Genomic DNA, 70,402 nt, shown 5'->3' on the forward strand with positions numbered 1-70,402 from the left:
AAGAGTGTGTGTGTGAGAGAGAATGTGTGTGTGAGAGAGAGAGTGTGTGAGAGAGAGAGAGAGAATGTGTGTGTGAGTGTATGTGTGAGAGTGTGTGTGTGTTTAAGAGAGAGTGTGTGTATGCGAGTGAGTGTATGTGTGAGTGTGTGAGTGTGTGTATGAGTGTGTGTGTCTGTGAGTGTGTGTGAGTGTATGTGTGAGAGAGTTGTGTGAGTGTATGTGTGAGAGAGAGTGTGTGCATGTGAGTGTGTGTGAGTGTGTGTGTCTGTGAGTGAGTGTGTGTTTGAGTGTATATGTGAGAGAGTATTGTGAGTGTGTGTGTGTGTAAGAGAGAGTGTGTGTATGTGAGTGAGTGTGTGTGTGTGAGTGTATGTGTGAGAGTGTGTGTGAATGTGTGTATGTGAGTGTGTGTGTGTGTAAGTACAAAGTGACAGGAGGAAGAGAGGAGCTGCTGACATTTCAGTGATTCCCATGGCAGCTCCGTTGTACTGGTCACACTGCACACACATTGATCCCCAGTAATTTGCCGTTTCCTATAATGAATTTGTGGTTTAGGTACTAGAACAGGTGACCCAGACACTGCAAAGCAGAAGAGTGAGAACCCTGTGATTCCCTGAAGTTGCTCACTAACCATCCTATTCCCCACAACCCCCTCACATACCCCTTACACTCCACATCCATCTTGCCCCTTCCCCACCCCCCACACCCACATCCCCCAATCTAAAATAAGATAAGATCAGTAGGCTTGAGACAGGCAAGCTTCTAATTATATGTAGTATTTCCAGTAACCATACTTCTGAGATTCAATTGGGGGACATTGTAAGATATTGTAAGTCAATTTCCCACTAGGTAGTTAAATCAACAATGAATTTCCAAAACAACTATCTATTTATGTTAACTTCAAAGCTGTTACAAGTATGTAGCATGATACAAACAAAGCAAGACCTTAAAGAAGCAAAGAGAAGTAGTAGTTTCTCACTTAGGGAAGACGAAAAGTGTAACTCATACAGCACAGAATAGAGATAGCTGGGACAGGAGAGCTGTCACTCATCTCTTTGTGTAGGACTTTAGACAGTGGCTTCTGAACTTTGTATGTGGAGTCCAATAGATTCTTAGTCAGGAATGGAGTTTAGAAGCCTTGAGCAAGACATTTTTATTGGACTGGGGATTAAATTCAAGCCTTTGCACATGCTAGGCAAGAACTTTAACCACTGAGCCATGTATAAACAAACAAATAAATATATAAATGTAAATTTTTAAAAGTAAAATACAAGAGAAAAACCTCAACATAAAGGACATTTTAGAGCATAAATTCACAGTAGACAGACACACTTTGCTCAGTGGGATCCTGGAGCAGAGGGGAGCTCTTAATTTGCAGGTTCATGTCCATGATGTTTGCTGGGATTTTTTCCAATGCATGCTCTGCTGTGAGCTACGGGGTGGTTTTAATATAGTTTCAAGACCCCAGTTTTGGAAAAATCAGGATACTATAGGTCTAAGTTAGAGTTATTGATGAAACACCAGTACCAAAAGCAACTTATGCTTCCACATCACATTTATCACTGAAGGAAGTCAGGACAGGAATTCAAAAACAGGGCAGGAGCTGATGCAAAGACCATGGAGGGTCTTGATGGCTGGTTTGCTCCACATGTCTTCTTCAGCCTGCTTTCTTATAGAACCCAGGACCACCTTAATTGTCTGGGCCCTCCCTCAGCAATCACCAACTTTAAATATACCCTCTAGACTTGCCCATCCTATGGAGGCCCTTTCTCAGTTGAGGCTCCCTTCTCTCTGATAAGTCTAGCTTGTGTCAAGTTGACGTAGGACTAGCCAGTCCAGTCTCCTTGCCCGCTTCCCATTTTGCCTGTCTTTAAATGCAATGTGCAAAATCCTATACTTTGAAGATATCTTTCCTAGCCTGTTAAAAGCCATTTTTTACCATCCCTTACTAGAGTAATCGTTTGCAAAAAAAGAGCTCATGACTAAAGCAAAGTCGCTCAGAACCATTTTCTGTGCTTTGCCATTGGAATGGCATACAGCTGCTACTGGTTCTTTGTACAGACTACAGATTCTGAATTTTTGACACTGTTGTCCCTACACACCCCCTACCCCGCTGTAACCTCTAACATCCTCTCCTGCTAAGTCACTGCCTGCCTTCCATCTCACCATGTGCGGGCTTCCAGCACCACAGTCCCACACAGCATACTACTTTGATTTTATGTGCAAATAATCTTCCTGAACCTTTCTTTTAAAGCAGTTTCGGGGGGGTGAGGAACAGTTAACACTCAGAAGAGTCCAGTTATGATTGAGAGCATTTGGCTTTGAAATAAGACAGATCCTGACTAGAGATAAGCTCTTGCAGGCTTTGAGACATTGGTCAACTAGTTAATTTTCTCCTGCCTGCTTTCTGAACTATAAAACCTGTATGAAAATATCAAGGTATGAGTGGAGCCAGGATATATCCCTGGTGCACAAAAGGACCTTGCAAACACATCTCCCATGGAGGGATAACTGCTTTAACCTAGAGACAGGAGAGAAGCCCTAGTCCCTACTTCACAGGACCTGTCACATCTACATGACCCCAACTGGATGGCATTCCCCTACATATGGAATTGTGGTGGAGGGATGTGAGGGGAGGGTGTTTAGAGTGCATGTGAGAGGGCAGAGAGGGTAAAAGGGAGGGAAGGAGGGAGGGAGGGACGGAGGGAACTGGGATCGACATGTAAAATAATAAATTAAAAAAAAAAAAATGCTTTGACTCCAAAATTTAGCTTGAAGAACAAGTTACTGGGGAAAAGGATTTCTACTTTTGTTTCCACAGAAAATGAAAAGATGTGGATTCCTTCCAGACTAATGTGGTTTGATCACGCCAGACCGCCTGAAACAGAGTACAAGCTGATCCTACATTCGAAACAGCTGGACAAAACAGCCCTACAGACTACAGCTAGGATATCTGAATCTTCTTCGAATCCCCCAAGACAGCGCCCCTTACCAGCAGGAAGTAGTTTGGAAAGAACGACGCCCAAATTCCCAAATATTGTGTATAAATGTTTGTTTTCATTTAATTGGACTTTGTTATATAACATTAAATAAAAAAATTATAAATAAAAAAAAGAAAAGAAAATGGGGTCAAGACCAGGCTACAGAAACCCACAGAATCAGTTGACCTGAAAAAAGGGGACCCCCCCAGACTGATAGTTGGGAAACCAGCATTGGACTGACTCAGACCCCTGACCATGGGTCTCTTTGAGAGGGCCTGGGCTGTCTAAGGGACTTCTGACGGTGAAACCAGGATGTATCCCTGGTGCACGAAAGAACTTTGTGTAGTGGGGGGAGGGTGGTATGGGAGGGTGATTAGGGGCATGGGATGGAGGGAGAGATGGAGGGTATGGGAACTAGGATCGATATGTATACTAGGAAAATTTAATAAATATATATAAAACAAAAACAAAACAAAACAAAAACAAAAACCCAAACAAACAAAACAGAAAACATACAGGCTGTTTAAATATGAGGGAAAGAATGTGTTTATGACACATTATGTGAAAGAAACAGGTTGCATAAAATTACATATAGTAGGATTTATTTATAGGATGAGTTAATTGTTTATAAAAATTCTCAAGGCTGAGGGGTCTCCAGTAACCCTCTTCTGTGGGCTCCAGTCTGTCCTCTTGGACCTCAGTCCCTTCCTCCTGCTTTCTTACACTAACCAAGCCTCAGGGGCCAGGCCTTCCCGGGGAGGGCCTCCACTCCTCTGGGGCTCTCACAGCCATGGGCCCTCTTTGAGATGGAGAGGGCAGAGTGGGCCTTGGGACTTAGCTCTCTGTTCATTTGTATAAATGAATGGGATTTTAATAGTGCCCGCCCATGTAATCACTGTCATAGTCTGAGTCTCCTCCAGCACCACACTTTTGCCTCATTTATTTCACTCTTTATTAGGGTTCTACCTTGTGCCCTTGGTTCCTACTTCAGGTTCCTGTTTATAAGTCCCATCCCTTCTGAATCCAACTTCTGTGTAGGGAAAAAACCTGTCTCAGTAAACCCTTTGGAGTAGGATAGGCTCCCCAGGCCATCTGTCAAGGGGACAGGGGGTTTTGGGGAGGGCCAATCCTTCTGATTGTCTGAGTGGAGTCTGAGGAGAGGGGTAGACTGGGGTTCTGCAGTGGAGTGGGCGGGGGGTGGAGTTGTCTGTCAAGGCAGTGGAAGGGCAGAAGTGGGGGCCAGGACCGAGTCTCTGCAAGCCCTTGCTTCCTGTCCCTAAACATGTCTTCTCAGGGGCAGTGAACTGGTGAACAGATGCTGTGTTGTGGCAACAAACAGTTTAGTTGAAGAAGAAAAAATTCTCAAGCTCATGACAAATGAATCTCTTATAAATTTACTGAGGGAGATTTACATATTGTATGACCATGTACATATCCCCATTGCTTGCTTATCTAACAATTACCTATTGTTCACTGTTTTGTCCTTTTAAACAATAGTGGGTAAGGGTTAAGTTTGACATAGGGACTCCTTCCCCTATAGCACAGATTGCTCTCAGATCTTCAGCGTGCTAGGCAAGCCCTCCACCACTGAGCTAAGCTAGCTCTCTCTCTAGCTCTCTATGTGCATTTATTATGCAGTATCTAAACTACCATAGAGTTATGCTTAAGACCATCTTGTTTTATGATTCCTATTATGTCTCTTATTCTTCAGTTGGTCAGGATTATAAAGGTGTTTGTGAAGAGATCAATACAGAAATAATATGAACAAAAAAAAAAAATATAAGGGCAGCTCTGAGACCAGCATCAAGTTCATATCCAGATCATCTTACAGGGTTGAGGGACTAGTAAGTTCCCATTGATAGCCAGCGTCACTCAAAGGCAAGAGATGGAGCATTGACAAAGCCTGAATACTGTGTTACAGATGAGGAAATCTAGATGAGGAGAAGAGAAGCCTTTAGTTCCCCCTCCCCACTCCCCAAAGTTAACCATCCAGTGGATTTGGATTATTCAGAATTCTTGTGTGTTGAATGGGGAGTCTTCAGAATGGAACCCTTACTGCAACCTCTGTGCTAGGTGTTTGGGGCAGTTCAGGGGGTTGAAGTGAATGAAGCAGGAAGAACTGCAGATGAGAAGCCTTTGTTGTACCTTGGGCCCCTGCCTGTGGAAGATCAGTGAATTGAGAAGTAGATATGACTTGAATGGTGGGATGTGTGTAGCTGATTAACTGCACATGAAAGAGAACTAAGGGATGGATTAAAAGTACTTTCTATGCTTTCTGTTTTAAAAAATGTAACAGGACCAACAGCCTGAGGTTCTGTAAAGAAATGAGCCTGGAAAGTGACCAAATGCCAACTCAATGGGCAAATATCAAGCTGATAACCTTTTATATTCAACAACAGAAACCAAGAAATGTAATTAATCAGAACTCCTGGGCATGTATGTATCACATTGGAGCTTAATAAGGAAACCAGGTGTAAGAATTTTTCCTTTGTTTGTTTTTGGAAAGAAACATTCACAATCCCAAGTCTTTGTTACTAATATGCCTTAGAAAAACACTCTGTTGAAACAGGATTTGGAATATTATAGTTCCCACATTGAGGAATACTCTCAAGTCTATCACCAAAATCTTCTAACATGTTGAACTTTCCTGTGACCTTCAAGTACCTTCCTTATCTTGAACAACGAGTTATTTCCCTCATAACCATCACCCCACACCTACTGAAAGCATCACCGACACACAAACCCTTCCTAGTTAATCTATAGTAGTATTTCAAAGTTGTTTGTGCATAGATATATGGGCCCAGGTGCATGATCAGACATACAAACATACTCCCAAGGTCTGCCTTTCTACTGTCATCCCATTGAATACCCCAAAACTCTAATTCCCACCCAAGAATTTGGTCCAGGTGGTTATTTGGTTATATAAACTGACCTTAGATATTGGTAACTTGTCAGAGATTTCTTTCCCTTAAGGAAGATATACATCTGAGTGTTAGTACCTTCTCTCTTAAAAGTTCCGAGAATCTTTTTTGTATGACTTTTCTATGCTTCTCCATAGCATGCCTGTCCTGAGTGCCACTCCCTTGGCCCCAGCTACAATAGAAAAAGATGATTCTGTTGGGCATGATTATTGAAGTTCAGTGGCCAGTCTTTTCCTTTGGAGAAAATTCTGTTGGGAGTTATTACAAGCAGTACACTGGAAGATGAGTGCAAACAAAGAGTTTGGCTTTGAGAATCTTCTGACATAGGCAGGGGAGGGGATGCATCCTCATGGATTTGGTACCTAGAGTCCCGGCGTCTTTGCTTATAAGGCTCAGAGGGAGCCAACAGGTCTGTGTGTGTGTGATACGAACTTAGATAAAAAATGAACACAATTCCTGATATGACTGTTTCATCCTATCTATTTTTTTCTTGTTGATAGTTTACATAGTCAGAGTTACCATAGAGACTAGAAAACACATTTTTCTTTGTTCTTAAGTTTCTTTGTTAATTATTATTTGTTTAATTTGTTATTTCTATTTCTCCTGTGTGTGTGGGAGAGGTATGTGCGTGTTCTAGTGTATATGCATGTGTATGTGAGTGCATGTGTCCATGCTAATGGGTGTGGAGGCCAGAGGTTGCAGTTGGATATCTTCCCTCGATTGTTCTCCACTTTACTTTTTGAGACAGTGTCTCTCACTTGATAGATTGCTCATGTCCAATTTAGTCTCCTGAGACCAAGAACTAAACACTTCTCTCACCTCCTTCATAAATCATCCCAGTTAAATTGTTTCTAGATTTCTTTCATATTTTGCTGCAATTTATTACATTTTCTTTTAGAACTCGTGAGCTCTTTTGGTATCAGGAGAGATGATCAAAGAATATATAGGTAAATAAAGAAAAGGGCAATTTTTTAGAGGTGGGCTAGGAGAGCAGTTCAGGAAAGCACATCTCTAGTTAAGGGTTCTTTTGAGGAAGCTGGAAGGAAAGGGAAGAGCATCTGCGTGACAACCATGTCAGGCGATGCTTCTTCCCTGACACACTGATCAGGAAGTGTGGTGAAGGAAAGCAGGAAAACAGATGTCACACACAGACTGTGGAGCAGGCAGCTGGTGGGAATGTGAGAGATTCATGGTGATGGCGATGGAGATGGTGCTGAGGTTCTTGTGATAGTTGTCACTTATGTCAGAAGCAGGACAGATAAGATCTAGGTCAGCTCTTGGGGCTGAGCAATCTCCAGGAAGATACATTTCTTCACTGTGGTATAATTTCCCTGACCCACCAGGTCACGTGTCCCTTTTCAAGTGCATCTCTGGAAGAATAACAATACAATGACTATATAAAATGGTCTAAATTCCAGTGTTGTATTTTCAGTGGCATGTGGTTTGGACGTAAGGAGGGGAATTAATTGTTCTTGTTCTTCTCAGGGTTTCTTTTCTCTGTGTAGCCCTGGTTGACCTGGAATTTGCTTTGTAAACCCTCTAGGGACTTACAAAGGAAGATATCTCCCTGCCTCTGTCTCCCGAGTGCTGGCATTCAAAGTGTTTGCCAGTATCCCTGGAATAATTCTTTTTATAAATGTATGCTCTGTGATTGCAGTTTAGGATGCAGCTATTACCTGAAAAATCACCCAGAATTTTGACTCAGTCATTAAGCAGGTAGATTTTGTTACTGACTCAGTACAATGTAGGGGACAAGAACTCTTCATGAGAGACTATGTCAAAATTTAGTTACACTTCATTAGCATGGATGGCATCATAGATTCAGATTACAACAGCAAATCATTACACACACAGAGAGAGAGAGAGAGAGACAGAGAGAGACAGAGAGAAAGAGTACAAAGACTATAATGAAGAAGATGAAGGAAAATGATAAAAATAACAATAAGCATTCAAAGTAAATGAAAAATATGAAGTGAAGGTGGAGGTTTGGGATTAGTGATTACTGAAAACCTTATACAATGCATGTGGTATGTGAGATTGATATAGCTACTTTCCTGCTTAATTATATGTCTGCCTGTATATACACTTACATATGATATAAATCTTACATGTTGTATTCAGTAGGGAGCTATTTCTTTTTATTTTATGTTTACTGAGAAGTAAAAAGGTGTTCACAGAATCTCTCTCTCTCCCTCTCTCTCTGTCTTTTTTTTTTTTTTTTTTCAGACAGGGTTTCTCTTTGTAGGTTTGGACATTGTCCTGGAACTAGCTCTGTAGACCACACTGGATTTGAACTCACTGAGATTTGCCTGCCTCTGCCTCCTGAGTGCTGGGATTAAAGGTGTGGGCTACCAAAGCCAGGGCATAGCAGCTCTCCTTACAACTTCCTCAGACCATGGAAGGACACATAACCTCCCCACTGACAGTGCTAAACTTACACAATACCTTACAGCAAAAAGAGTGACTTCCATTATTTTAACAGTGTAAGTGAATTTCTTAGATACTGTTTTCCTAAATAGCCTATGTACCAAAGAATAAACATATTTTTTTGTTTTATTAATATAGACAAAATTGAAGGGAGCCTGAGGGAGAATCCCTAAGTTGTTGATAATGTTGCATCTTAGTAACCTGGTGCTTGTTACAAAGGCATTTTCTTTTTTAAAAAAATTATTATTTTTTTTTATTTTACATGTCGATCCCAGTTCTCTCTCCTTTCCTCCCTCTTACCCTCACATGCACCCTGACCACTCTCCCCTCCCATCCCCTCACCCCCATTCCATATATATGGCTATGCCATCCATATGGGGTCATGTAAATCTGTCAAGTCATTTGAAGTAGGGACTAGGACTTCTCTCCTGTCTCTAGGTTAAGGAAGTATCGCTCCATGGGGATGTGTCCGCAAAGTCCTTTTGTGCACCAGGAATACATCCTGGTTCCACTGTCTGAGGTCCCTTAGACTGCTCAGTCCTTCTGGCTGAGACCCATATTCAGGGAGCCTGAGTCCGTTGCATGCTCCATTCCCAGCTATCAGTCTGGGGGCCCGTTAGCTTGTTCAGGTCAGCTGTCTCTATGGGTTGCTGCAACCTGATCTTGTCCTCTCTCTCTGCATCTGGATTCTAGACTCCCGACTCAGTGTTTAGTTATGTGTGTTTGCTTCTGTTTCCAACAGGTACTAGATGTGGGTTCCATGATGGTGGATAAGTTAGTTGTTGATCTCATTATCAGGGAAAGGCATTTATGGTAGCCTTTCCATGGTTGCTCAAATTGTTAGTTGGAGTCAATCTTGTAGGTCTCTGAACATTTCTCTAGAGTCAGTTTTCTCTTCAAACCTATAATGGCTCCCTCTTTTATGATTTCTCTCTCTCTCTCTCTCTCTCTCTCTCTCTCTCTCTCTCTCTCTTCTGTCTTCCATTCTTACCCTGACTCAATCTTCCTAGTCGCATGTGCTTTCCTCTCCTCTCCTTCTCTTTCTCCTAGTTCTCTCTCCATTCACTGCCCCTCCCCACTTCTCATATGCTCTTGGGAACTTGTCCCTTCCCCCTTTTGTGAGGGACCTTATATGAATCTCTTAGACTACACCTTGTATCCCAGTTCCTCTGGTGGTGTGAATTATAGGCTGGTGATCCTTTGCTCTATGTCTAAAATCCATATATGAGCTAGTATATACCATGTCCCTCTTTTGTGACTGGGTTACCTCATTCAGGATGGTTTCTTCAAGTGCCATCCACTTGCCTGTGAATTTCAAGATTCCATTATTTTTTTTCTGCAGAGTAGTATTCCATTGTGCATTTGTGCCACATCTTCTTTATCCATTCTTCAGTTGAGGGACATCTAGGTTGCCTCCAGGTTCTTGCTATTACAAATAATGCTGCTATGAATATAGTTGAGCACATGTCTTTGTTGCATAGATGTGGATCATTTGGGTATATGTCTAAGAGCAGGATTGCCAGGGGCCTGTGGTAAACCAATTCCCATTACCCTGAGGAACCACCATACTGATCTCCAAAATGGCTGTACGAGTTTTCACTCCCACCAGCAGTGGAGGAATGTTCCCCTTTCTCCATATCCTCTCCAGCATAAGTTTCTAATTTTAGCCATTCTGGCAGGAATAAGATGATATCTTAAAGTTGTTTTGATTTGCATTTCCCTGATAGCTAAGGATGTTGAGCAGTTTCTTAAGTGTCTTTCAGCCTGTTTGATTTCCTCTATTGAGAATTCTATCTTCGGTTCTGTACCCCATTTTTCAATAGGGTTATTTGGTGTTTTGTTGACTAGTTTCTTGAATTCTTTGTATATTTTGGAGGTCAGCCCTCTGTCAGACGTACGATTGGTGAAAATCTTTTCCCAGTCTGTAGGCTGCCATTTGGTCTTGTTCACTGTGTCCTTTGCCTTACAGAAGCTTCTAAGTTTGAGGCGGTCCCATTCATTAATTGTCAATCTCAGTGTCTGTGCTACTGGAGTTATGTTCAGGAAGCAGTCTCCTATACCAGTTTGTTCAAGGGTACCTCCCACTTTCTCTTCTAAGAGGTTCAGTGTGGCTGGATTTATTTTAAGGTCTTTGATCCATTTGGACTTGAGTTTTTGCATGGCGATAGACATGGGTCTATCTGCAGTCTTCTACACACCATCATCCAATTGGGCCAGCACCATTTGTTGAAGATGCTTTCCTCCCCCCATTGTATTCTTTTAGCTGTTCTGTCAAAAGTCAGGTGTTCCCAGGTGTGTGTGTTAATGTCAGGATTTTAGATTCAATTCCATTGGTCTACCTGTTTATTTTTGTGCCAATACCAAGCTGTTTTCAGAACTATAGGTCTGTAGTAGAGCTTAAAGTCAGGGATGGTGATGCCTCCTGAAGGGTTGTTTTGACTATCCTGGGTCTTTTGTTTCCCTATATAAAGTTGATTATTATCCTTTCAAGGTCAGTGAAGAATTGTCCTGGGATTTTAATGGGGATTTCATTGAATCTGGAGATTTCTTTCAGCAAGATTGCCATTTTTACTATGTTTAACCTACCTATCCAAGAGCATGGGAGATCTTTCTGGTATCTTCTTTAATTTCTTTCTTTAAAGACACAAAGTTCTTGCTATATAGGTCTTTCACTTGTTTGGTAAGCATTACCCCAAGATGCTTTATGTTGCTTGTGGCTATTGTAAAGGGTGATGTTTCTCTAATTTCTTTCTCAGCCTCTTTGTTGTCTGAATAAAGTAGGGCTACTGATTTTTTTGAGTTTATTTTGTATCCTGGTAGTTTGCTGAAGGTGTTCATCAGCTGTAGGAGTTCCCTGTTATAGTTTATTGGGTCGCTTATGTAAACACAAAGGCATTTTCAATTTGTGTAAAAATTTACTGAACTCTGTTTTAAGTTCTTGTGTGTAAATGGATTCTGTTTTAGGAAAGAGTTAAAGTTAATGAGCATGTAACACTTGGGAGGCAAAGTTAGGGGGAATCTCTGTGAGTTTCAGATCAGCCAGGAGTACACTGTGAAACCTTGTCTCACATAAAATTAGTAAACATGTAACTGTTTCCTCTGGAATTTATTGCTTTAGCACTGGCTGTCTCTGGAACCTAGAAAATGCCTGCCTCTGCTTCCTAGTGTTGGGATTGATGGTGTGCATTGCCATCTGCCAGTTCTCTGTTTCATCTTTTTTTCCTCCCTGAACTCATTTTATAGACCAGGCTGGATAACCACCCAGACACTCCACCCCCCTTTCTGTGGTCAGATATCAAGCTAAGGTAAAAATAGAAAAATATCAGAGTATATACCCACTGGAAGAATTCTGCTTAGTTAATTTTTTTTTTTTTTTTTTGCTTTCTTTTAGTGAACATTTATGACTTAAAATTTTCCTTAGAACCATTTATATCACATAGCTGGAAAATGGCTCAGAGGTTAAGAGCACTGGTTATTTCTGCAGAGGTCCTGAGTTCAATTCCAAGAAATCATATGTCAGCTCACTACCATTTATAATGAGATTTGGTGCCCTTTTCTGTCCTGAAGGCATGCATGCAGGTAAAACACAATATATAATAAATTAATACAGCTTCATTTGTAAGTCCCTAGAGGGTTTACAAAGCAAATTCCAGGTCAACCAGGGCTACACAGAGAAAAGAAACCCTGAGAAGAACAAGAACAATTAATTCCCCTCCTTACGTCCAAACCACATGCCACTGAAAATACAACACTGGAATTTAGACCATTTTATATAGTCATTGTATTGTTATTCTTCCAGAGATGCACTTGAAAAGGGACACGTGACCTGGTGGGTCAGGGAAATTATACCACAGTGAAGAAATGTATCTTCCTGGAGATTGCTCAGCCCCAAGAGCTGACCTAGATCTTATCTGTCCTGCTTCTGACATAAGTGACAACTATCACAAGAACCTCAGCACCATCTCCATCGCCATCACCATGAATCTCTCACATTCCCACCAGCTGCCTGCTCCACAGTCTGTGTGTGACATCTGTTTTCCTGCTTTCCTTCACCACACTTCCTGATCAGTGTGTCAGGGAAGAAGCATCGCCTGACATGGTTGTCACGCAGATGCTCTTCCCTTTCCTTCCAGCTTCCTCAAAAGAACCCTTAACTAGAGATGTGCTTTCCTGAACTGCTCTCCTAGCCCACCTCTAAAAAATTGCCCTTTTCTTTATTTACCTATATATTCTTTGATCATCTCTCCTGATACCAAAAGAGCTCACGAGTTCTAAAAGAAAATGTAATAAATTGCAGCAAAATATGAAAGAAATCTAGAAACAATTTAACTGGGATGATTTATGAAGGAGGTGAGAGAAGTGTTTAGTTCTTGGTCTCAGGAGACTAAATTGGACATGAGCAATCTATCAAGTGAGAGACACTGTCTCAAAAAGTAAAGTGGAGAACAATCGAGGGAAGATATCCAACTGCAACCTCTGGCCTCCACACCCATTAGCATGGACACATGCACTCACATACACATGCATATACACTAGAACACGCACATACCTCTCCCACACACACAGGAGAAATAGAAATAACAAATTAAACAAATAATAATTAACAAAGAAACTTAAGAACAAAGAAAAATGTGTTTTCTAGTCTCTATGGTAACTCTGACTATGTAAACTATCAACAAGAAAAAAATAGATAGGATGAAACAGTCATATCAGGAATTGTGTTCATTTTTTATCTAAGTTCGTATCACACACACACAGACCTGTTGGCTCCCTCTGAGCCTTATAAGCAAAAGCCCGGGGACGCTGGGTTTTTGGGACCAAATCCATGAGGATGCATCCCCTCCCCTGCCTATGTCAGAAGATTCTCAAAGCCAAACTCTTTGTTTGCACTCATCTTCCAGTGTACTGCTTGTAATAACTCCCAACAGAATTTTCTCCAAAGGAAAAGACTGGCCACTGAACTTCAATAATCATGCCCAACAGAATCATCTTTTTCTATTGTAGCTGGGGCCAAGGGAGTGGCACTCAGGACAGGCATGCTATGGAGAAGCATAGAAAAGTCATACAAAAAAGATTCTCGGAACTTTTAAGAGAGAAGGTACTAACACTCAGATGTATATCTTCCTTAAGGGAAAGAAATCTCTGACAAGTTACCAATATCTAAGGTCAGTTTATATAACCAAATAACCACCTGGACCAAATTCTTGGGTGGGAATTAGAGTTTTGGGGTATTCAATGGGATGACAGTAGAAAGGCAGACCTTGGGAGTATGTTTGTATGTCTGATCATGCACCTGGGCCCATATATCTATGCACAAACAACTTTGAAATACTACTATAGATTAACTAGGAAGGGTTTGTGTGTCGGTGATGCTTTCAGTAGGTGTGGGGTGATGGTTATGAGGGAAATAACTCGTTGTTCAAGATAAGGAAGGTACTTGAAGGTCACAGGAAAGTTCAACATGTTAGAAGATTTTGGTGATAGACTTGAGAGTATTCCTCAATGTGGGAACTATAATATTCCAAATCCTGTTTCAACAGAGTGTTTTTCTAAGGCATATTAGTAACAAAGACTTGGGATTGTGAATGTTTCTTTCCAAAAACAAACAAAGGAAAAATTCTTACACCTGGTTTCCTTATTAAGCTCCAATGTGATACATACATGCCCAGGAGTTCTGATTAATTACATTTCTTGGTTTCTGTTGTTGAATATAAAAGGTTATCAGCTTGATATTTGCCCATTGAGTTGGCATTTGGTCACTTTCCAGGCTCATTTCTTTACAGAACCTCAGGCTGTTGGTCCTGTTACATTTTTTAAAACAGAAAGCATAGAAAGTACTTTTAATCCATCCCTTAGTTCTCTTTCATGTGCAGTTAATCAGCTACACACATCCCACCATTCAAGTCATATCTACTTCTCAATTCACTGATCTTCCACAGGCAGGGGCCCAAGGTACAACAAAGGCTTCTCATCTGCAGTTCTTCCTGCTTCATTCACTTCAACCCCCTGAACTGCCCCAAACACCTAGCACAGAGGTTGCAGTAAGGGTTCCATTCTGAAGACTCCCCATTCAACACACAAGAATTCTGAATAATCCAAATCCACTGGATGGTTAACTTTGGGGAGTGGGGAGGGGGAACTAAAGGCTTCTCTTCTCCTCATCTAGATTTCCTCATCTGTAACACAGTATTCAGGCTTTGTCAATGCTCCATCTCTTGCCTTTGAGTGACGCTGGCTATCAATGGGAACTTACTAGTCCCTCAACCCTGTAAGATGATCTGGATATGAACTTGATGCTGGTCTCAGAGCTGCCCTTATATTTTTTTTTTTGTTCATATTATTTCTGTATTGATCTCTTCACAAACACCTTTATAATCCTGACCAACTGAAGAATAAGAGACATAATAGGAATCATAAAACAAGATGGTCTTAAGCATAACTCTATGGTAGTTTAGATACTGCATAATAAATGCACATAGAGAGCTAGCAGAGAGAGCTAGCTTAGCTCAGTGGTGGAGGGCTTGCCTAGCACGCTGAAGATCTGAGAGCAATCTGTGCTATAGGGGAAGGAGTCCCTATGTCAAACTTAACCCTTACCCACTATTGTTTAAAAGGACAAAACAGTGAACAATAGGTAATTGTTAGATAAGCAAGCAATGGGGATATGTACATGGTCATACAATATGTAAATCTCCCTCAGTAAATTTATAAGAGATTCATTTGTCATGAGCTTGAGAATTTTTTCTTCTTCAACTAAACTGTTTGTTGCCACAACACAGCATCTGTTCACCAGTTCACTGCCCCTGAGAAGACATGTTTAGGGACAGGAAGCAAGGGCTTGCAGAGACTCGGTCCTGGCCCCCACTTCTGCCCTTCCACTGCCTTGACAGACAACTCCACCCCCCGCCCACTCCACTGCAGAACCCCAGTCTACCCCTCTCCTCAGACTCCACTCAGACAATCAGAAGGATTGGCCCTCCCCAAAACCCCCTGTCCCCTTGACAGATGGCCTGGGGAGCCTATCCTACTCCAAAGGGTTTACTGAGACAGGTTTTTTCCCTACACAGAAGTTGGATTCAGAAGGGATGGGACTTATAAACAGGAACCTGAAGTAGGAACCAAGGGCACAAGGTAGAACCCTAATAAAGAGTGAAATAAATGAGGCAAAAGTGTGGTGCTGGAGGAGACTCAGACTATGACAGTGATTACATGGGCGGGCACTATTAAAATCCCATTCATTTATACAAATGAACAGAGAGCTAAGTCCCAAGGCCCACTCTGCCCTCTCCATCTCAAAGAGGGCCCATGGCTGTGAGAGCCCCAGAGGAGTGGAGGCCCTCCCCCGGGAAGGCCTGGCCCCTGAGGCTTGGTTAGTGTAAGAAAGCAGGAGGAAGGGACTGAGGTCCAAGAGGACAGACTGGAGCCCACAGAAGAGGGTTACTGGAGACCCCTCAGCCTTGAGAATTTTTATAAACAATTAACTCATCCTATAAATAAATCCTAATATATATATGTATATATACATATATATATATATATAAATTTTTTTGCAACCTGTTTCTTTCAACTAATATGTCATAAACACTTTCTCTACCCTTATGTATAGAACAACCTGGGTCTTCTCAATAGGCTCATGATACCTGGTTGAATAGATTTTTTCCAGTGATGTTTAAGCAGTACACTATAAGTTAGACATTTTCTATTACAGTTAGCATATCATATACGAGAGAGATAAACACCCATGAAAACATTATTTTTAAAAATTCTGTTTGTTTTCCTTGTCTGTCTCTGGGCACCAAGAATTGGAATATTTAGGGCCTGAAGTTAGTTCTTATGACAGGAAATCAGTGGGCCAAATACCTCTGGGCCTAAGGAATGTTCCCAGGAGAGATTTCAGAATCTCAGAAATTCTCCTCAAAGAGTATGGCTGCTCCTAAACCCAGACAAGGTCAGGAAGAGACAAGACTATAATTTCAGTGCTAACAGCCCCTGACCTTACTAAGAACTGAAGTTAAAGTGTGGTCCCAAAGCAAGAACCCCTTGACTAGAGACACATACTCATGAACTGAATACCTAGACCATCTCTATTTAACCATTCCTTTTGTTTCTTTAGTTATGCATGTTTTGGTTGCCTCTCCTCATTGTGACATCTGCAATGCTTCATGATAATTATTCTATCAATATGTCTAAACAATATTGAAAAGATGGGCTCAGCAGTAAGAGATATTTATGTCTGAATTCAGTCCATAGTAATGATCAGAGACAGCATCTACTGAAAAACATTCAATACAAAGAATTGTCACACTTAACAGCCCTTAATTTTATTTTTAGTTCCTCTATTTTCAGATAGAGAAATGTAGAAATTCTGAGTGACTGAGAAATGATTAAACATCTAGAAATCAGCTCACACTTTCATAGGTTTCATTCAGTTCATGGTCACATGGCCCAGTGAGTCTCTGCTTATGACTTCACTGCACACAATTTCACAGTGGGAACACACAGCAGAGAGGCGGCTCACCTCAGGAATGATGCAGGAACTCAGGAATGATGCAGGAAGACAGAGACTTGGGCCAAGGTCCCAATAACCACTCGGCTCTACCTCCTGAAGGCTCAATTGCCATGGAAAATGGCCACCTTTCTTCTACAGCTATAAACTGTTTCTAGAAATTCTTGATCTCAGCAAGGGTTTTTGTTTGTTTGTTTTTTGTTTTTTATTTTTTTTTTTTTTTTACTAACACCCATCAGCCTCAAGTTCAGAGTCTGGGACAAAACCTGGCTAGTTGAGTTTATGACAAATTAACAGCTAAGTGCTTTTAAGTCATGGGCAGAATACAGCCTTGCCTTCTTACCTAGTAACTGAGGACAACACTGTTTAAAACACTTTAATATTAAAGCCCCAAAGGCTAGAAGGACTTGGACAAGTTTATCGAATGTGGTTGTGGACTATAAAGACCTTACATCAGGGTCTTGAATACTTTTATTTTAGTCCCTTTGTCAGAATTCTGGTTTCTTCACAGTGACGGTGGAGGCGCTATCTTGGCCTCACAGCGGGAGCTGGAGACCAATGGTGGTTTCTTGGACAACACAGATTCAGAACCTAGGATATGGGTCAGGCTAGAGGTGGGAGCGGAAGTCTTAGGTGACTTAGACACTGTAATGTAAGCCCTTCCATAAGGTTTCCTACGGGTACTGCGACCACAGGAAGCTCATCAGAAACTTTTCAGCCTGTCTCTGCCGTTAAAACTCATACTTTAAAACCCTTGCTTTACATAGCTCCCTAATTCAGCAAGGAACAAAGGCAGTCTCACTTTAGCAATCCTTTCAAGGTGTTGGGATTGCTTTTGGTAGGTTGCAACCATGAAGGGGTGCTTCAACAGATCGACTCTACCTCAGCTTATTCCACCAAGCTCAGGAGCCACTAAGTTTTTGACTGGGAATCCTGAAATAATTATTGGGTGAGTCTTAGCTTTCTCCTAACCCTATCTGCATGTTTCCCAATTGTTTCCCTAGTCCCCAATTCTGTTGAATCCCCTAGATCATCTCAGGTCACAGGAAAAATAATCAAACAATTCTACACTGTTGGATGCTGACACTCCCTTGATATATGAATGAAGAGCCAGCTTAACAACCCCACAATTCAGTAACTGAGAACTGTAAAGTTATTAGAAGTCTTAAAAAAAAAAAAAAAAAAAAAAAAAAAAGACCTTACATCCCTGTGGTCACCAGCGCTTGAATTTCACTGATGAGAGACTAAGCCTCCAGAGTTCATATGCCCATAAACATTGCACAGTTGTTCCACATGGCTCCATCCATCCCGAGGTAGGCATCAAAGCTCATGTCTCTCAACCTGTTGTCTTTTCTACCATGTTATTCTCAAAACCTTCTTATGGCTTAAGGCTTATGCATTCAATGGTTGTATATGGTTCAGTTTTCAATAAGTCTTAGAAAGTATTTACCCTGAAAAAAAAAATACCTGAACTTTTTGTACGCTAAAATGTTTGCAAGCAATGAAATTTTCTAACTTATTGATATATTAGCAAATAATTAGGTATGAAACTAGAGAAGTAGATTTGTGTAGTCTGAGCCTCAAAGGAAACTAAAGCAGGAAAACTAGCAAAATAGTTCAGTGCTGATGGAAAGAAGTCCAGGGAAATCCAGAGTGTTCAGCGGTTACAGTAGGGTCAGAGGTCAGTCTCAAGAAGGATAGACTGTGAAGGAGAGGGGGTATAAGGCACATGAACACTAAAGGTAACCAAATCTAGGGCCAGCAAGGTGGCTCAGTGAGTTAAGGCACTTACCACTAAACTTGATTATCTGAATTCAACACCCAGAAGCCACATGGTAGAAGAAGAGAACTGACACTCATAGGTTGTTCTCTGATCTCCAGGAGGGTTCTATGGCATGTAACCTCACACACACACACACACACACACACACACAAATGTAATACATTTTTTAGAACAAACTAATACCCAAAGCACAGTCCACATTTATTTATATTTTTTGATGTACTTTCCATTACAAAATTATTTCCTCTCCAGGTGACATAAGAAGCAGAAGAAACATGAGCCAATGGAACAGAGAAATTACAGCAGGGTGAATGAATTTGTTTTTGAAGGACTAACCCAGTCCCAAGAGTTGAGTTTGGTCTTGTTTGTTTTCTTGTTCTTGGTGTACACAGCAACTGTGCTGGGGAACCTCCTCATCATGGTCACAGTGACCTGGAAATCCTGCCTCCACACACCCATGTACTTCCTGCTTCGCAACCTCTCTGTCTTAGACATCTGTTTCTCCTCCATCACTGCTCCAAAAGTCCTAGTGGACCTCCTTTCAATAAGAAAGACCATCTCCTTCAACGGCTGCTTCACTCAGATGTTTTTCTTCCACCTGCTTGGTGGGGCAGACATCTTTTCTCTCTCTGTGATGGCATTTGATCGTTACATGGCCATCTCCAAGCCCCTGCACTATGTGACCATCATGAGTAAGGGGCGGTGCACCGCCCTCATCATGGCCTCCTGCATGGGGGGCTTTGTTCACTCCATTGTGCAGCTCTCCCTCTTGCTCCCACTTCCTTTCTGTGGACCCAATGTTGTTGATGGTTTCTATTGTGATGTCCCACAGGTTCTCAAACTCGCCTGTACCAACACCTTTGCTCTTGAGGTCTTAATGATTTCTAACAATGGTTTGATCTCTACCCTGTGGTTTGCCTTCCTGCTGGTGTCCTACACAGTCATCATGACAATGCTGAGGTCACACATAGGAGAAGGCAGGAGGAAAGCCATTTCCACCTGCACCTCCCACATCACTGTGGTCACCCCTGCACTTTGTGCCCTGCATGTATGTCTGTGCCCGACCATTCACTGCCCTCCCCATGGACAGAGCTGTCTCCATCACCTTCACTGTCATCATCCCTGTTCTAAACCCAATGATCTATACCCTTCTGAACCAGGAGATGAAGTCAGCCATGAAGAAACTCAGGAAAAGACTCTGACCTTCTGAAAAGGAATAGATACTAAGTCTCCAGTTAGAAAAATCACAACTTAAAGACCGGAGAGTCCAATCAATAAGCCACAGTGAGGCTGATGTTTATCTTTACAGTAGAGTCCTCAAAAACTAGAGACAACTGTCTCTCTAGGGTTTCCTCATGGTGAGGTTGATGACAACATAGAGCCTTAGACATAATTCTTGTCAGTTCTTGAACTGGAGAGCTTGCTCAGCTGTTAAAAGCCCTGCTGTTCCTGTTCCTGCAGGGGAACTGAGTTCAAGTATGAAATCTCACATCAGGCAGCTCTCAGTATCCATAATTCCAACTCCAGGGCACCTGACAATTCTGGTGTCTGACAGAATCAGACATACACATGCACATAATTAAAGATAAAATTAAATGTCAGCTCTTAGGAACTCAAATGCTTATAAGGCTCAGACACACCTTGCTTTACTGTTAAGAAAATGAAATCCTTCAGGAGGCAGAGGCAGGTGGATCTCTGTGTGTTTGAGGCCAGACTAGTCTACAGAGCAAGTTCCAGGACAACCTCCAAAGCAATACAGAGAAACACTGTCTTGAAAAACCAAAAACAAAGCAAAACAAGAAAATGAAATCCAAGAGAAAGCTAGGTCTTTTGGGGGTTGGGAGGGTAGTTATTACTGGTTTTTTATTGGTTTATTGTTCTCTGTATAATGCTAAGAATTGAACTTGGGAGGTTTTTTTGTTGTTGTTTTGTTTGTTTGTTCCTATCAAAATGACTAACCCACAAAGGCCAATATTCTATAGACCTCCCCTATCTAATGAAACCCCTGTATATCTGTCTATTTGCCTTCCATCCCTAAGACTTCACTACCACATCCTTCTCCTTAAGCTGATTATGAATTAGCCAATCACATCAGATTAGGAGGCCATGTTCCCATCAATGAGATGAAACACAGCCACCACCATTAGCATAAAAACTAACTGAAGTCTTATCCCCTGTGTGCTTGCTTGGCTTGTTTGCTCCATTTGCTTATGGCAAACTTTGGGCTGGAGAGATGTCTCACTGTGGTTAAGAGTTGTGGTGCACCCATTTTACAAAAGGAAATTACCTTGCTGGGTTACTTTCACTCCTTTTACATGGTGTGTGTGTGTGTGTGTGTGTGTGTGTGTCCTCAAAAATATTCTTTTCCAGCAAACCTGTGGCCTCACACATGCTAGGTGAGTACTCTGCCACAGAGATTACCTGCAGCCAATTGTGACTCTTTAATTGTGTCTGCACAATGTAATGTCCAGGCAATGACTTCCAGGGGACCTGGAGTAAAGTTAATAAAACACAGTCACATCTCCTCATGTGGAACTAGTTTTCTTTGGAACATTTCTGCTCCATTTTCCTAACAAAGCTCCCAAAGCTCCCCTTCAAAGAACAAAACAGAATTCAGATTTCATGAGGAGCTCAGCTAGAACTGATACATCTGACTCTGAGATTAGTATAGAATTTATTACTCCTGCTACCTCAGACACGCAAACTCACAAATCTGAGGCAAACTCACAAAAAGTGATGGGAAGAGGAAGAGAAGAGAAAAGAAAAAGAAGAAATTTTTCTTCTCTGCCACAGTGTCATGAAAGGTACACACCTGATCAGACAGTGCATACTGTGGGAGGTTTCTAGTACTTAAAAATGCATCACTTTACACCATCTGATTCTGAGCAGCCTTCCAGGAAGAAAAGAACCCCACCCTTCCTATATCTCCTTAGTGTGCCTGACATACTTGTGCACAAGAAAGAAGCAAACAAAGCATTTAAAATCCTTCCTTTCTGGAGGCTGGAGGTCCCTGCTGCTCTTGGGAGGTGGGTGGGGGCTGGGTTCAATTTCCAACACCCAAATGGCATCACAGAGCCATCACTAACTCCTGAGCCACTGTCCACATCACCAGCTAAGTCTATTGTCCATCTTTGTCTTTAGCGCCTTCTCTTTAATGTAAAGAAATAGAGAACAAGATTTAATTCCGAAGCTGGGCATGTTAGTTCTTGCTATTAATTCCAGCACTCAAAGGACAGAGGCAAGTGGATCTCTATGAGTTCCAGGCCAGCCTGGTCTACAGAGTAAATTTGAGACTGTCCAAGACTATATAGTGAGATCTTCTTTCCACACACACACACACACACACACACACACACACACACACACTTAATTCTAGCAACCTTATCTGTCAGTTACATAAGTAATTGGTTTTGTTTTTTGGATGTATTAATTGTATTTATATGAGTGATTTGCCCACATGTGTAAGTGTATCATGTTATACTTGGTGCCTGTAGAGGTCAGAAGAGGCATCAGATCCCCCTGGAACTGGAAATGGTTTGGACCCACCATGTGGATGTTGGGAGTTGAGCCGGGGGACTCTACAAAAGCAATAAGTGCAGCAGGTCATGATGCCCATGCCTTTAATGCCAGCAATGAAGAGACAGAGGCAGGTAGATCTCTGTGTGTCCAAGGTCACCAGGACACTCAGGGCTACACAGAAATACCCTGTCCCAAAAGAAAGAAAAAAAAAAGCAATGGGTGCTCTTAACCACTGAGCCATCTCTCCAAACCCTCCAAGTCCTTTAGATAGACAAGTAAGAACATGAGTTGGGAATTATTTTTAATTATTAAATTAGTTGCTTTTTGATCACTGTGATAAAACACCATAACCAATACAACTTAAAGAAGAAAGAGTATATTTGGGGCTTATGGTTCCTGAGGAATAAGAGTTCATCACCATCACAACAGAGAAGCATGACAGCAACCAGGCATCTTGGCAGAAACAACTGAGAACTCACATGTCAGTCCACAAACAGGAAACAGACAGAGCAAACTGGGATGATGAATCCCAAAGTTCACCTCTAGTGATGTATGTCCTCCAGGAAGGCCATATCTCCTAAGTCTCACCAAACAGTGTCACCAACTGGGGACCAGGTATTTGAAGAATTTGGGAGGACATCTTATTCATACCACCACAATTATTAATCTTTGACAATTTCATACATGAATATAAAGAGCTTTCATCATGCATGCTCCCATTTTGATCTCTTACCCTATTGCACTAACCACTTCTCAGCACATTCTCCTCCTGCCTTGAGATCTCCTTCCCTCCCTCCCTCTCTCTCTGTCTTCTCCCTCTCGATTCAATTAGAATTGTTTGCATGAACATGGGTAGGGGGCTATTTATAAGAATGTTGCATGGGTAAATAACCATTGGCTACCCCACAGAAGAAAAGGATTCCCTCTCTAGGTAGCCATTAACTGACAAAGGGTTGGGGGGGGTGTCTCTCAAGCCCCTCCCTCATTGTGATTGTTTGAATGAGAATGGCCCCTATGAGTTCGCATGCTGGCATACTTGGTTCCCAGTTAGTGGAACTGCTTGGGAAGGATCGGGAGATGTGGCCCTGGAGGAGCTGTGGTACTGGGGGTGGAATCTGAGATTTCAAAAGATGTGCTATATTCACATGCTCTCTCTCTCTCTCTGCCTCCTGCTTGTGGATCAAGTGTGAGCTCTCAGTTATTTCTGCCGTCATGCCTTTGCTTCATCATGGACTCAAATTAAACTCTTTCTTTTATGAATTGCCTCAGTCATGGTGTCTGTGACAGCAACAGAAAAGTAGTTAATATACACATCCATAATGGAATACTGAAGGGTGGGGAGAAGAGAGGAGGGGGAAGAAGGCACATGTGAAGGTCATCAGCAAGCATGACTTCATTTGCTGGCATAGTTTAATGGCCCATCCTGCTCACTAACCTACCTCTGAGCTTTCTGCTCAGGTATAACTTTCCCTTTTGATAAATTATACATAAAAAAGAATGTAAAAATAGATAACTCTCAAGGTTACAGCTTCAAGCAAATCTTCATTTCTTTAGCAGAGGCAAATGTTGCCCTTGACTTCAGTGTTTACTGAGGTATAATTTATATACATTAAAATTTACCCTTTGATATGTTGAGAATTTAATGAGTTCAAAAAACTTTCCCCATGCCATCTTTGCAGTGAATACTTTCTCCCTCACCACCCTCTTCACACACAGATGAAATACTTGAAAACTTTATTTGAGATTATAAGGACAAATGTGTAATGAGATATCCACCCTGCCCACACCTGTTGCACTGACCACGCCCATTGGGGCATGGGGACAGGTGTAGACGTGACCTGGGGGAACTAGGTCTGGGGTCCCAGAACCCAGAATTCTCTCTTGCCTCCTGGTCGGAGACAGAGAGCATCCAGAGGCATCCTTGGGATGGGAACCTGCTGGCGATCATCTGTTTCTGGGGTAAGTGATTTCTTCCCGAATAAACATCCATTAGCCTATTCGTTTTCCCAGATTCTTATTTATCCACGATACAAATGTGATAATTGCCACAGCAGAGCAGACAGAATGGAGTCAAATCTAAACAAAGTAAACACAGATAGGAAATTGTAGCCAAGAACCAGAATTGAACAAGGATGCTATTGGGCACAGTTACCTGGATGGAACATTAAAGGTCAGGACATTGTGACTGAGCTGACTGAATCTAGACTCACCTAATGGATACACCTCTGGAGTGTCTGTGAAAGAGTGTCTAGGTGAGTGGGAAAGAATCCCCCTAACTGTGGGTGTCACCATCCCATGAGCTGGGATCCCAGGATGAACAGATGGAGAAAGAGAGATGAACACCAGCATCACCAGCATCATCATTGCTCTCTTCTTCTCAACTCAGGGTACAATGGAACCAACAACTTTACACTCCTGTCACCGTGACTTCCCCACCAGATTTAAAAGTGGATGTGTTGAGGCAGGACAGAGGGCTCAGTGATTGAGAACGCTAGATGCTCTTTCAGAGGTCCCATGAGTATCCACATCATGTGACTCACAGCCACCTGTAACTCCAGCTCCAGGGGATCTGACATTCTCTTCTGGCCTCCATGGGAACTATGAAGAGACATCATAACCAAAGAAACTTATAAAAGAGAACATTTAATTTGAGACTCATAGTTCCAATGGCAAGGAGCATGGCAGCAGATAGGCATTGAGTTACTCAGGATTATTGAAGCAACAGCTGAGAGCATACATGTTGAGATAATGACCAAGAGGCAGAAAGAGAGCTAACTGGAAATGGCATGGGTTTTTGAAATCTTAAAGCCCACCCCTGGTGACACACCTCCTCCAACAAGGCCTCCTAATTCTTCCCAAACTTTTCACCAACTGGGGGCCAAGCATTCAAACGTATGAGCCTATGGGGTCCATTGGTGTGGGAAAATCTTTTTGTACATTGTGAAGACGTGTCTTTACCAAGGTGCCTACTGATTGGTTTAATAACAAGCTGAATGGCTAACAGCTGTGCATGAACAGGATAGGTGGGACTTCCAGGCAGAGAGAAAGGAAGAGGAGATAAATCTAGGCATGGGAGAGATGCCAGAGGACACAGAGAGGAAACGGGATGTGTAAGATGGAAGAGAGGTAAAAAGCCATGAGCAAAATGTAAATTAATGTAAGTGGGTTAATTTAAGTTATAAGAGCTAGTGGGACAAACCTAAGCTATAGGCCAAGCTTTCATAATTAACAATGAGTCTCCATGTCATTATTTGTAAGCTGGCAGCCCAAAGAAAAATCCATCTACAGCCCATTCTCATTCAAGCTACCACATTATGCTTGCTCTAAAGGGCCCAGGGGACAAGAGGGTCTTTCTCTGAGGGCCCTGAGGGCCCATAGGGTTGTCACTAAATCTTTGTTTTCCAGACCTTCCTTCTCTTTCCTCCATGGTGTCCTCAGAAGGATGACAGACTTAATTTTTCGTGTATACAGAGTAAAGGGTTTTTTTTTTTAATATATAGATCTTTGTGTGCTATTTAACAATTTTTTGCCTGACCAATAACCACTAAGACTTTTCTCCTGTACCTTCTAAAAGTAATACCTGATACTTATGGTTTCACATCATTGTCTCCTCCTTTTTTGAAGTTTAAACAAAAAGTCTGGTAAGACATACTCATACAAGTAAATTTGTACTTTGTTGGAAAACCTTCAAAGACAAGATCCAAAAAAGGCCCTTTCTTTGATGAATAAAATTGAAGTACAAAGGAACTTGAATTAAAGTTACTTCATAAGAATATCAAACTTTTAAATAGTATTTAAAAGTATTTGCCTCAGAAACACATTCTAGTATGTGAATGATGGACCTCTTACTGACTGGAGCCTCGGAAACTCAGAATGTCTCTTTGGCTTAACTTTAGCCAGGCTTCTAGAAGCCGCTTCTGCAATCGGCCTGGAGCTTTGGCAGCACAAAACTGAATGAGAGCTGGAAGAAAGATTATAAGGATAAGTATTTAGAATGTGGCTGGGAAACACAGAGATCTAAAAAATTGGTAGAAGAAAGCTCTTTTCTAAGATTCATGACCTAACTAGCCCAGGAAGAGGAAATCTCATGAGGTCTGTTTTAGTTAGGGTTTCTATTACTGTGAAGAGATACCATAACCACAGCAACTCTTATAAAGAAACATTTAATTGGCTGATTTACAGTTCAGAGGTTTAATCCATTATCATCATGGTGGAACACAGCATTATGCAGGCTGACATGTGCTAGAAAAGGAGCTGAGAGTGGATAACGAGCTACATCTTGATTCCACAGGCAACAGGAAGTGGTCTGACACATATGAGATCTCAAAGCCCGCCTCCACAGTGACATACTTCCTCCAACAAGGCCACAGCTACTACAACAAAACCACACCTCCTAATGTGCCACCCCCTATTAGATTATGGAGAGGGGTGACAATTACATTCAAATTACCACAGGATCCCACCTCTAGACATAGTCTCCCCCTTCTTGCTTATCCAATACAAAGTAGTCACCTCTGAAATGAATTACATATAAGCAACACTAAACACATTCAGCAGGTTGAATTATATATATTTATGTGGTAAATATATCTCTCTGTGTGTGTTACAGTAATAGTTGCAGAAAAAGAGGCCATCAATTCCAGAGAGGGGGGAGCAGAGACATGGGAGGGGTTGCAGGAAGAAAGGTTGGGGAAATGATGCTATATTTTAATTAAAATTAAACAAAAAAAAGAAAAAGAAAAAGAAAGATGGGGTAAGGACCAAGAGAAAAGAGAAGCCAAAGAAATATCAGCCCACCAAGCCAAGACCTGACATGTTTGGCAGTTAGCAGTTTCCAAAAAATGTCTTTAAGCGAAAGACCCAGTGCTGTACTCAAAGTGTCACAAGTGTGTCTGACAAGATAGAAACAATAATGTTAACTCAGTGCTGACTAAGTGGAGATTGTCAGCTCATCAAATCCTCTTGAGAATCGATCAGGAGGTTGTCCCCCACTCTCACGCCTCTGCAGAGAGAACCAGGCACACAGCAGGCAGGACCATATGCTGGTTATGAATTCTGCCCAGGCCATACACCCAAGAGAAGTTGACCAGCCAAGTGCTGAGATAAGTGATTGGGTCATCTTCAGGGGTCCACATGCCCCCACCCAGATCCCCAAGGCTCAAGGAACATCTCAGACGACGACGCAGGAAGAAGGCAAGAATTGTGCTGCCGCCTTCAGCACATGACTGTCATTGCACTCACGAAATCACAGACGTTTTATCAGAGCCTGGCGATACCCTGCCTGAACTGCACCACTAAAACCGTCTCTACCCCAACCCCACCACTGAGACCCCAATCCTAGGCTGGGTCAGGCTTTGCAAACATATTTCCAAGACTTGCCATTTGCCCTTGCTTTCTATTTCTGATATTCTCTGCCAGTACAAAAATTAAAGTTTTTTATGTATATATAGCATCAGTTTTGTCATCCTTTTATTTATCATTTTCAGGCTTTAAATTTTTCCTGCTTGGAAAATTCTACTCTATTTTAAGATTATGCTCTAAAAATCTATGCTGCTTGCTCCTGATGTTGATTTACATAAATACTTCCAATGTCTCAACTTTTGGTCCATGTGCAGTTTCCACTACCAAGTACACCACACGAAGATGTACGTTTAGCAGAGATTCACAGCTAAGCACTGCGCTGTACTCCGGGAGTCCAGTTATAGAAAGGGAGGAGTGATGAGCAAAGGGGTTAAGACCATGCTGGGGAAACCCACAGAAACAGCTGACACAAGCAAGTGGGAGCTCACAGACTTCAGACTGACAGCAGGGGAACCTGCATAGTACTGAAATAGGCCCCCTCAACGTCGGTGTCGTCAGTTGGGGGGGCTTGGGCACTCTATGTGGCCGCTAGCTGTAGAACCAGTGTTTATTCCTAGTGCATAAATGGCTTTTTGGAGCCCATTCCTTATGGAGAGATACCTTGCTCAGCCTAGATACAGGGGAGAGGGCCTTGGTACTGCCCCAAGAAGTGACAGACTTTGACGATTCCCCATGGGAGGCCTCATCCACTAATGGGGGGTGGGATGGGGAGATGGTGGGGGAAATGGGAAGACAGGAAAGGGAACTGGGATTGGTATGTAAAATAGTATTGTTTTTAAAATTAAAATAGAAAGAAAGAAGGAAGATGCACTTGTGCAGAACTATATAATAGGAATGCTTCTAGGAGATAACAAAAGAAACAGAAACTTCTAGCAATTAAAAATGAGGAAGGATTTTGAATTGCTTCCCTTGTACCTGACATTGATATCTCAATAAGTACTTTTGTATCAGTAAATACAGTATGAAGCCAGAGAGCTTGTAGTTAATCAGCCTGGTGGTAACAACCTTTTAATTCTTTAAAGAATTGTAGGCGTGCTCCATCACATAACAGAAACAACTTTTCTTTTTAATTTTCTTTTTACTCATTGTTCCTTTCACATCGTGTATCTCGATCCCATTCGTTTGTATTCTGCCCTCCGCCCTTGCAATCACCACCACCCAATAAAATAAATTTTAAGTGAAAAGAAAAAAGTAAAGAAAAGTAAAAAGAAGAAAAGGGAAAAATCTCATCAGGGAAGCCATAGTGTGACACAGTGAGTAGGTCCGGGAGAGGACTGCAGCACCACGCCATCAGGATGGGGCAGAGGGACTCAACCAAACGCTAGCTGGGCCTACTCCTTTGGGAAGCAACATTTAAATGTGGCCCAAGGCGAGTCAAGGCTACAGAACCAACAAGAGCGTGAATGAAGCCACGCAGGCGCACTGGCACCAAGAGAGGCAATTCACCAACTGCACTTCCTAGAAAAGAACACGAGGGGGCAGTTTCATTGGATCCATGTGATGGACAAAAACTACGGAGAAAGGCAGAGGAACATACAATGATGTTTCCACACAAAGGCGCCCACCCAGAACCCAACAGTATTCAACGGGAACAGAATGAAATTGAAACCGCCACATTAGTTATAAAGCATAAGAAAAATCCTTTGTGGTTCCACTGGGGCTCGAACCCAGGACCTTCTGCGTGTAAAGCAGACGTGATAACCGCTACACTATGGAACCACGTGAGAAAAGACGCTTCTGAGGCTCATTGAAGAAAACATTCTATGTAAATTGTGAATGGTAACAACTGAAACTTTTGAAACGGCTCTCAAAGAAAATTCAAAATTAACCCGTATTCTTCAACACTGGGAGAAACGAACAGGATTTCGGCATGAAGCCAACACACAAACACGGTTAAGATGTGTCACAAGCAAACTGGATAACAAAGGACCCTGAAGGAATCAATCAACGAAAAGTTAAGGTGCCACACCACGTGGTTCCACTGGGGCTCGAACCCAGGACCTTCTGCGTGTAAAGCAGACGTGATAACCACTACACTATGGAACCGGGTGAGCGCTGTTCAGCCAGATAGACTAACTACACTTAGAGGCATTGACGCGGTGGAAAAGGGAATCGTGACGTCTCTGTATCCTGCCCAGAGAAACCTCAAAACTTCGGATTTTCTGGATGCTTTTCTGCTCTCTCCCCGCTGCACACCCCACTGTTAATGGAGGGAAGGCGGGAGGAGGAGAGAGACAGAGAGAGAGAGGAGAGAGAGAAGAGAGAGGAGAGAGAGAGACAGAGACAGAGAGAAAGACAGAGACAGAGACAGAGAGAAAGAATGCAAACAGCCCTCGAGTCGCTGTTCCTGCTCTGATGTAGACAGTACTGAAGTAGAAATATGCCTGGCTCTGTGGCGCAATGGATAGCGCATTGGACTTCTAGACAGATGAAGGAATTCAAAGGTTGTGGGTTCGAGTCCCACCAGAGTCGCTTTTATTTTAGTAAGAAAGGAAGAATGAAATAGAGTTAGGAAAAACAAAGTGAACCAAAATCCTTGACCATTTATAATTGTCCTGCCTGGCGCACCCACTAAAATAAAAAAGGCAATTTATCGCAGTTGTTTCCTGTGCCCACCCACTTGAAACTAATAGGAATCTTTCCGCTACTACTCCCGGAGCGTTTCTCTCAATCACCTTCCACCACAAATCACACTCCCGATGTCTGGGGAAATGAAATGAGCGAATTGTAATCATAGTTACTAATCGCCTTCCCTTTGTGACTTTGTATTTCAATATTTTGTTTTGTAAGAGTAGAAAACAATTTTTGGGCTTTTTAGAAACTTTTAAGTCTCGCGGTATTGTCCCAGTTGCTGATAAATTAAAGCGAGTCCCTTCGTGAACCAGAATGGCCGAGTGGTTAAGGCGTTGGACTTAAGATCCAATGGATTTATATCCGCGTGGGTTCGAACCCCACTTCTGGTAAATGTGTTTTTCTTTACCAGTGCCTAGGACGTTGGGACTTAGAATGGAAGGCATAAGGTGTGGTATCGTAGAGAAACATTCGCTTTATTCAACACTTTACTCTCCGGAACCAACTCCGTGCCGGATTCTTTTCTGATCTCTAGATACAAGGGGTGTAGAGAGTTTAAAAGTAAAATTATTCAAAAGAAAGAAATTAAACGCAAGGTCTTTACCCATAAGGCGTGGCAGAAGAGCGAAACAACAGAAAGTAAACAGAAGGGTTTGCAGTGTGGTGGCCCGGCGACAGAGCAGGCTCAGCGTCTCCCCGAACCCTTCCGGGCTGACCAAACATCTGTTTGGGTGTCTGTTGGCGTCTGACAGGTTCCTCGGGCCAAGGTGATTCGAAAGTGGGATGTGGAGCCGCTAAATGGGATGCAGCTCGGGGTACCGCTCTACGTGTAGCAAGCCATACTGTAACCCTTGATGACACCGAGAGAGGGAGTGGTGTGGCCTCGGTGTTCTGCCCTCTGGTCTGCGCTGGGAGAGGCGGATCGGATCTGCCAGCTCTGGTTCACTCAGCGCCCACTCCACGGCCTTTGTGAAGTGAAGCAAGTTCTCCAGCAACACGTGGAGGTCGGTCCACAGGTTTGGAGGGCTGGTAATTCTCCTGAGGCTGAGCCCCCGGCCAGGCAGCTCCGCTCCAGGGAGGCATGGACTTAGTTAAATTCGACTTCTGATGCTTAGGGTCCCATACGATCGTTTGTGAGAACTACCTACCCATTTGTGATTATCCAAAAGAGTTAGGGGGCTGGGGAGAAGGGCCGGGGGCGGGGGTAGGGGCGGTGGTTCGAGTTGCTATCGGTCCGACCCCACAGCGGATCAAGTCTGGGTCTTTCTTTGCAGCCGCATGAGCTTGCAGAGATCCTGGAACCCAGCATACACTCAATAAATGTCAAATACAAACCGAACCTCAAATTATGCATTCTTACTGCACCCACAAGGCGCTCTAGGGATTCTCAAAACAGCAAGCCCGGAATTAGAAATGACTCCACCAGCTCCAGAAGCCAGACCAAAGGGTCCAAAATATGAGGCGTTCCTCCCGGGAAGCGCTCTTCGGAGACCTCACGCACGAGGGATCTTCAGTAATTTTAGTCTTTATGCTCCACGAGTGACGAGAGAGAGGAAGAAAAAACACACACACACAATTGATTTTGGACTCTAGGCCTAATTTTGAATGTGGATAGCCTTAGAAAAAGCACCTTTTGCCAAGAGCCCGGATAGCTCAGTCGGTAGAGCATCAGACTTTTAATCTGAGGGTCCAGGGTTCAAGTCCCTGTTCGGGCGGATGTTGTTTTAGACTAGACTTCTACATTTGGGCATCATTAAACGAGCGAGAACTGTTAACTACCTAGCCTTTCTCCGATTATGTATTTCCCTGTCACGATAGTGTCCAGAAACACTGGGATTTCCCACCTACACAGTAGGAACAAACAGTGCTGACCACGCGCAGGAACTACAGCAATTGGGAGAATTGTACTTCCCTTTTTTTGTAATCTAATAAAGATAATTAAGTCTTATAATAAAAGATTAAGACTAGTATGTACTGATAATCTTGTTTGTATAAATAGAACTTTCCTGAAGATCAGAGAGCGGGAGCTAGCCATACAGTCTGCAGGTCTGTACAGACAGACAGGAAGTTATATGCCTGGTTGGAGAAAGGAAGCGATAAGGCAGGAGGAGACAGGAGTTCATCTGTTTTCTGCTGGGAAGTTTTCTGCTGGGAAGGTAGCTGCGGTTTTACTCCTTGGTCTCTGTGATCTCTCAGCATTTTCCCCTATATCTGACCTCAAGTGTTTATTATTAAGACCTAATAGAAAGCATGATACACTAGTAAAAGAAAATTCTTTAGGTATAAAAAGCCAAACCTTACGAAGGTTTCTTTTTGGGGGAAAGAGAGAGAGAGACAGAGAGACAGAGAGAGACGAGAGAGAGAGAATTGAAAGGAGGGCAAGAAGTAACGTGATAAGGGCTGAAGAGTTGGGATATTTGTTTGCTCTTGAAGACCTGGGTTCAGTTCCCAGCATCCACATGTCAGCTCACAACCATCTATATAACCCCAGCTCCAGGAAATCCAATGTCCTCTGCAGGTCGAGGCATTGTGCACATACATAGATGAAAGCAAAACTCTGAAAGATATAAAAATAAAATAAAACGTTTAAAAAATTTTAAAGCAGCTCAGAATTATAAAAATAAAAAAAGAACAGGGCAGTAATGATTGACTGTTACAGGACTGAATAAACAATATTGACAAAGCATACAACTGGTAACTGAGTCTAAATTTCCAGGAAGTGGTAGAATAATGTAGAGGGAAAAGGGAGGGCCAGGGCTAGAATAAGGAAACTAGCAAAAAAAAAAAAAAAAAAAACAGTAGTTTCCTCTTCCCATGTTCCTCAATATGAAAAATGTTAAACCTTTGGAAGTTACCAGCATAAAATATGGAAAAAAAGTTTCCCGTGCCTACTGATCTTTAGATGTCATAATATGTCAGAAATGTATTATTTTTCCCTTGCAGGCTATATTTTACACAGAATTCTCAAATTGTTCACTATCTTTAAAAAAGAAAGAAAAACTGCAGACACCTAGTATATTAGTTAGGATTTCTCTGTTGCAGTGATAAAACACCATGACCAAAAGCAACTTGGGAAGGAAGAGATTTGTTTCCCCTCTATTTCCATATCACAGTTCATCATCAAAGGCAGCCAGGGCAGGAACTCAAAAAGGCAGTTATCTAGAGGCAGGGGCTGATTCAGAATCCATGGAGAAGTGCTGCCTTCTTCCTTAGCTGACTTCTTCCTAAGCTTCTCAGTTACCCAAGATAACCAGACCAGGGGTGGCACCGCCCACAATGGGCTGGGCCTTCCCACATTCATCATTAATTTTAAAAATGCCCTACAAGCATGCCTACAGGCACTGTCATAGAGGCATTTTCATAATTGAAGTTCCCTCCTCTTAGATAATGCTAGCTTGTCTCAAGGTAACATAAAGCTACCCAGCACATACATTTAGTAAGTTTAAAACACAGCAATTTTGCTAATAAATGAAGAAAAACTCTATACTAAGATGTAATAGAAGAAATTAAAGATAAATGATACAGAATTTAATGGAGGCTAATCTATAACTTGAAAATATTATGAAGACCTACGTGTAAAAAGGCTGAAAAGGAAAATCTGTTCTAGCATTAATTTTAAGTGTCATGAAGGAAAGATACTGTCTACCAATTAATTTGTGATAGTTCATCAATTGTGAAGTGTATTTCAATTTCAATAGACTACTTCAAAATATTTGAGAATGAATATAAGGTAATTATAGCCCAAAGAGAGCATGGTGGCACACAACTGTAATTTTACAATATATAGAAACACAGGTAGAGAGTTAAAGGCTTGCCTGGGCTAGCCTGAGCTACATAAATATTCCAACCTGACAATTAATAAATAAGTAAACAAATTGGTTGGGGATAAGGCTTGGTGATAGAAAATTTCTTAGCACTCCCAAGGCATTTGGATCTTTGCTCACCAACACAAAAAGAGTTGGGGTGGGGGTGGGGGGAGAGGGATGCGCAAAGACATTGAGAGGGAAGAGAGAGAATTAATCTTAGTATATTGTATCGCAAGAACATGTGTTCTTCCAAATGTTCCTCTGATAAAATGCTAGGAATTGACTTGAACCACACACTAAATGCTATGTTTGAATGACCAGCCTTTTAAAGAGTTTGTCCCTCTCTTCTGGTTGATAACAGAGGAGCTGGAAGCCAGTCCTCGGGCTACTAAGTCAGCCTTGGCATTACCTAAGGCCACTGGGTCCTTGGAGAACTGGTGTCTCCACTAGTGAATTATGACTACTTCTGCAGGGAACTGGTGGGCCTATAATAGGAGCTTGGCTATCAGGGGTCCATTAACTAAATACCTTAAATTCCAGACCCTGTCCTAAGCCAGTAAATACGAAAGGTCACACACCTTGCTGCTTATCTGACTTCATAAACTGCTTGTGAACCAACCCCCACCCTCAGTGACCTAACCTAACTGCCATTTGTCACCCCACCTAGGAAAACGCACAAATGCAGACCTCCCGGGCTATACAAAACTGATTGGTCTATAAAGCATGGGCTTGGATGGTTCAAAATGATTGGCCCACACTCGGACCCCCCTGAATATGACTCGGACCCCCCTGAATATGGGTCTCAGCCAGAAGGTCTGAGCAGTCTAAGAGACCTCAGACAGTGGAGCCAGGATGTATCCCTGGTGCACAAAAGGACTTTGCAAACATATCCCCCATGGAGGGATAACTGCCTTATTCTAGAGATAGGAGAGATGCCCTAGTCCCTACTTCATAGGACCTGTCAGATCTACATGACCCCAACTGGATGGCATTCCCCTACATATGGTATTGTGGTGGGGGGTTGGGAGGGGAGGGTGTTTAGAGTGCATGGGAGAGGGCAGAGAGGACAAAAGGGAGGGAAGGAGGGAGGGAGGGCTGGAGGGGAGGGAGGGAGGGAGGGAGGAAGAGGGAACTGGGATCGACATGTAAAATAATAAATTAAAAAAAAAAAAAAAAAAAAAAAAACGCTTTGACTCCAAAATTTAAGTTGAAGAACAAGTTACTGGGGGAAAAGGATTTCTATTTTTGTTTCCACAGAAAATGAAAAGATGTGGATTCCTTCCAGACTAATGTGGTTTGATCACGCCAGACCGCCTGAAACAGAGTACAAGCTGATCCTACATTCCAAACAGCTGGACAAAACAGCCCTGCAGACTACAGCTAGGATATCTGAATCTTCTTCGAATCCCCCAAGACAGCGCCCCTTACCAGCAGGAAGTAGTTTGGAAAGAACGACGCCCAAATTCCCAAATATTGTGTATAAATGTTTGTTTTCATTTAATTGGACTTTGTTATATAAAATTAAATAAAAATAAATAAAAAAAATTAAAAAAAAAATGATTGGCCCACATCACGCGGGCTCTTGATGCTATGATTGGTTTACAATGTACAGGCTTTGTTGTAAACCCTATAAAAGCTGTTCAATTCTGTACTCAGGGTCTTTAGTCCTCTACCCCTGCGAGGCACATGACTGTGGACCCCAGTGCACTTGGAATATGAAAGACCTCATGCTGTTGCATCAAGACTGCTTCTTGTGAGTGATTTGGGGTGTCACCTTTCCTGAATCGGAGCATGATGGTCTAAGCTCTGTGGGTCTTTCAGTGAACACACACCTGGGCCTATCCTTCCTGAAGGAGGCAAGGAGTTCTACTAGTGATACATTGTTGTAGCCCATCTTTGTGGGGCTTCAGTCAGATCCAGCAGACTTACTTGCCTGGTTCATACCTGAGAGGGGGGGTGTGGATTGAGAAATAGCAAGTAAAGACTCTAAGAAAAAGACAAAAACCAGAAGAGTCAGGAGGGCAATCCAATAAATACTAAACACACCCAGTTTATTCTTCAACATTTTTATATACCCCAACCAAAAAGGGGGAAATGGCAAAAGACTTTTTTATCTTGTACAAGGAACAAACAGACTTTCTTCCTTAATTCTCCAAACATTGGAAAACATGCCTTAGACTAAATCTCATTATCTAGCCTTGAGGGTTAAGAGTAACCACACCTCAGAGCATGTCTCCTGTTTAGATAAGCCTCTGAGCGTGAGACCCTCATACACATACATACACCACACATACACACTCATACATGCCTCCTCAGCTGCTGTGATTGCACTGCAACTGGTGCTGAGGACACTCTTATCCCATGACCTACACACACTGGAGCCCAGTGAATGACATCACAGCCCCCAAGTGTCCATGAGGTGTCCACGTGGGCCCTGAGACAGCCCAGGGCTCCTTCCTCAAGCTCCAGTGGCATCTCAGGAACTGCATCTGACACCTGGAGGATCCCGACCTTGATTCAGGTTTCTAGTTCAGGGGCCTGAAGTCCCCAGGAAATGCCTACTTGTCACCAGCAGCCACCAGCCACTCAGAGATGCTAGAGACTCATCACTGCTGTGGCTGGAGTTGGGGTGATGGTGTATGGATGACAGGTGCGACAACCCCCCTCCAGATAGGCAGGTGACAGGTGTGATGAGCCTCAGGTGTGCAAGTGACAGTATGATGACCCCAGGCGTGCAGGTGACAGATGTGATGACCCTGAGTATGCAGGTGACAATCGTAATGACCCCAGTATAGTGAGGTGACTCCATAATGATGACCTGCACTCTAGCATGAAGGAGCCTCATGACTTTCGGCCCAGGCCCCACCCCCTCCAGGAGCTAACCAGCCCCGAGCTGCACAGCCACCCCTGGAGACGGGCTCACTTGAGACCTTCCAGCACTTTCTGTCATGCGTCTGCCAGTGGGCCCAGGTCCCCTCACCCTTCCCCGCCCCCCCCCCCGCAGGACTCCAACTCTCAGAGCGCAGGCTAACACTCCACGGCTCCCCGGATCTCAGAAGCAGCCGCCGGGAACACTCTTGTCTCCGCCCCCTCGCCCCGCTCCTCCCTTCCCCGCCCCCATTACGCATGCACGCAGCATGTTCTCCATGAGCGCCGTTGTACCCCGTAGTCTCCGGCTCCTACTCCACGGCCTTGCCCCTCGGAGCCCCGCGCCGCCCTTGCAATGGCCGGTCCGAGCGGTCATCGCAGACATCCGGGTCCTCGGGAGCTGGGGAAGAGGTGGCTCGCACGACCGGGGCTGGGCGAGCGGCGCCAACGGGGAGGGCGAGGGGGGAGGAGCCCGAGGAGGAGGAGCTGCTGAGCGCGGAGCCACTGCTGCCCACGGCCTCCCAGCGCGTGTGCGTCCTGCATCCTGACGTCAAGGGCCGGGCCGGAAGGACGCCGCGGCACACAGGTACCGGAAGGACAAGGGCGGGCCCGGAGGGGTCGTCCTGGAGGGGGCAGGAAGGCGGAAATACGTCACCGGAAGGGCAGGCCAGGACCGAGCGGGTACGCCAGAAGAGGAGGGGACCCTCCCGGAGGGGCGTGAAGGCGAGGGAGGCAGTGAAGAGGGTTAGCCGGGACACTAGGGCGGAAGTGCGTACTGAAGCCGGAAGAGAGGTGTTGCAGACTTGACGAAGGCGAGCTGATTGGGCAGGGATGAAGAGGCGGAGCCACGAGAAAGGAAGGTGATGGAGAAGCCAGGGGAGGCGAAACTGTGATGTGCATCCGGAAGAGGGCGGAGTTTGGGAGTTGGCCAGGGGCGGTGTCCTGTTGAGCATGGGGCGGGGCTTCGGGCGGGGCCTGGATGACGGTGGGCGGTGCTTGGCTAGCCAGGCGCGGAGTCTAGGCGAGCACGGGGCGGGGTTTGGCTAACTGGGTTTCTTCCTGGCACTCCTGGCCATGGCTGCAGGCTCTGAGATGTTCCTGGATCTGTGCGATCCGCGGCCCCCAACGGACGCCGTCTGTACTCTCTTATCTCTTAGAGTTGCAGGTGGCGGAGGCTGCCGCGCTGGTGCACGCGCTGCACGGCTGGTCGGTGGTACTGACCCTAGTGGTGCCCACCAGAGTCCCCGACAGCAGGCTCGTCTTCGGCAAGGGCAACTTCCAAGACCTGACTGGTGAGTCGCCCCGGCCCGACCCTGTGGACAGCAGAGCCATGATCAGCAGAGCCGGGACCCATGGCGGGTCCCGGGGTTATGAACCCCACCGATGTGGGGAGACACCCCACCCACCCGCGGGTCTCAGGGCAGACCTGCACTGGTGAATGGTAGGAGGATGTAGGAAGTGCCACTTACTTGCACACGTGACCCCACCTCCACCTATGGGTCCCAGCCTGACTTTGAGAACCTGATGCTTTCCGGAGCAGGACCCCCTATCTATCCCACACACACACACTATATGTTCCTGCCTGTGCAGTACTGTGTGCATGCTTGGGCTACACACTCCGTATTCGTGTGCAAGTCCTCTGTGTGCATATCTGTGCATCCCTCTGTGTTCATGCATGGACAGTGCAAGTGTGTCCCTCCAGGTGTGTGTGTGTGTGTGTGTGTGTGCAATCCTGAGTGCATATCTACCTGTTCAGTCCTGTGTCTGTGTGTGTGTGTGTGTGTGTGTGTGTGTGTGTGTGTGTGTATGAGATTTCCTCTGTGTGCATATGTGTGTGCAATTCTCTGTTTGTATGTGAGGGTGTGCTTCCCTCTGTGTACATGTGTGCAGCCTCCTGTATACATGTGTGTGGTCCTCCCATGTGTAGGATGTGCAGCCCCAGCACAGCCTGCCTCTGACAGAACTTTCTCTACCCACCAGAGAAGATCAGGGGGTGTCCAGACATCACGTCTGTCTTCCTGAATGTGGAGAGGATGGCCACACCAACCAAGGTACAGCAGCAGCATGAGCAGAGGATGGTTCTGACACCATGCCTGAGACGACAGCAGGTGGTCAGCTGTGAGAACACAGAGCCACGGGGCCTCACCACCCCCTTCCTCTGAGCTCGGCCGCAGGCCCCAGGTCCCCTGACTACCCATATGCCGGCCTCTCTGTAGAAGGAACTGGAGGCTGCCTGGGGTGTGGAGGTGTTTGACAGATTCACCATCGTCCTGCACATCTTCCGCTGTAACGCCCGCACGAAGGAGGCGAGGCTGCAGTTGGCACTTGCTGAAATCCCCCTCCTCAGGTGGGTCATCCCCACCCGCCTTAGTCTTTATTGAGGTGAACATGGGACAGGTGGTACATCTGGATCTCCACAGAGGCCCCAGCTCTGCACCCCCTTGGCAGCTGAAGCTCTAGGAGGGCTTGGCTGTGGCCAGCAGAGACCATAGTGCCAATAGCCACGAAACATATGTTTCAATCCCAGGTCTACCTTGAGCAGACGCTCTGCCTGGCTGGACCATGAGGGAAGGGGCTCCCGGTACATCATGGGGTCAGGTAAGGGTGCTATCACAGTGTCCCAGCTGTTGAGGTGGGGAGTACTGGCCACATGATGTGCTGACCCTGATAGACAGGTGTGCTCACCTGTGTACAGTTGTGCTGCCCTGTGATGACTGTGACTTATCAATGACAGCCTACTGTGTGTGGACTGGCCTGCTGGTCACTGTGCGCATTCACATCTGTAGCAGGCAGACTTACTGACCTCTGGAAGAGCTGGCCAACCCCTTGCTTCTAGTGCAGGAGTTGTGAGTGAGTGGGTTAGCATTTCAGTCTGTGAGTGGCTGCTGTGATCCCAAGTTCGAGGATCCAGTGACCCAGTAGTGGCTCCATTTGGTGAGCCAGGAATGACACACTACCCCACAAATCAGTGCATGGCCTGGTTTGGGGACCATGGGGGGCGGGAGTTCTTGAGAATGTGGCACTGACACCCGCAGGATTCCCAGGAGCACCGCCACCCCTAGCTCCTTCACAGCCATTCGAGTGTCTATGCCCACAGGGGAGTCATTCACAGAGCTGCGGCACCGGGTAATGAAGGAGAAGGAAGCAAAGATCAGACGTGCCCTGGAGCGGTTGCGGGACAAGCGGAGCCTGCTGAGGGAGGCAGCGCACACAGGCGAGTTCCCCATAGTATCTGTGGTCGGCTACACTAACTGCGGTGAGGGTGCCCAGGATGCAGCACCGCATCTCAGGAAGGCACACGGGTGGGTCGCTGAGATGCAACACTACCTCTCAGCACAGGGCACACGTAGGAGGGTTCCCGGGGACGCCAATCTCATTGCAAGGCATGTGTGGAGGGACCATGATCCCTGCCTTAGGAGGGTGCAGTACCCGCATCTCAACACAGGACACACATGGGTCCCCAGATCTCATCTTGTGTCCTCCCCGCACCCCAGGGAAAACCACGCTCATCAAGGCCCTGACGGGTGAGGCTGCCATGCAGCCATGCAACCAGCTGTTTGCGACCCTGGACGTCACAGCGCACGCAGGGTCGCTGCCTTCGCGTATACCTGTCCTGTACGTGGACACCATTGGCTTCCTGTCTCAGCTGCCACACAGCCTGATCCAATCCTTCTCCGCCACGCTGGAGGACGTGGCACATTCGGTGCGCATCTGCGTGGGCCGGGTGTCCTCGGGGACAGGTCACTTACGTGGGCATGTTCCTCAAGAAGTGGGCACTTCCGGTCCCCAGACCGCTCGTCCCCTCCCAAAGGGACCTAGTGCCTGAGGCTGACCGCTGGTCCTGCATGCAGGACGTCATCATGCACGTGAGGGATATGAGTCACCCCAACACAGAGCAGCAGAAGACCAGTGTCCTATCTACACTGCAGAGTCTGCAGCTGCCCTCTGCTCTCCTGGATTCCATGTTGGAAGTTCACAACAAAGTAGACCTGGTTCCTGGGTGAGTTGGGGGACGGGGGGTGGAGCTGGCTGGCTGGGTCCTTGGTCTGTGATTATCTACACTTACACTGCAAGTGTCTACATAGCCCCACCATTCCCGTGATCCAGAGTCCCTTGCACACAGGTATAGTCCCTCGGGCTCAGGTGTCCTGGCTGTGTCTGCACTCCTGGGGCATGGACTAGACGAGCTGAAGGTGGCGCTGGAGAAATCGGTCCTGCAGGCCACCGGTAGGCAGGTCCTCACCCTCTGCGTGCAGCTTGGTGGTCCCCAACTCAGGTGAGTCCTAGAGCACCTGTGCAGTGTGCACACGTGCTACATGCCCCACCTGTCAGCTGTCAGCACACATCGTGGCAGGCACCCCAGTGACAGCTCTTCTTCCCACAGCTGGCTGTACAAGGAGGCCACTGTGCAGCACGTGCAAGAGCTGCCCGAAACCGGTGCTGCTCACGTGACCGTCATCATCAGTCGGGCTGCCTATGGCAGGTTCCGGAAGCTGTTCCCTGAGTGACAACCGATAGTCCCTCCCAGATTGGCTGGCAGCTCATTAAAACAGGATTTGCACTCTCCCCATTCTCCTCAGCATAGTGTGTCAGTCAAGGCTGCATAGAGGTTCCGTGTAACTGGGGGAAGTGGGCGGGAAGAACACTAAGGGAGGAGGACAGACATATTCCCCCCACCCCAGTTGGGCCTCTGAACCATATGACAGTTCCATTCTCTGAGCTCCAGACTGCAGCTTTGCTGCAGACTGGGATGGAAGGTGGGGCATCCAACCTCAGGGAACACCTTTTAACTCTTTGACCTGAAAAACTGCACTAATATTGAGGTCACAAGCCACATGTCAGGTTTCTGTGTGGGGATGGTAGAAATTTCCAACAAGCATCCGATGCTAATTTAGTGGGTAGAGTGGTTATGGCTCAGCACTTGGGATGCTTGCTACTCACTTAGAGTGCTCACCTTGCTGGCACCACACAAACCAAGTAAGGTGGTGGTTCCCATGGAAACTGAGGCAGGAAAAAAACAGGTCAAGGTTGTCCCCCGCATCTCACCAATGAGAGTCTAGCCTGAGCTATGGGAGATGATACACAAACACACTGTCACAGACACGGTTGGCTTCGGAAGATTTTAATTAATGGAGATGCTGATCGCAGGGTGAAGCGAACCCGTGTGACAGGCCACATGACCTCTGTAGGTGCTGGGATGGTGATGTGGGAGGCTCTGGAACTTCAGTCTGCGGGAGTCCTGGTGGCCGGAAATGACCAGCAGGCTGCTTCGCAATCTCCGAGAGACGGAAACCTACACCCGCTAGTGTCGACACAGGCTGGCCCGGGCCTCAGGCCTTCACAGGGGACGAAAAGACATTCCCCATGTTTCTGGATAGATCTGTGAGCTCTGTAACTCTGACCTGAGCCCCACACCTTGGGTCCCCATGGGGATGGGGCAGTCAGGGCCACAGCAGCTTACAGTTGTGTCCTATGGTGTGACTCACAAAAGTGTCAGTGCCCACAGAGTCCCACGCGATGATGTTGATGCAGCAGGAGCCCGGCCCCGGCCACTGCTCTCTCATCCATGCTTTCAGGAACAGGAGGTTGGGCAATGTCATCTTCTCCAGGGACCCAGATGGGTACTCCACATTCTCTGTAAGGTTGATGCCTGCCACGAACAGGCCACCTGGGAGGGAGGGGTGCCGTGATGCAAGGGCCCACATCACAGCCCACCACCCCTGTCCCACGTGACATCAGTGCCCTCCCACTCCCAGACTGACAGGAGACATCCCCACAGACTCCGACCTCCCATCCTTACCTGACAGGTGATGTCCCCATAGACTCCCCCTATCCCCACCTGACTGACAAGGTATCTTCACAGACTTCCACCCTAGGCTGCGTCCTGGGTGGCACCTGGGCAATCGCAGCTCTTCATGGTTTCCAAGTAACTCAGCAGCCCTGTGACTTACCTTGTCCCCTCACCAGTAGGGGATTCCAGGCCACAGCTCTGTATAACGACCCACAGAGGCCTCGTCCTCGTAGGACTCGATGACCTGCTGGCCCCAGGGCCCACAGCTGCCACAGCATGCAAATATCCTGCACGAAAGGGGCCGCTTGAGGCTGCAGACCAGGTGGCACTGGATCCAGGTGGCCCTGAGAGGTCATGTGCCCACACCCCTCCTCATCCCAAGCAGACGCGGCATGTCCCCCGAAAGAATGTTCTTGATGCAGCCCGCGAGGTATTTGTGCAGTTCAGCTGTCTGTCATCCCCTTGAAATTTCTTCAGGCCAGGATGACGACCTCACAGGGCTGCAACTCCAGCCACTAGGAGATCTCTGTGAGGGTGCTCTGGAGACATCATGGGAAATTGTCTCAGAGCCTGGCGGACAGTGATCCCTTTCTACCTAGTCCCTCAGACTTCATGTGTCTGGCTTTGCTTGGAAAATGCTTGTTACATGGCATTGTGTTCAATTTTTTTATTCAAAACATCGATAAGTGTATAACTAAAAACATTGCACATCATCCCTGCTGTCACAAAGAACGTGTCTTATTAAAGGTGAAGCATGGAGACCAGGGTACCAAACTTGTATTTCTGATGAAGACACATAATATATAGTCTCCAGCTAGGAACATGTTCTTAGCCAGATTCCCTGTGCTCCCTGGATGGGTCCGTACTTAGGAGACTTAGCTGTAAAGGCAAATGCTTTCAGAACTGTCTTTAAGCCTGTCACTGAAACCTGCAGGCTCAGCAAAGAGACAAAATGGGGTGGTGGCAGTTGGTGAACAGACCCAAGACTTCAGCTGGTGCAGCACACATATATTGTACAAGTATATATTCTAGCCAAACTGCCACCATCATATAGAGTCCAGCTACACATACTTGGGAAATATCATCACATCTGGGCTCGTCGTTGCCTGGGAATGTTCTCCTAGAAAAGGGGCCCAGGGAGGGTCCTGGGATTTTCACCTGAGTTTCCAATCACTGCTCCCCACAAGTCATATGCAATTTTATGTGTGGCCTCGGAGAGGAGCTAGAGTATATAATATAGCTGGAAGAGTCTGGTGGAGGGGGCGCCACATACACGGCCATGGGAAAACCATTCTCCAGGCTGGGTTCAAACTGGTGGCTTCTTTAGGGTCACCCACTCTCCTGCCCATAACCCCTCATCCATAATTTGTAAATAACCCTAATAAATGCATTGGTTCCGAGAGATGAACATTGAGGAATTATGAGGAAGGGAGGTAGATCTTGACAAGCCCACTTACAAAGTGTCAGCTTCTTATAAGGTATATAAGACCTTGAGCCATATATCACTGCCAGAAACCTATTATCTAATGACTAAAGAGAAAGGGCAGCAATCCCTTGCTTGTTTTATTGATGAAGGAACCAGACTCGGAAACAGAAATACCAGTAAAACACAGCCTTGCTGAAACCCGGGATCGAACCAGGGACCTTTAGATCTTCAGTCTAACGCTCTCCCAACTGAGCTATTTCAGCTAAGACACAGGGAGTTTCCTACCTGATCCAAGAGAAATTTAAAGGAAAAAGAAAAACCTCAGGTGACTTCACCTAATTTTTGATTTTCTAATTTCCCTTTTAGAGCTGTATGATTTCTACCTTTGCCGTTTTGAGAACAATGATAAAATTAATTCCTACCAGGGAGTGTTCTGCTGCATCTCCAGTTACCATCACATTTAATTCATACAGTTTCCCTACCCCTATTCAGGGTCCCAAAGAGATAAAATACCTGGTGTATATAGCATGGCCTGAAGGTCCCATTCAACCCTCAGGTCTGCTGGAAGGTCTGTGCGATCATAATTCTTAAACAGAGTAACTAATCATCCAAATCTGTCCGAAGCCTGAAGGATCGAGACAGACTTCAGTGTTTAGTCTATCGCCTTTTGGAGAAGGGTACATGCAAACCATAGCTGAAAGCAGGCAGCAGTAACAAAGCAGTGTTCCGCACCAGCCTGGCCTGAAAAGCATGGGAAGCAAAGAGTGCAGAGTTCCACTGCTCAATCGTGGACTAGCTTGTACTTCCCAATGGTGTCTCTGAGTAAGAAGAGTCTGTATTTGTTATAGGCACTTGCTGTTTCTCCCCTTAGTATGCCTTCTCGGTCTCAAGATTCACTATCTGCTATGATGGCTTTGTTGCAGAAAGCAAAGATGTGTTACATTCGTTTATGCTGTGGAACATTTGTTTTAATGATGCAAAGATGTGTTGCATTCTTGTTGTATTTGTTGAACTCTGTGAAGCTGTGTCATTTTTGCCTGTCTAAAACACCTGATGGTCCAATAAAGAGCTGAGCAATGGCTAGACAGGAACAAGGATAGATGGAGCTGGCAGGCAGAGAGAACAAATAGAAGGAGAAATCAGGAAAAAGCAAGAGAGATCAAGGAGTGAGGAGAAAAAAAAAAGAGGGGGGGGTCAGCCACCCAGGCACACATTCAACCATGGAGTAAGAGTGAAAGTAAGATATACAGAAGAAAAGGAAAAAGCCCAGAGGCAAAAAAGAAAAAAAGATAGCCAGGATAATTTAAGAAAAGCTGGCTAGAAACAAGCCGTACTAAGGCTGGGCGTTCATAAGTAAGAATAAACCTCCATGTGTGTGATTTATTTGGGAACAAAGTGATGCCCTCCATCCCCCGAAAATAGCCAAAGAGTAAGAAGCAACAACTTTGTATAAATTTTGTTGGATATGTGCTTTGACAACTTCATACATGTATGAACTGTGTTCTGATTTACAGTCACCCCCCTACCCTGTGTAGTCTCCCTGGGAGCCCTACTGTTAGTCTCTTGCCCACATTCATGTTTTCTGGATTTGTTCATCTGTTGTTTTGTGTTTGGGTTGGGTTTCAGTTTTTGAGACTTATTGACTTTAACCAAGGTCATCTGTGTGACCATGGATGTGGAACAATCCTTCACAGATTAGTGGGTACACAACTTATCATTAACGATAATGAATGCCCGGTCCTCAGAATCCGGATGATGGTGATTTTCCAAAAGCCGAATCTCAACCTGCTGTCCACTTGGATGAGTGACCACTGTTTCTCCTTTAACAAATACCAACAAAGCCCTGCGGCTATGGGCCTATGATTTTAGGAATATTACGTATATGTTTCTTTGAAACTATTCCTTGCCCATTTCAACACACATTTTCTTATTTCATCACCAGATTAGTAATTATCACATACATCTGCTTGCCTTTAGACTCTACTAAGCCTGTGAGTGTATTCTGGTCTCGTTTAATCATCACAGGTTTATTGAGATGGAAGCCAAGGTAATGATTCCTTTACTTCAGTGAAGACTGCTTGTAGTGAGGAAGAGGAGGTCGTCGTGAGGTCTGTGTGGATCCTGCGTGAAGCATCGCTGTGAGGGGGGTGAAGACCCTGTTTCACATTCAAGTTCCACCTCCAACCTTTCTCAGGACATTCCTAGGCTTTTCGAGGAGGCTGACTTAACTCCCCATCCAGTTGAGGAGGTCTGCTTTATTCTGTGGCTTGCCTGAATCAAGAAAGACTCAATCTGTGTCAAGCAAGGAGTGTCTTCTCCTACCAGGAAAAAATTGCTTCAACTCGGGGAACTTGCACCCGAACTTTTTGTGTTTACCAGCCAATTTCTTAATATCCTGAAAGAATATGGAGAGTGTACTAATTTGTCGTGGGTGTACGCTGACTTCTTTTGGTTTGTCCCAGCCCTTGAATGTATTCTCCAATATGATGCCCACTTAATGCCCACTAACAGGCATCTCTACCTCGGCTTCAACATCTCGGGGTAATCATGTACACAGTTCGGGGCAGGGGAAATTTGACCTGGTGTGAAGAGGGAAGCTGCTCTAAGTGGGGTTTCGGTTCCCAGAAAGGCATCTTTCCTGAGAGTAGGGTGGGACAGTTCAGGGAAACCCAGAGGCAGACACCCTTGGGGCCCAAGGTAATGCGGTCGTAAGAGTGTCTCTGGAACTTTCAAGCTCCATCCCTGTGAGCCATTGGGAAGGAATATTATGTGCTCGCCAGGATTTTAACAACATTCCCTATCCATTCCTTTCCTTAAATGAGATAATGTGTAATACCCTAAAAACATAGTCCGACTTCACTTTTGAAAGAAAACAGTAACGCCCGAACAGGGACTTGAACCCTGGACCCTCAGATTAAAAGTCTGATGCTCTACCGACTGAGCTATCCGGGCTCACGAGAGTGAAGGTCAATTCGATATGTGAAGACTCTTACAACTCGTTCTGCACTATACTGTTATATATTCGCTGGGGCCTTTCTTTGTGTCTAATACAATTTCCGGGCACAGATCACGTGAGAGCGAGGAAAGGAAAATGGATTATGAAGTGGAATGAAGCTATTGGCTTACCATCTGGATACAGATGTCTTCTAACAAACACGCCCCCTTTCACTTAGAGCTTTATTCCCTTAACCGTGTACCCCGAGTTCTGCAAAAGTGTGTGGTGCGAGCAAAAGCCGCCGCTAACAATTGTCACACCACGTGTTTCTTCCCCAGGGCGAACAGGCTGAAACCACTGCCATCAGGCTACCATTTATTTCTTCCAACACACGACTTTCAATTCCTTTCTCCTCATCCTGGGTGCCCAGCTCAAAAACTACAGCACGAAACAGTAGCGGAAGAGAGCTGCTCTGGCATACCAGGAGACAGAGTAAACCCTCCCAACCTGCCTCAGTCCCAGGGCCGGCCTTGAGCACGCACAGCTCCAAACACCCAATCTTCTCTGATAGCACAGTGTCTTTATACAAGATCCTGCCACAACCTTTCAGTCCCTGGGCCTTTGCTGGTAGGTGCTCTTCCTCGCACCTTCCCTTATCCCCAAGCACCTGGAAAGGCAGAAGAATCCCTTTGGAAGGCATTCCAAAGGAAAACTCGAGAGAAAACAGGAGCATTTCACAGAGCCACGAAAGAGATACTCAGGGAATGGGTGATTCTTCCAGAACTGGCCCAAAGTTCCAGTTTATATAGCACCTTCAACAAGAAAAACTAATAATAATAAAATATTTTCGGATGAATGGCAAGATAAAGGAAAAAGACCTTGTGTCTCTAGAGTAACAGATTGTGGGAAAGTAAGTATATAGGAAATTAACAGTAGATAAAGATTGTTAAGGAAGTCTCTTGTGTAGATTCCTCTGATGCCATCTGCAAGCCAATACGAATTTTAAAAATGTTTTTAGTTGACCAACCTTTGTCCTTCGAGATAGAGAGGGGAGAAAGGAAACCTTGTACATGTGTGCCCTGCTTGCATGCGATTAGAGAAAAGGTATAGTTTTTCATTGTATTGGCTTCTTAATGTCCTATGGCTCAAACTTGAAGCCAAAGTGGTATGTTGGCCTGGGCATGATCTCCTCCCTATTAAACACTGGAGAATGTAGTTGAAGTGCCACCTTCTCTGGGATGCCCCCTGTAACCAGCTGGCAAAGCATCATCCTGCAGTGTGGGTGGATAAAGGCATGTGAACTATGCCTTGTAAGTTGAGTGAGGTTATTCAGCTGTCTTCTTTACACAGTGCCCCTCCTCCACTTCTGGCTGAAGCCTGAACAGGGCAAAAGGGCAACAGTTCCTAGATGTGTGTAATTGTTTTTGTCAAAGATCCCAACCTTCCCCTTACCTGTGTACAAGAGATGCTGAAGCAAGCTGCCAGGTGGCTCCAGAGAAACAGAACTGATTGGATACAATTAGAGACAGATATTTAAGAACTTCGTTCAAACTGTTGGAGAGTTCTAAGTTTAAAACCTGTAGGAGAACAAACTTCCCAGTGGCCCTAGCTCCTGGTGATGGCAGATCGTGCAATGCTCAGCACAGCCTTGGTCAGAGATGCTTCTTTTTGCAGTGGAAAGCAGTCCATGGGGAAGATGCAGAACTGGTCACAGCAAGAAGGATAAGAGATTGTGATGGCTTAACAGGACATCTACATCAACCCCACCACACCACCACCACATTGCAAAGGAGAGAAAGAATGTAAGAGTTGAAGGATGAGGAGGTGTGCTGTGGAATACTATCTCTTGAACCTGGCCTGGCTATCAAATTCATGAATTCACTGCAGCAGTGGTTACCTACTCAAGACCTGTACAAAATCCAGCCAGACCAAATCCCTTAATAGATAGATGGATGATGTCCAGGCCCAGTCATACCAACGTTGTTGGCAGTGGATAATAGCTAGATGAGGGAGAATCAAACTTGATTGAGGATGTGACCACTGGGAGGTTTTCCATGCTCCAGTGCGTGGTCCCCACACCCACGCTCATCACCCACTGGACTTAATGGGAAAGAAAAAGACAGGAGGAAAAGAAAGAAGTGAAAAGTTGGGAGGGGGTGTGGGGGGAATATGAATAGAAAGTGAAAATAGATATGATTATATTTCATGGTATGTATGCATATGTGTTATACTAAAAAATTTAAAAGCCTGTAGGACAGACTGACTGACTAAATGTCTGTGAGAGCTTTGACATGATGAGACAGTCTCAATTCCACACAAACACAGCAGGGCAGTCAGCTAGGAATCCAGGTGGGCATTTTGCAACCACAGATTTAGAATTCCTTTCTCATTAGAAATTCATCTTTGCTCTTAATTAAGGGTTTCAAATGATTGCATGAAGCAAATTACATTATGTCGAATAATTGGCCTTGCTCAAAGTCTACTGATTTGAATATTACTTATAGCTTTTTTTTTAAAGTTACATTTATTTATCTATGTATTTAGGGAGGCATGTGTGCACACATACCACAGTGCCTATGGAAAAGTTAGAGGACTATTTTCAGGAATCAGTTCTCTTCTTCCACTAAGAGGATCCTGGGAAATGAATTCAGATCATCAGGCTTGGCCATAGCACCTTCTCTCTCTCTCCTCTCTCTCTCTCTCTCTCTCTCTCTCTCTCTCTCTCTCTCTCTCTCTCTCTCCCCTCTCTCTCTCTCTCTCTCTCTCTCTCTCTCTGTCAACAATAATATCTAGATTGGTGTTTAACCAAATAAACCAAATAACCAGGCACTGTTGTCCAACTTGACACACAAAATTACTCATAGCTCATGTGACATCCATCATTCAAAGTTGGAACTGTCCTGTGTATTAGATGACAATTTTGGTTTGTTCTGGTTCTCATTAGAAATTCAAGTCTCTGAGCAACACACATCTTTCTTCCCAAGAATCTCTTGATTTGGTGGGTGAAGCCCCGTATCATCTAACCCTTTGGTGATTAACAGAAAACAAGCAAGCATCGTTTTGCAGAACGTTGCTGAGTTTGGTGATGGTGGTGGTGGTAGTGATGGTGATTTTACCATGGTGTGTGTTCTTAGACTGTGGGCTTGGATCTCACACTTTTCTGCTCATGGTTCAGCCTGGCACCTGGCTACATAGAGGGCTCTATTTATGCCATGGAGCATTTCTCCATTGCATTCATTAGTGGCTGGCTCATCACCCTCGCACGTTTTGGGTTTGTTTGTTGGTTGGTTTGTGTTAGAATCCTAGAATCCAGTCCAAAGCGTTCAGAATCTCCGGAGGCCTTGGGCACCTGTGGGGCATGTGGGGAAGTGGATGAAGGGTGTGTGTGTGGGGGGGGGTGAGGGGGTGGGGGGGTGTTTGGAGTTGTGAACCAATCAGTTCAAAGATGTAAAGACACTTTGTAAAACCTGTGAAGCAGTGAGGTTCAGTATAGTTCTCCCTCTTCAATTCAGTCTATCCTGAGTGCTTGGAGTCTGGGTACCTTTGGCTGCGACAGAAAGTGAATGAGCATTGACGTCGGAAGGCAGGAGGCTACACAATACAGTACATTCAGTTACACTGGAATTCCAGGGAAACAGCGACATTTGCTTTATATGCTCCAGGCAAAAAGGGGACAAAGGTCGTGTCTCTGGAAATTCGCATTTATTTAGGTGTGCTGTATTTAGCCTGATAATGCCAGTGTAGACCTAAACCGGAAAAGCATTCATTCCCTGCACTCCATCCACCAACTGTCAGTGGATCCTAGTTATTTTTTACCCCAGGTGGACAAACACCGTGCTAGGCTGCGACCTGGGCTTCAGAACCCTCGGGCTGTAGGATCTAGCTCAGTCACACCCCAAGCCCAGCCTGATGCAGAGCCCCAAATTTCCGCAGCTGGCAGGCACCATATAGAAACCGGAAAGAGGGATGAGGTCATCAAGAAGTAAGCTGCGCTCAGGCTCAGTTAAGTACAAGTCAGGACACACTAACTCTATACTAGACAAAAATGAAGACAGGCACACATAATGAGGAAATAAGGGACACAACACAAGATGACTTCAGAAAGGGAATAAATTAACCGCTAGAGATTTGCTAAATGTGAGTGCTACTCCAGGTGGAGTCTAATAAAACCACTGCCGAAACCCGGGATTGAACCAGGGACCTTTAGATCTTCAGTCTAACGCTCTCCCAACTGAGCTATTTCGGCTGCACTTGTGAGAGTTTTTTTTAACGTGTACAATTATAACGAAGAAATACCATTCAGTGGCACTAAGGTAGGTTTAGCTAAAGGCTAGATAGATATTCATGAATGTTACAAAGGCAATGACGCAAGGATTTTGTTTACTATCTGGAATCAATTACACCTCAAGCGATTTTTTAAAAAATTGTTCTGCAATTCGCTTCTCTGCATTACAAATACTTAATGGTTTGTTGTTGTGGTTGTGATTGTTGTGGATATTGATGTTTTGAGACAGGGTTTATGTGTGGAGCCCTAGCTGTCCTGGAACTCACTTTTTTTCTTTCTTTCTTCCTTTCTTTCTTTCTTCCTTTCTTTCTTTTTTTAGTTAAATTCAAAGAATATTTTAAAGTAATGAGGATTGAACCTAGGGCAGCATGCATGCATGCATGCTAGCTGGTGATCTAGATCTAACACTGAGCTACAACCCCAATCCAATTCATGAATTTTTGAGATTGTAATTCATGATAGTTATAATTGCATGATTTATTAATGCACAACATTGGCTGTATGGGTCAAATACAAGCTAATTAGATCACCCATCTCCCAGATTTTATGATGTAAAACAACATTACAATGGTTATATACACATACACTAATATTTTGAGGGAAGCAAATTTTATAAGGTCAAGATATAACCTTTATTTTCATTTAGTTTTGTTTTGTGAGAGCTAAAGTTACATTGAAAGTTTTAATTACTATGTCTAAGAGATCCATGGAACAAAAATGCCTCTGATCTGCAAGCCCCTTGTTCAAGTATAGTTCCTGAAATGCTAGAAGCTTTTGTTTATGGGCGATAACAAGCCGAGTATTTTCACTCCCATAAACAACTTTGACCCATCTGTGCTTGATCACATGTGGGTAGGAGGTTCAGGCAGAAAATATGTTAGGATATATGCTTGCCACTGATTGGATGTCAGCTGGAGGTACACCAGAATATATGCTTGCACCTGATGAAAAATGTAATGAATTACAGGTTTTCCTTCTTAAGCCAATGTAAACTGTGATTCTGAGTCATTTCCCAGGAATCTGGGTATGGACCAGGCCACAGCCCATCCACCTAGTCAGTATTTAATTAAAACTTGCTTCAAATTTGGCTTTAAAGTGTGGTAGTGGTCCTATTCCCAATCGGCAGGATTAACAATTTCCCTTGTTGAGTTTTGCTTTGCTTTTATAGATACCATCAATTTGAATGTTGGAAATATTTACAAATGTCTGGAAAAGGATGGCAAGGCCTAGAATGTGAGTTATCCTGAGTTTGATTCCCCATAATGTCTGACACACACACCCTCATCATTTGCAAACTCTTCACATGTTGTAAACTTTACATGTTCCATGTTACCTCAATAGGAGTTACAGATACTGAAGAAATTGTATTGGCTCTGGCCCCTTTCAAACTCTAAGAAGTCAGCTATGGATTAATGATATACCCAATATGCCAGTTCTGTCTCATCTCACCTGTCTTCCATTTCGTAGCTGTACATTCCTTGCATGCATTTAATTTAAAATGTCTTTTTTGTTTGTTTGTTTGTTTTGTTTTGTTTTGTTTTTTGAGACAGGCTTTGGAAACTGTCCTGGAACTAGCTTTTGTACAACTGGATGGTCTTGAACTCACAGAGATCCTCCTGCCTCTGCCTCCTGAGTACTGGGATTAAAGGAGTGCACCACAACCACCCAGCAAAAGTGTCTCCCCCCCTTTGGTTTTTCTCTGAGCTGTAGACCAGGCTGGCCTCAAACTCAAATTCACAGAGATCTGCCTGTCTCTGCCTCTCAAGTGATGGGATTAAAGGTGTGTGCCACAACCAACTGTCTGAAAGTATTTTAAGTAGCATAAGGTTAGTTAGAACAATCCAATGTTTCATACTAACTTGATTCATGAGAAGGGGAAATGTGGGCTTATTGTAACTTGAAATGAAAAGATGATCTTGGTTTTGCAAAGACAAAGTAGAGACTGATTCCAGATTGCCTTTTTTAAGGGAGTGAGGGAAGAACACATCTGTGGTGTGGAGCTGCCATGCCTCAACTAGATGTTGTCAAGGTTTTTGCAGATCCAATATCACCATTTTGCTTTTTCTAGGTAGTTGTTGTCAGAAAAAAAAAAATCCTAAAATAATGCCCTTCTAACCAATCCTCCAGACACCTGTTGTAATTTTAAAAGTGGCTTGAGAGAGACTCCACTGACAGACCTCATGTGGAGGGGTTTTTAATCAGGGAAATGGGAGAAAGAGGGAAGGGGGGGAGGGAGACCAGCCTCTAGGGACAGGAGCAGCAGAAGAGAAAAAGGGAGGTGTGTGTAGTGGGGGACAGATAGATATGCAGAGAAGCAGAGACAGAGGAATGGAGAAAGGGGGGGAGACACCACAGCAGCAGCAGCAGCAAAAGAAAGCTACATAATCAATGGGACCAATAATATGATAAAGTTTGCCTCTTATGGTTACGTTAGCCTACACATCTGACTCTAAACTATGTGAGTATCTATTAGTCATAGAGGGTTTTATGATGGTTATCTTGATGAACAGCTTGCTTCCATTGAAAGACGCCTACAGGGTTAGTAAGCATGCTTCTGAGAGAGTCCATGAGGCTGTTCCTAGAAGAGATGAAATCGTGGAGGCTTTGACCTAATCACTGGGTTTAAGCAATTGAAAAATCCAATATTTGAACAGGTAATTATGTGGTGGTAAATTATGGAAGTTGTGCCTATTTGGAAGAAGTGGGTCACTTGGGGTAGGGGACAAGGGGCATTTCTTAGCCCTGGTCCTTCCTGTTACTTCGCTACATTTCCTGGTTCCCTATTATATTCCTTTGGACGTGATGTTATGCCTTGCATCTGGCCCAAAGTCAAGGAAACAGCTAACCATGGACTAAAGCCATGGACCAAGTAGTACCCTTCTTCCCTTTACTGTTTTTTCCTAGTATTTGTCACAGCAATAGGATGTCTGGCCAGCAGGGGGACCTTCAGCTGCTCACAGAACAGACTCAAGTTAAACATACAAGGAGGTTATGAACCTGGAGACCACATGGTGAGGCATGCAGATAGTCCCTGGGATAAGAATGACTCTAGCTGACAATCAACAAGGAAACTGGTCTTTTCCTCAACAAGAAACTGAAGGCTGCCAGCAAGGATAAGTCTGGAAGTATACTTCCATCATGTGCCTTCTGACAAGAGCTCAACCATGTTCCCTTTATGTCTCATGAGACCCTAAACAAAGAATCCAGCCACATGGTGTGACTCCTTACCTCCAGCACTGAGCTCATAAACAGGCCTGGCTTTAAGCCACCAGGCATATGGTACTAGGTGTGCAGCAGTGGAAAACCCTATCAGCTGTGTAGACTTGGTGTATGCATGACAAAAAGTGACTTAAATCCTGCCCTGCACAAGGGCTTGTCTGGGATTAAGAGCTAGTCAGTTCCTTCATAGTCATAGTTTAGAATGGCACTAACTATATAGTACAATTATTATATTTATAATATACTAGCCCAACCCCAGTTCAGTTCCTCAGTTGAATCCAAATCTCTGCAGATATATACATACATTATATACGTATATATGTAGAATATATATATATGCACGTACAATCTCATTTGCTTTTTAGAAATGGCCAAATGATTTACTCTATGGTTTGGTTTCCCCTCAGTCTCCAATTCTCAGTTCTCAGACTACATAGAAGAACCATATTTAAAATTATTTCTCAAAGAAGGTCATCAGGGTACATACCATCACAGCATTTGGAAGGTAGGAAGGGAGGCAGGATCAGGAGTTCAAGGTTATCCTTGGCTACATAATTTTTTTTTTTTTTTTTAAGATAAAGCCAGACAATATAATCCATCTCCAACAAGATCAGTTTTTTTCAAATCTCAAGTTCTAGACAATTAACAACACATTCTGTAAAATAGAATGAAAAACAAAGACCAAAAGAGGGCAAACGAAGGTTTAGCACGTTATCAAAATGAATGGTCTTTTGTTGAAAGCCGCAACATTTCTGTCAGTAGGAACCATAGGGAGGCCACTGGTTGTGACCATATTGCCCACATTGTTGTTGACTATAAGGTTCTTGTCTTTGCTGAGGATAATTGTTACCCCGTGACTGTCCATGCAACTAATTTGATCAATTAACACTTGGCCATCCTCGTCTGTTATCCCTACCTCTAAACTGTCTGTTGTCTTGCAGCCAGTTGCCTCTATTTCTTTGGTTACCACCAGCTCTGGTATTCCAATCCTCAACTGGAGGGGATTCAGGAGGATGTTTCAAGTATTCCTGATACTCTTTGTTATCTTGTGTGAGTCTACTTGCAAACATCTCTTCAAAATTTGGAATCACTTTAGAAGTATCACTCATCTTGAGATTCTGTACAATTTTTAAGATCCTTCCTCGGGATGCCCTTCAGGGACCTTGGGCATCTACACAGCAGCACCCCACACAGCTCTCCAAGGTAACCAAGTGTGCAGGAAACCTATACAGGAAATTTTAAGGCATCCTAGACTATGTAGAAAATTGGAGGCTAGTCTGGGCCACAGTAGACCTTATCTCAAAAAGAAAATGTTTCTTTGATATCTCTACAAGTGCTTCCAACAAATACAAAAAAAGAATTTTCTCTTTCAAAGTCATTTTTTTACTTTAAAAAAAAAAATTTTATGTGCGTTGGTGTTTTGTCTGTATGCATATCTGTGTGAGGGTGCCAGATCCCCTGTCCCCAGCAACTGGAGTTACAGGCAGCCATGAGCTGCCATGTGGGTGTTGGGAACTGAACCCTGGTCCCCTGGAAGGGCAGCTAGTACTCTTACCTGCTGAGTCACCTCTCCAGCTTCCCTCTTCTTTTTTATTTTATTTTATAATTCCAGATGGCCTGGAACTCACTCTATATAGACCAGGCTGTCCTTGAACTTCTGATCCTCCTATCTTTGACTTCCTAGTGCTAAGATTAAGGGTGTGAGTTGCAATGTCCCAAATTATTTTATTTTAGTTATATATACATGTTTGTAGCTGTGTGTGGACGTGTTCATGCTAGGGCAGGTGCCTCTAGAGATCAGAAAGCATCAGATCCATGAGCAGGAGTCTGGGCAGGAATGAGCTAGGAATGGAGTTCTGGTCCTCTGCAGACTCTTAACCACTGAGCTGTTTCTCCAATCTCAACATTCATATTACCATCTGCCTCGGTTAGGGTTGTTATTACGGTGATGAGACATCATGACTAAAAGCAAGTTGGTGAGGAAAGGGTTTATTTGGCTTACACTTCAACACTGTAGTTCATCACTGAAGGAAGTTGAACAGGAACTCAAACAAGGCAGGAACCTGGAGGCAGGAGCTGATGCAGAGGCCATGGAGGAGTGCTGCTTACCTACTTGCTCCTCATGGCTTGCATAGCCTGCTTTCTTATAGAACCCAGAACCACCAGCCCAGGGATGATCCCACCCACAATGGGCTAGGTCCTCCTCCATCAATCACTAATTGAGAAAATGCCTTCCAGCTGGATCTGATGGAGGCATTTTCTCAACTGAGGTTCTCTCCTTTCAGATGGCTCTAGTTTGTGTGTCAATTTGACACAAAACTAGCCAGGACACTCAATCTTTCATCTAAGTTTCCCAGGTCAGTGAATTGCAAAACCTTCCCTTCTCTGCCTTCTAGTCATCATCCCACATGTGTGCATCCCACTTAGAATCCCCCTGCTACCCATCTTCCCTCTCCAGCTTCTTCACTGGCCTTATTCATAAATTGTTTTCTACCTGTAATCCAATACCCTGTTTTTCACTAGTTAAAAACAAAAAGCTAAGGCTTCTTCTAACAGCACATTTTGGGTGGAGGGCATACACTTCTCCAACACTTTACTTAGTGATTTTGTTTTTATTTTATATGCTTGAGGACAGTTTTACTAGAGTTTAAGAGAAACAGTAAGGGTTAGCTGAGAATGCTAGCAGCTGCAACAAGGAGTAGTACAGGGAAAGTCATGCCTTTAAGTTAGGGCATGGAAGGCAGGGTGTGGTGGCATAAACATTTGGTCCCAGCACTTGGGAGGTAGAAGCAGAAGGATCTCTGTGAATTTGAAGCCATTTTGGTCTACACAGAGCTCCAGCATAGTCAGGGCTACATGGGGAGACCCTGTCTCAAAAAAACAAGGAGCTGGGAGGCGGAGGCAGACAGATCTCTGTGAGTTCAAGGCCAGCCAGGTCTACAGAGTGAGTTCCAGGATAACCAGGATTGTTATACAGAGAAACCTTGTCTCAAAAAACAAAACAAACAGACAAAGAAAAAACCCCACCAAACTAAAACAAAAACAAAAGCTAGACAGGGTATAAAAATAGAGGTAGCTTATTAGGATAGGAAAAAACACTCCCAGAAATGGAAGTGGGCTAGTGAGCTAAGAGCCCCCAAGGCTAGTGAATTCTTGATCTTAAACTAGCATGCATATAAGTCAATGCCAGCATGCTTGTTTGAACCTTTGTCTATGCAACAAATTTATATAACCCTTCCCCTAATGCCTACTTAACTTGCCACTCACAGCTCGAGTTCTAGTTCTCAAAGTCTTCTCTGATAATGCCTCTATCCACTTTCTCCCAATTCCCTACAGGCTACAGTGCCTCACACCACTGGCCAAACTTGATTGCGATTGGCTGTTTACCTAATCTTTTTTTAATTTTTGCTATTTGTATTAGTTATCAGTTAGATAGCAGGCTGGGAAAAAAAGCACAGAAAATGAGGGTGAGTGAGTGAGTGAATGAATGAATGACTAAAAACATTCCCTAGCCATATCCTAAAATGAACTTGCTTTTAGTAACCCTCTAAAATCACATGGTCAAGCTCAGAGGCAGTGACCTCTCCTAGTTATTTATGGAAGGTTGAGTATCATGGTGCTGGGGATCCAAACCCAGGCCTTACATTACACACTCAGTTCTACAGCTACACCCACAGCCCTTGAGCTCTTTAGGCTCTCCTCTTTAAAGACCCCTCACTGGGCCTCTCAGCTCCTTTCCTGAATAGAACAATGAACCAGAGCAGCAGCAATTTGAAAATGTTGAGGGACTATAGCTAGTTACCACAGGTGCTCCAGAAACCACACAAGGCTCCAGATAATTTCAGTGGGCAAGGGACAAATGCTGTGTGCTTTTTATTATTTATTTGGCTGGTTCTCATGAGACCCAACTCAGTATGTTGTTAAGAATGAACTTGAACTACCCTACTACCTCCATGTCCCAAATGGCTAGGATTCACAGGTGTGTACATCTACAACGAATGAAATCCAAAGATTTTCTGTACCACCTTTGAAACTTTATTTTATTGACCCTGGAGAGCAAACCCTTGAAGTGTATGGACTGAACAAGTTTTGTGAGTATGTGTGAATGCAATGACTTTTTATAAACAAGGGAAGAGAAGCACCTAGGTTACCATGCTAAGATTGTCCTCTCTGCTGTAGGCTGTAAAGATGAGTCTCCTTCGAGATCTGGATAATGAGGGAGTAAGGACCTTGACCTTGACATCGCACATAGTCCATGTGGGAGAACTCTGGGACAGTGGAGTAAATGTTCAGCAGTGTTTGGGTGTAAGTTGTTCTCTGTTCCTTTCATTATCACTACCTGACAGCAGGGTCTAATTCCTTGAATGTGGGAAACAGTGGTTGTTGTCCTTCTCAGTATCATCTGTTCTTTCCCCTTCAGGATGGATCTCCTCTGTTGCTTTTCAACTGTGTAGAAATGAAGGCTGGGGAAGGCAAACAAAATGATAAATGTCCAAATTATTCTTACTTGCCTAAAACAGCATGGGGGAACATCTCTGTGAAGAAAGCCTGCATAACCACTTGTGGGACTTTAAATGTCTGTGAATGCATTGGTTTGAAACATTGCTGAGTCATAAGGTTGGATCATGTTGGATTATGACCCTAGGGATCCACATCTCAACTCATCATGTCACATTATTAGATCAAAGAGGGGTCATTACACACTGTGGCTGTTTGATCGTCCCTAATGTAGGAATCAAATTATAAAATGGTGCTCCAGATACAAACACAGATATGTTATGCCTTGTAGCTACTGCCATGGTTTTTACCTTACCAGAAAACAACATAACAAAACTTTACAGCAATTTAGCATTCGATCTTGTAATAGTAATCAGGCAAATTGAACAGATGAGTGGTTTCTCAAAGAACCTGGTACAAAAACAAATCGATGATAACACAGCTAATTTTGTTGACATGAATCTGAAAAATCTAGAGTCCTGGAGGCTGAATTTCTACAATGTTCCTTGGGGGCAGAGCCTTAAAAGAAATGGCACTAGTTTTATGAGCCTGTACAGCCAAGTGGCAGTAGGTGACACAGCCACAAAGTCACATGAGAAGACTGAACCACTTCTAAGCCAGTAATTTACTTCCTAGGCAAAGGATCGCTAACAGAGGTCATAACCACACCCAGCTTTGAATTCCAACCCTGACTAATCAATCAGCCATGTGTGCCTGGACAAATTTAGTTTTCTGAGTGCCTTTTTTTTTTTTTTTTTTTTCCACCACCAGAATGATCCAAATAGTTTCCTTTTAAAATTTATGTGGCCCAGCTCTCTGTACTTAGGGATCCTCATGGGCAGGATCCTTTGCTTCCATTCTCTAACAGGAGCACTTTCTCGGGCCCATATCCTACTATGCTCATCCTCTTCCAGTGCCTGGACTCTTGCAGAGGAAAAAAAGTGAAATGTTGTCATTGCTTGGAAAAGGTCTTTTTGCTTTTGAGGCAGGACCTAAGTGTCTCCCAGGTTGGTCTGGAACTTACAATCTTCCTGCTCCCGTTTTTCCTGTACCACCACTCCTGGCCTTCTATTTGTTTATTTGAGATAGGCTCTGCACAAGTCACCCAGACTTGAGCTCCTGGGCTTTGGGAAATTTGCCTCAGCTTCCTGATTGCTGGAGAACAGGCATGCCCCTTCATTCTGAAGGTCTTTCTAACAAAGTACAAATCCAAAGGCTGAATTTGAACCTATACATCAAAGAGCTAAGAATTTTGAGAACTTTACTTTTACTAGTTTTTTAAAAAATTATTTTTTCCAGGGCTGGTCATTAAATCCAGGCCAAGTGGGGACATGCTAGGTAAGCCCTCTACCTATGTTACCCTCCATCCCTACATTTTTTAGGGTAAGCAGGCCCAGAATCAGAACTATTAGTTAATGTTTCTCTATGCTTAGTGACAGATGTCACACTGCAAGGTGTTAAGGCTATTCTGCTCATGAACTTGGACCAATGTTGAAGAATCGCAATCTTGGAGCTTGAGAGATGGCTCAGCTGTTAGAGAGCACTTACTGCTCTTGTAAGAGGCCCCTCAGTTTTGGCTCCAGACACCACATGGTTCCCAATCTTTCCACACATTCTTCTGGCCTCTGTGGCCATCAGACATGCACAAAGCACACATACACACTCACACACACACACACACACACACACACACACACACACACACACACACGCAAAACACTCATCCACATAAAATTCCCTAACAGAACAAATTACCAGTGGCCAAGTCTCCCTCTGTCCGACACTATTTCTTACCTAGTAGGAGTAGAAGCAAATCAGACAATATAGCTTTTTAAAAATTATTTAATTTAGTAGGTTTTTTTTTGAAAAAAAAGCAATAAGGCAAAAAAATGAAAATATATATAGTCTTGTTTTGCTTTCATGTGACTTTATTCCATCTTCGGGACTTCTAAGCTTCTTCCATTAGCAGGGACTCTTGGAATCAAGCTCAGAAATGTAGTGCAGATATAAAGGAAGGGGCTAAAGCAATGAGGTTCCATGGGAAATTTCCATTCTAGCTAAAGTCTCCAGAGATGGTACCCATTTCATGGGCCTCCTGGAGTAACCCCTTGTACTGGGGAAAGCCTTCTTAGGGAGGAAATTCCCCAGTGCTCAATCTTTGATCATGTTTGATCTAGGGAGGGAGTGCTGGTGGCAAGGGGAAGGGGGGATGACTAAAAAGTACTAATTTACCCAATAAAATCCAATTTCCTGGAGGGATAGCTTCCTCTGGAATGATATTTTCCCCAAGGACCCACACTGGCTGAGGCTCAATAGTTAAGGAACAAAAACAAAAACACTAACAAAAAGTACATAAGGAAGGCACCTCAATTTATGACCCTCAACCAAGGGTGGTTGCACAAGGGTTACATTTCTGAACAGGAAACTAAACTTAATACAGAAAAAAATGATGAAAGGAGGAAGCTAGGGCCCAGCAGTTCCCACAGGGAGGACACAGGGCTCTCAGCTCACATCCATGGAAGAAAACTCTTTTGGGATTTAGCCTGAGCTGGCTGGGATATAAGGAAGCTGGAAATCACCCTCCTGACTTTCTACCCGTACTCTTCCTAAGGAAGGAAACTTGAGGCAGGAAAAAGACTAGGACTTCCTTTCCAAGAGCCAGGTGATGAGGAAAGCAGAGCTGAGGCAGCAGCGGATCGCCGTGACACAAACCTTCCTCTTTGCCCCTTTCAGTGACTGGCACACATGACCCTGCTTGGGGTTGCAATGCCCCTCAAAGATGGAAATGAGAGGGGTACCAACCCACAGTAACACGCGTCTGAGAGAGTCCCTCGGGGAGACAGGTAATATAAAAAACCAAGTGTCTTCATGGGAAAGAGGAAAACAAACAAACAAAAAAAAAAAAAAAAAAAAAAAAAAAAAAAAAATTAGATTTTTCTCTACATATATATATATATATATATATAATATACAGATGATTTAACACATTATTCCAGAGGAGGCTCCATTCCATGGGACTTTCAAGATGATGAAAACGTGTGTTGCAGAGAACCTTCTTTCAGATTCTGAAGTATACAGAATGGGTCAGGCAATGTTTGGCTCCAGTCTGTGACACAAATCCAAACTGGTCATGTGCCAGAAGAGAAGCCAGAAAGGCAATGAAAACCAGGATGAGGAAGGACTGGGAAGGTACAAGTGGCTTAGCAGTCTTCTTCCAACCTGCCTGTGTTCTCAGAGGTTCTCCACCTGAGGGAAGACCATAAAACCCCTTTATAAAGATAGTGTGGCCCTCTTATCAACTACCAAAGAAGAGGGCCTCTGGTTGCTGTCAAAGTGGATAGAAAACAGCAGAGGGGTGTTGTATGTAAGTGAAGATAAAATCTCCAAGAACGTAACTCAATATTCCAGCCCTAGAGAACAATCTCTCCAGCAGACACTCCAAAACTTTAGTTATCTACACAGGACGCCTCATTAAACCAACCCCACGTGTGAGCACATTTCCTAACATGAGACCTGTGCATGAGGCCTCTGCTGGTTAAGTCTTATGTGTTTCTTTTTAAGGAACTTTAAAATCAGTTCTTGCTCTGAACAGCACCAAAATGCTCATGAATCACAATCTTATGCAGATTTTGGCTGAGCAGGATACAACAAGGGAGGGTGAATGACATTATCTTATATGGGGGCAGGGAGAAGACCACAAACACTTACTTGCCTTTGCAGATGTAGGGTAACACTAACTTTCTGCCACTAAACCGCTCCCTTACAAACATGGGTATCTACTACGTCGATTTCAGCGTCAATCAGCCTAAGGCAACCAGCCAATCACCACCACGGGTGTCTGCTTCTGGTGATTGATTTGGAAAAAGTGATTGGTTAAGACAGACAAATTTGAGGGGAAAGCACTTGGTAAGAGTCCCAACTGCCAGCCTTCCCGCACATCCTCTGCCGTCTTCTCCGTCGACCCTCTTCCTTTCAGTTACAGCCGCTTCAGAAAATGTCTGGGCAAGAGCCCCCAGTCTTGCTTTTCCTTACATTCCCAGTATTCACCCCTATAAACATGGGTTAGCTCCTTGGTGACAGGGTCCTTCTTCCGCTCAAACCACAGGGCCTTATAGGGGTCATATGGTGTACCTAAAAGGGAAGAAAATGAAAAGCAAGGTTAGAGCTGGCACTCGCCATGCACCAAGAAATCAGAGCAGGGACAGGTTTGTTACCATCTTCAGTGGCTTTCATAGCTTCTGCTTCTCTCTTTTTCCTGGAAAGTCTCTGTTTTTCCTCCAGGCGCTGCTTCTCAGCATTTGCTTCATCCCAGCGCCCATTTTCCATCAGTCTCTGGTCAGGCCGCAACCGGCTGTCTGTGGGTGCAGTGCCCCTTCCCAGGCGTTGAGAGTGAGGGCGAGCTCTGAGAAGTAGTACATGTTTTCTGCGTTTTCCTAAAGGTAACCAAGACAAAGGAAAGGCAGCTCTACAGCCCCTCAATCTGCGCATCTTGGAACACTGCCCTGCATCTAGGTGTCCCACAAGGGGAAAAATCCCAAATAAGTGAGCCAGCGGCGCCACTCCCACCCTTCCCCAGCACCGCTTCACCTCACCCAGCAGTTACTGCGGTTTCTGCACTCAGAATGAGCTGCACTCATCAGGGAGAAGGAAATCTTCAAAATGGCCTCATTCCTACCTTCCTCTGCTGCCTTTTAGGCCCCTTTCTGGGATGTTCTGGCTATTTCTACAGACACAGAAATAAGATGATGACAGGAGACAACTGGCCTGCACTTATCTGCAAAGTTCTGTGTGTTAGCAGGTGGAAAGCACCCTTCTCCTGGCTGCTTTTGTAAAGTTCTGCTCTGAATCTCAGTGAGAATGCAGGGCATGGCGGTGAGTGCCCATAATCCAGCTCTGGGAGGTACAATTAAAGGATCAGATCAGGACTTCAAAGAGAGTCTGAGCTATACAGTGAGATCAGCCTGGACTACATGAAACCCTGTCTCAGAACAAAACACTAAATTATAGAGATTCTTCAATGGACTTTAGAGAAGAGAAATACAATTTGGCATATGTTTGGTAAGGTAGTCTCGAAACAAAGCACACTTCAACTCCGATCATGTGTACAATCTCTGGTAATCTCTGTAAGGTTCTGATCTCTCTGGGGTGTTCCACAGATAACCATGAAGAAAGCAGGTAGAACACCTGCATACTGTCCCCAGAGGTTTTTTGTTTGTTTTTTTTCGAGACACAGTTTCTCTATATTGCTTTGGAGCCTGTCCTGGAACTCGCTCTGTAGAACAGGTTGGCCACAAACTCACAGGAGATCTGCCTGCCTCTGCCTCTGCCTCCCAAGTGCTGGGATTAAAGGCATGCGCCACCAACGCCCAGGCTGCCCCAGAGTTAAAAGCCCCCAGGAGGCTTGTACACCGTACTCACGGTAAAGGGTTCCTCTTCCACAGCATGACCCTACTTTCTTCTGCTCGTGGCCTCTCTGACGAGCATCACCCCCATTTTCCCAGAGGCTGGTTGAACTTTGAAACAATCCATTTTCTCATCCCATGTCCCCAGGAGGGCAAAGTGAACTTTTCCTGATGGGTCAGTCACTTCCCTGTCACCTACAAGGATGGAGAGCACAGCTTTGAAGCAGAATGACCACTGTAGGTGGCTTACCCCTGACTAATTTAGAAAAAGTCCTAGGGTAAGTCCTGGAGTTAGCTGTTTTCTTGTTGCTGATTTTTAAACACTACTTGAAACAATAGTCATGAATTGATGGGTTTTATCATCAAAGCCTCTTATTGCACAGGAATTTCCAACGCAAGTATGTAAGAAGGAAAAGTACCTGACTGACACTTAAAACTACTCTAGAAATTACACAGATCCACAAACACATTTGAATCCCCAACTAGTCTTCATTTCCCCCCCCCCCCCATTTTTCCAAAACAGAGTTTCTTAGTGTAACAGTCCTGGCTGTCCTAAAACTCCCTCTGTAGACCAGGCTGTCCTCAAACTCAGGCAGGGATCCACCTGCCTCTGCCTGCTGAGTGTTGCAATTAAAGATGTGTGTGCCACCACTACACTGCTAGTCTTCATTTGTACATGAAAATCTGAGTGTGTGACCAGGTCACCCTGTGGCAGTAACAGACATCTGTCCTTGCATATCACAGTGATTCTACTGTCTGCATCTTCTCCCTCTCCTCCATATTCCCATAGCCACTCTGCTGGGATTTTTTTTTTTTTTTGCTTGTATTTTAAAAATAAATTGATTTTGGTATGTGTATGTAAGCCACATGTACACAGGTGCATTTTGGAGATCTGAAGAAGGTGTCAAATCCCCTAGAGCTAGAGTCTGAACTACATTATACGGGAATTGAACTCAGGTGCTCTGGAAAAACAGCCAGTGCTCTTAACCACTGAACATCTGTCTTTCTAGCCCCTGAACTTGTCTTTGACTTCATCATTGCAATTCAGAGAAGAAAGTGGCTCAGCAGTGCATTTGGTTCCTTTTCTGGTTTTCTTCTTTACATCTACTTTTCTGACCCTCATATTTAGGATGCATGTCTTTCTACCTATCTCTATACATATGCACACACACTGGCACTTCTAAGGGATGCACACTAAATGAAAAATATTTACATTTCAACCTCTCTTACCTTTCTTGCTACATCCCGAGAGAAGTAGCTATAAGGAACAAATTTAAGATTACACTTGTCTCCTGTCTTGTGATTTACGATGTCAATCTCACCACAGACTATAAAGTGAAAAGAATCATGGATTAGTTTTTTGAAGACTGACATGAATTTTAAATGTGAGTACTCCCTTGTTTAAAGGACAAGTCCTAGCCAGACCTGGGGCACTATGGTATCCCTCTGACAATCATGCTATTTCAGGTTGGAATTAAGGTCAAACAATGTTTTTTTATGTGTCACATGTTGGTAACAGAAGCTGACCTTCAGTACATGTATTGAAATGCACATGTAATAATCTACCCTCCTGAACAGTCCCCCTCATTAGGACCCTTCTAGAATTCCCTCTGCTTAACACAATACAGTTTCAATGTTCTACAGATCTTCGTATAGGCTTCGTTTTTTTTCCTTTCCTTTCTATCTTTCAAAGACTCAGCCTAATTCCATATCTATCATGAAGCCCCTTTTCTGATTGTAGCTAAACCTGTCTTAGTCCAAAGTTAACACTTAACTAGCTAGTCTCTTAGCTTATCTCTTGGCTATTTGTTACATACTTTTCAACCTTCACTGTCATATTTCTTCAGTGATACAATCATCCCTGGAGGGGCTTCTCTGACTTTGTAACAATAGTACCTGGACAATGCCTGGCAATAAACATTTCATGAATAGCAAAAATATTAAGAGCTGGGGCCATCTAACTATGTCTTATATTCCTTTATATTGCCCGGAGAGTCCCAGTAGTCACTGATGGAACTTATAATTTGGTCATTCTTAAGTAATAATTTGTAGATAGAATTATATGGAGGTAGGTCTACTGCCTGAGGGAAAAATCCTTAGGAGAAACTGGTGATCCAGTAAAAACAGTGTGGGACCAGTTACTGGGTCCTAAATAGCCAAACCCAGATTACCTGAAGAGGTGCTCTGGAAGTTCAGAGGCACTTTGGGTACCTTTGCTTACCTGATCTATCCACAACTTGCCCACAATAATGCTGTGTACTGTTGTGGTAACTTTTTTTCCAAGTGTAATGGTGCCCAGTTGCATGGAAAATACAGTGGATGGTACCCAGAAACAAAAGTGTACAGCCAGGTACAGAAAAATAGCATCATGCACACTAGAAATAAGACTGGGTTTTCTTTTAGCATTTCTTACTTATAAAAAAAAAAAACAAGTTAAAAAAGATAAAAAAGCATAACTTTCTTAATGTATTGGTTTATTTGATTTTAAGTATATGAATATCATTAGGTGATGTCAGATAACTAAACTGATGCATCTTAGCTAGAGAATTGTATTTTATAATACCAAATCCAAAATTTACTGGAAATAAGACAAATGTGTCCCATTGTTGGAAAACAACAACAACAACAACAACAAAACTGCATTGGGAAAGGAACACATATTGACAGTCAGGATTAGTAATTAGCTGGGTGACCTTTAACAAACCACTTATCTATGAGTAAGAGCGAAGAGAGAGCTTCAGAATTGGAACTGGACTCAGTACTGGCTGCCACTCACTAGATGTGCAATCAATGTAACGTGATAATTTGTCCGGGTTTGCTGTGGTTACTGGAAGAGAATCTTTTGACTGCTAGAATTTCTCAAGAGAAATTATCTTTGGTGTGTTTGATACTTTATGTTGCTGAGGTGACTCAATGGGTCACTGATAATGTTAATGAAACAATTCAGGATGAAAGCAAGACAGGCTAGAAAAGATCAACCATGTTGTTGCCAAGTTGAGCTATGAGTCATTTACTAACCTTCAAGAAGGGAAGACAGATATTGAACTAAGTCTTATGGAATTCAATTACTTAAGTTCACATAGTGAAACCCCAATAACATCACTAGAGTCCAAATTTCCAAGAGTAACAGGCCCCGATTCCTTTGTCATGGAAGTGGGTGCATATAGACCTCTCCTTGTTTCAGCTTCCAAAGTCTCTTCATTCAACTGACCCTGATTTATACACTGAATCAGACATGTACACCACTTTACTGAGTTAGTTCCACAAGTCATTCCAGTAAGTTTCAAAACTAATGAGGCTGAAAAGATGGCTCAGTGGTTAAGAGCACTTTTTGTCCTTGCTGAGGATCCAGCTTAGTTCCCAAAAGCTACATAGTGGCTGACAACCATCCGTAAGTCTAATTCAGAGGATCTGTCTGACATTCTCTTCTGATCACTGAGGGGACCAGGAACACACATGGGTACTCATACACACATGCAGGCAAAACACACACACACACAAAATAAATAAATCTAGATTTTTTTTTTCAATTTTCAAACCTGAGGGAACTCTTGAATTTATAGCTTGTTAGTCCAAAGTATGGAAGTTTGGCACCCTAAAATTTGTGGCTTATATCAGAAGCAAGGGCAATCCTGCTGGGAACTGTGCCCTTAACGTATGAAATCTGTAAATACTGTGGGTAGATAGTGTCAGGACTGCATTTATAATGAATATTTTAACCTCCTTTGGCTGGCTTATCATCTATAAACTTGGGAAACCACATCCTGGTCAGCAGCAAATACTTGTTTATTTGCTCATTAAGGTGCTTATAACATTACAGGGACTCAGAGGTATAGCTTCCCAAATCAAAAGCCACAGTAGGAGGAGAGGTATCTGAGAATTCAAAATGTGTTTGTGTAGTTAAGAGCACTTGCTGTTCTTGTAAAGGAATTGAGTTCTGTCTCAGCACTCATGTCAGGTTCTCACAACTGCCTGTATCTCCAGCTCCAGGGGACCCAATGCCCTCTTCTGGTCTCCAGGGAGGCATCTGGACACTCTAGGCACATACATACACATATATGCATACATATACAATAAAAAGAAATTTTAAAGAAAAATTCACGTTGAATTACAATGAAATTCAATCAAAACAATTCTGGAAAATGAACAAAGCCAGAAGATTCACGTTTCTGATTTCAAGCTTATTACAAAATCATACTAACCAAAAAAATCGCACCAGTATAAAAACAACAGGTTATGGGACAGATCAAAACCCCAGAGATAAGTCGGGTATTGGTGGCGCAAGCCTTTAGTCCTTGCACTCGGGAGGCAGAGTGGCAGAGGCAGGCAGATCTCTGTGAGTTAGAGGTCAGCTCTGGTCTACAGTCCTAGTTCCAGGACAGTCCAGAAAACAATACAGAGAAACCACATCTCAAAAACAACAACAAAAACCCCAGAGATAAGACCTTACATATATTCTGAAATCCTTTCTGACAAGGGTGCCTGATGGGAGATGCCGAAGTATGTTTCTCGTATTGGTTAATGAATAAAAAGCACTGTTGGCCAATAGAAAAGCAAGATAGGCAGGACTATGAGGAGAGAGGAAGAAGTAGGGAGGACATTAAAGATGTAGGATGGGGACCCCTCTCCGGTAAGATGAGACCACATGGAAATATTTAGATTAATAGAAATGAGCTAATATTTAAAACAGAGCTAACCAACAAGAAATGCTAGTAACAGGCTAACAGCTTTATATCTAATACAGCGTCTCTGTGTGTTATTTGGGGCTGGCATGGCTGAGGACAAGGGCTGGGGGAAAATGCTCTTAACAGGTGCCAATATCATCCAGCAGGAAAAGGAAAACTTTTATTTACGTGCAAAATGATTAATATATACACAAACATTAATGTCAAATGTTACACCTCAAACCATATAATCTCAGAAAGAAGTCAGCCAGTGGTAGCGCATGCCTTTAATTCTACCAGTTGGAAGCCAAGGGCAGGTGAATTCTGAGTTTAAAGCCAGCCTGATCTACAGAGCAAGTTCTAAGACAGCCAGGGCTAGAGTCTCCAGGAGTTTGGGGAGGTGGGGTGGGAAGAAGATGGGTGATGTGGAAGGGCAGATTCAAAAGAAATAAAGGCAAAAAAGTTTCAAGACAGGGTTTCTCTGTGTAGCCCTGGCTGTTCTGGAACTCAGACATCCTCCTGCCTCTGCCTACCTAGTGTTGGGAATGAAAGGCATGTACCAATTACTCGCCTAGCAGTAATGACTTTTGGGAAATGATACCAAAAGTACAAGCAACAATAAAAACACAAAAAATGGACAAAATGGTGTTTCAAAAATTAAAATTTTTGTAGATCAAAGAGCAAAAAGCATTGGAGTAAAAAGGCAACTCACAGAATGGAAGAAGGTATTTGTAAATCCCATTTTTGTTTTGTTTTTTGACATAGGGTTTCTCTGTGTAGATCAGTCTGTTCTGGGACTCACTCTGTAGACCACGTTGGCCTTGAACTCAGAAATCAGTCTGGCTCCTCTCCAGCACTGGGATTAAAGGCATGTGCTACCACTGCCTGGATTGTTGTAAATTCTTACTTTTCTTTCTTTCTTCCCTTTCTCCTCTTCCTCTTCCTCTCTCCCCCTCCTTCCTTTGTATAAGGGAATGCTATTCAGACCATATAAGGAAATGCCTTAAAGTAAACAACACACAATTTAAAAATCTGGCAAAGGGGGCAAGGTATGGTGGCATATGATTTTATCTCAGTACTCAGAAGACAATTCCACACCAACCAGAGACACATAGTGAGCCCCTATCTCCAAAACAGAAAATAAAAACCATTGAGTGCTGCTCAGGCATACTGGCGCACGCCTTTGATACCAGCATCCAGAGGAGAACATCTCAACAAGGTCCAGACCAGCCTGGCTGCACTTTCAGATCCAGACAGACAGAGCTACAAAAATCTCAAAACAACAAAAACCCTAAAAAAAACAAAAACAACTGGCAAAAGACTTACAGATTGCTCTAAATACACAAATCATTAAAAAGCACACAAAAACACACTCCACACCACTTTTAAACCAAAAGCACATGCGATATACTTCATAACAAACAGTGTAGGTACTATTGA

At 44.0% G+C, this 70,402-nt stretch overlaps 2 protein-coding genes, 8 non-coding genes and 2 pseudogenes across 10 annotated transcripts; 5 read left to right on the forward strand and 7 right to left on the reverse strand.

Moving 5' to 3' along the window:
• The first annotated feature begins 18,901 nt into the window (after positions 1-18,901).
• Positions 18,902-19,820, forward strand: LOC127227699 (olfactory receptor 4D9-like; annotated as a pseudogene).
• Positions 19,821-29,144: 9,324 nt separating this feature from the next.
• Positions 29,145-29,217, reverse strand: Trnav-uac (transfer RNA valine (anticodon UAC)). Its single transcript has one exon. It is a non-coding gene; the product is annotated as a tRNA-Val (tRNA).
• A 254-nt stretch (positions 29,218-29,471) lies between these two features.
• Trnav-uac (transfer RNA valine (anticodon UAC)) lies at positions 29,472-29,544 on the reverse strand. Its single transcript has one exon. It is a non-coding gene; the product is annotated as a tRNA-Val (tRNA).
• Positions 29,545-29,884: 340 nt separating this feature from the next.
• Positions 29,885-29,970, forward strand: Trnar-ucu (transfer RNA arginine (anticodon UCU)). The gene is given in 2 exon segments: positions 29,885-29,921; positions 29,935-29,970. It is a non-coding gene; the product is annotated as a tRNA-Arg (tRNA).
• A 408-nt stretch (positions 29,971-30,378) lies between these two features.
• Trnal-uaa (transfer RNA leucine (anticodon UAA)) lies at positions 30,379-30,461 on the forward strand. Its single transcript has one exon. It is a non-coding gene; the product is annotated as a tRNA-Leu (tRNA).
• Positions 30,462-31,711: 1,250 nt separating this feature from the next.
• Positions 31,712-31,784, forward strand: Trnak-uuu (transfer RNA lysine (anticodon UUU)). Its single transcript has one exon. It is a non-coding gene; the product is annotated as a tRNA-Lys (tRNA).
• Positions 31,785-36,997: 5,213 nt separating this feature from the next.
• LOC127227610 (putative GTP-binding protein 6) lies at positions 36,998-41,309 on the forward strand. Its single transcript, XM_051191988.1, is given in 11 exon segments — positions 36,998-37,204; positions 37,206-37,329; positions 37,901-38,035; positions 38,724-38,794; positions 38,960-39,090; positions 39,271-39,341; positions 39,841-39,999; positions 40,238-40,446; positions 40,595-40,743; positions 40,867-41,019; positions 41,128-41,309. Coding segments are annotated over 11 exon segments (1,518 nt in total). The 5' UTR covers positions 36,998-37,012; the 3' UTR covers positions 41,252-41,309.
• Positions 41,310-42,184: 875 nt separating this feature from the next.
• LOC127227574 (PI-PLC X domain-containing protein 1-like) lies at positions 42,185-50,539 on the reverse strand (annotated as a pseudogene).
• Trnaf-gaa (transfer RNA phenylalanine (anticodon GAA)) lies at positions 44,151-44,223 on the reverse strand. Its single transcript has one exon. It is a non-coding gene; the product is annotated as a tRNA-Phe (tRNA).
• Trnak-uuu (transfer RNA lysine (anticodon UUU)) lies at positions 46,840-46,912 on the reverse strand. Its single transcript has one exon. It is a non-coding gene; the product is annotated as a tRNA-Lys (tRNA).
• Positions 50,540-51,068: 529 nt separating the features above from the next.
• Trnaf-gaa (transfer RNA phenylalanine (anticodon GAA)) lies at positions 51,069-51,141 on the reverse strand. The gene has a single exon. It is a non-coding gene; the product is annotated as a tRNA-Phe (tRNA).
• An 11,731-nt stretch (positions 51,142-62,872) lies between these two features.
• Positions 62,873-63,329, reverse strand: LOC127227588 (oxysterol-binding protein 1-like; the record flags this gene model as incomplete). Its single annotated transcript, XM_051191976.1, has 2 exons — positions 62,873-63,027; positions 63,111-63,329. Coding segments are annotated over 2 exons (374 nt in total), but the record flags the coding sequence as incomplete, so codon positions are not given.
• Positions 63,330-70,402: the final 7,073 nt, after the last annotated feature.

Source organism: Phodopus roborovskii, unplaced genomic scaffold, assembly GCF_943737965.1.
Source record: "Phodopus roborovskii unplaced genomic scaffold, PHOROB, whole genome shotgun sequence".
Taxonomy (NCBI): domain Eukaryota; kingdom Metazoa; phylum Chordata; class Mammalia; order Rodentia; family Cricetidae; genus Phodopus; species Phodopus roborovskii.